Source organism: Oncorhynchus tshawytscha, linkage group LG03 (genome assembly GCF_018296145.1).
Source record: "Oncorhynchus tshawytscha isolate Ot180627B linkage group LG03, Otsh_v2.0, whole genome shotgun sequence".
In the NCBI taxonomy this organism is placed as follows: Eukaryota; Metazoa; Chordata; class Actinopteri; order Salmoniformes; family Salmonidae; genus Oncorhynchus; species Oncorhynchus tshawytscha.
The window spans coordinates 18808153-18879452 of record NC_056431.1 but is presented as its reverse complement, the minus strand read 5'-3'; the positions used below and the strand labels follow the sequence as shown (position 1 = coordinate 18879452).

Genomic DNA, 71300 nt, shown 5'->3' with positions numbered 1-71300 from the left:
TAAATCAAAGTATATTTTGTCATCAAATAAAAAATAACTTTTAAAGAACTGATTTGAATTGAATGAATACTTCCACCTCCAAACTGTAGTGACTGTAAATTGCAATGTGTGTTTATTTCCATTTCCTCAGTCACAGTGTATGTAGACCTACATCATGTGTGTTGCCATGCAGCGTGAATGAAGTCAGCAGACCAACAAACTAAATTGGGTTACAAATGAGTCCTTTTAATTTTTTGGTGCAACATCACAACAAACAATTTCACATGAGGTATTCAAAGGGATTCTCTTTAGTTGTTGTTACAAAATGTCCCACCATGATTGACATGTAAAGTGTTGTGTTTTAAGCCTTTGGTTGGTTAGCCGCATTCATTAGTTAGTCTAACACATGGACGAGAATGGCACGATAAGTATGGTGGGTGTCCTAGTTCAGGAACCCAGACACAAACCCATGTCAAATACAATATTTCCCCCAATTTGGCCTCGTTTAAGCTTTTGAATGGAGTCATGTATTCCTGCTTCCAACAGTGGGATCAAACAGTATTTCAAATACACTAACATATTGGAAAAGGAATAATGGTTTTACAAATGTGAAAAAATAGCTTTAGTCTCCTCTTGACCTTTTGTTTTTGGTTGAACTCTTGATTCTTGGGCTTTCATAACTGTTACAGTAAGTCACATGATTCTAGTTTGGTACAAGGAATAGGCAACGTTGATTACAGCAAGATCCTCCTTGCTTGGATTGTCACCTACTTTTTTGGTCTTGAAAATGATTATATACAGATTATTGGTAAATATGACTTCTGTAGTACACTGGAACGCTGTGGCTGGATGGGGCTTGGTTGCTCCTGTAACAGATTGATTCCAGCACATTTGGTTTTGAAAAAGCATGAGAGACAGATGGACAGACAGATAGACAGACACCCTGAAAGGATGGAATCTTTGGTTAAGAAACTTCTTTGCCACACAACATCTCACACAGTTGAGGTAGATGGGTAAGTATTCATGTACACAGGGGGACAAAGGGAACACTGGGGTTACGGAGTCAAAATACTTCCTCTACAGTCACAACTTCATGTCAATCTCTCAGTTCCAACTTCAAATGCTGAACCTAAAAATACTGTGTTACTTAACACATCACACTGGACTTCACTATCTTTGGATTTCTGGTGTATTAATTAAGATGGAATGATAACCCCACTTATAGTACAAAAAACAATATCAGAGGGTATCCATGCATATTCAGCTATACTTTAGTATATAATGTACCTGTGTTTTTAAGCCCCAGAAGAGCTTGAAAACATCCTCGCCTAAGGTGTCCTTTAATCTAGAGAGACATTTCTTTACACTCCACTAGGGGGTGCAATAGGCGTAAACTGATGACAGACCACCTGCAATACTCTATCAACTCTCCGTACAAAGGGGAGTTCTCTCCTCAGTTAAGACAGAGCAGACAATGACTGAAAAGTCTCTCCCCATTTGAAGGCGGACTCTATTCTAAAATATGGGCCGTGTAAAAAAAAATAAAGGTGTCATGGGGACCTATTGTCTTTGATAGAACACCATATGACAAGCTTGAAAAAAAGGAACATCAAAACTGGTAGGGGTTTTCATGTTCCCTGCACCAGACTGGCCCCCTCCCTTGGTCCCAGCATGCTTACAATTGTTGCTCATTAAACTTTAATTCTACTCTATTGTGCCCTTCCACCCCCTCTCCCAAAACATTGCACCCTGTTCAAGGGTGATTCAGCCACCCTTCTGATCTCCCCGCCCCCTTTGAATGCCCCTAAGCCCACGGGTCTGGCCAGGAGCGGACCCTTAAACCAGATACGCAGAGAGGAGACGGATAAAAAGGCTCCCTTTGAAGTCTGCAAAAGTCGATGGCCTCTTTCATGACCGCCCGTCTTTCAAGTGCACGCTGTGAAGGGGCCCCGACAACACGCCCCTCCCAAGGTTAAAGACAGGAGAAGCGCACGTTAGCTGGTGGACAAGCTATCCCTCCCCACTACCCGCCAAAGCAAAAATGAGAAAATGCTAGAGGAGCCTGTGGAACTGAGAAGACTGGCAGAAGGGATGAGTCTGGAGGATGGTGAAATCACATTGAGCAGGACATAGACAGGAGTGTGTACACTGCAGCAAGGGGAGTCACTGCTATGCAAACCCCAGGAAGATGCACAGCATGCATGTTTCCATGGGGTCTCAAAGGATTCACACTTAAGAGCCTGAAATGCTCTGTAAGTGCAACCCTGGACTCTCCAGACACTCTGCTGAATGATGTTTGAACACAATTTTACAAGCAACCTGTGAGCCTATGAGATGTCACATTACCACAACATTCAAACAAGCTTAGCCTCGGCATAAGACCTGACCACAGAGACATTTGCCAATAGTAAAGAAATCCCCATTATTCTATAAAAAAAAGGCCTTAAAGAGAGAGATACGTAACATCACTGGGAGTCGGGGGAGAGGAAAGGGGTTTAGGCCATACATTCAGGGAGGACAATCTTAATCTTTGGTATTACGATGGGATTCTACAACTAAAAGTGCCCATCAGGAAAAAAAAGTCAGTTTCACACGGACATACAAAGCATTATTAAATAAATACTTACAGTATATAGATAGCATAAATAAATAACCAAATAAATAGAGAGAAAACAAAAGAAAAACAATAAATACACAAATGCAGTAATAAATACATTGATCAGTTCAGCAATGGCATTTTAAATTCTTGCTCCAATGAAACTGGTTATAAAGAGGCATGTTAAAACCGTTCCTCGAGGAACTAAAATGACCTTGGTGTACGTAGCAGGACTGGAACAACAACAACTCATACTTCCATTGGATTTCTATAAATAGAGCAATGTGCTTGAAATCTGTACAAAAGGGCTAAAAGAATCACATTCCTCCATTTTCTAGGCGTCTGTAAAAAAAAAAGAAGATTTGCAATGGAGCCGAGGTTTGTTCAGTTAAGTGTTTTGAAACATGAGTGGAAAAAATACTACCTTACTACTATACATTGTGTTACAAGTACTTCTTCTTTTGCGTCCGTCGAGTTCAAAGTGTTTTGGTTGAGTCAAAATGGCTACAGAGCGTTTGTTTAGTAGGTCAGTCAATGTCTTAAAGCTGGAGGGTTGCATCAAAAAGTCTCTGACTTGGCATCCCTTGAAATTCTGCCCTTGTTTACAGATTCTGTCCCGATTTAAAATGAGACACACCAAGGTTGCTCCTTGAAAAGTGTGATTCATTCAAGCTGGAACCGTTGTCAAGAAGTGTAAAAGACAAGTCAAGGTTCTCGTGACAGGTAATGATCGAAAACGGAGAATCGTGGAGAGAGAAATAACCTCCTGATCATCCAGAGAGTTCTGCAGTCCTGCGAACCATGTTATATGGGAACACATGCCGCATTCTTTAGAAAACGTGATGGAGCTATGATTTTGTCACAATCCCCATGTTATTCTCTGTGACCTTCATCTTGACTCCTCAGAGAAACAAAGGACATAAGATGGAGATCTGTCGATGTAACGGGTGGTGAAAATTTGAATTAGGGGTGTTATGCAATGCAGCGATGCCTCTTGATTTCTGTTTCTAGTAAGGGAGATGAAATTAGCCCTAAGGGCAAACAAAAGTATGGCTCCTCCTGATTATTAATAACCTCATAACCACACTATTCCTTGTGCCATTTTTTAAATAAAAAAACAACAACTTTTAATCTTTAACTCTGGATTGTTGGAAAAGGACCCGTAAGTAAGCATTTCACTGTTAGTCTACACCTGTTGTTAACAAAGCATGTGGCAAATGAAATTGGATTTGATTTCACAACCTACCATATTCAAATTGAATGTGATAAAATTATAGAAATCAAGGATGCTCACTGTTACCCTCTTAAAATTCAAATAAACTATTCACCCACGACCATTCAAATTATAGGAACTTGTCTCATACAAGTGCTCATATTATTCTGGGTATCACCACTTCAATATCAAGGAGAGATCAACTTTGGTCTGAAATGCTCTGTGATAATTCTTCATAAAAAACTAAACTACGCCAACTCCATCACTCCCTCTGATAATGAGGAGTACATTATTACGCCTGATCTCTACCTAGACCAGCCTATGTGCCCTCTGCTGCCACGACGCCCACCCAGCCCACCTCTATCCCATCAGGCCGTGCTGCAGGACACGGCGGAGGAGGACACGCTGGAGCCCGAGGAGCCTGTGGAGGAGGGGCGGCCCTCTTCCGCCCACTTGTTGACATTGCGGCGCCTGGCGTTCATGAAGAAGTTGCTGACAGTGGAGAGCTCCAGGCCCAGCTGCTGGGAGATGGTGACCTGGAGGTCCTTGGCTGGCCGGTGGTTCTCCCGGAAGATGGCCAATAGGGTACGCCTCTGGAGGTCCGTGAACACCAGTCTGGTGCGCTTGGGACCCTGGTTGCGCTCCAGTTTACTCTGCTCCTCCTCCTTCCGCTTGCAAGCTGTAGGCAGAAGAAGTAGAAAAATGGGTTAGCTAATATAGACGGGCTAGCTAACTAGGACAAATGGATTAGCTGAGAGAAAGTGGATTTGTTGAAGGAAAACAGATTAGCTAAGCAAGTTTGATTCGCTAAAAGACATGAATCAGCAACTTGTTTCACTGCACAGTTGGTAAAATAAACCTAATCCACCAGAAATCAAGACATTAGGCTGTCACACTATTACATGCAAGTAGGTCACTCAACTTGGATAAATGCTGACTAGACAACTAGACCAGCAAAGAAAACATAAAGTAGGCTACAGATAAATAACAAATTAACAAGTTCCTTTTGGCATGCATTTAGTTTTTTAATGACATTTTAGTCATTTAGCAGACACTCTTATCCAGATTAGTTAGTGCATTCATCTTCAGATAGCTAGGTGGGACAAGGACATATCTCACTCATAGTAAGTGTATTTTTCCTCAATGAAGTAGCTATCAGCAAAGTCAGTGCTAGTAGCGGGGGGGAAGTAAAGTGTGAGTGTTAGTTAATGAAAGGCAAATGCAGTGTACACGTCACTGGGCTAGTCTGCCCTGTTTTCTGTTGGCATGTGCAGACCTGTGACAAGTCAGTGCGCCTGTGTGACACCTGACCTGTGTGTGGTGGGAAAATGAGACTAACACAGAGCATGTACATGAGCAAGTGGGGAGTTTTCAGAATTAGCCTACGCTAGACTAGAGCATGAAATAAAATGTAAATGTTACATCCTGCACAACAACATTGGCTACTTCAATCGGCCTACCTGCAGTTCTGGCTTATGTTGTTGTTATTATTGACTATCAAAGTTTTGTTTAATAATTAGTGTTACAGTTTTACCTAAACATTTTTACACATTTACTGGTAAGACTCGGCTACAATTTAACCTCGCTTTCATTTGGAATTTCAGTTCGACTAAATTCCAAGTGGTTGTTTTCTGTTTACAGTTATCCAGGACAGAGGACGGAGATGTAGCAATGGGGGCAGAGGCTACCATTCTAGAGGAATAACAGACGTTTTCCAAGGTAAAAAAGAGAAGCCAACTTGAGGTTGGTCAAATTTGCCGTGCCAACCAAATAGCATCCAAATGTAGACTATAAGTAGCCTGCAAGGAATTTTTGCAGTAAGGTCCCTAAAGGCTTTTTGCATTAGGATGGTAAATGACTTATGTGCAAGTCTGTGCATCATTCACAGGAGGGTGAAAAGTGTTTATGCTCCGTAGGCTATTCACACACAATTGCAGTCCAGGATCATAGTATAGAGCAGCCAGTGCAGTCCTCGTAAGGTAAAAGAACATCATGTCTCTGAGAGAAAATTCAGTCATTTGAAATGACCCACTTAAAATGGTATATTGTTCAATGTTTACATGTAGCCTAATTAGAGTGTTGAGAGAAAACGGTAGAGGCTATGGGCTGTGTCTGCAGTGCATCCATATGAGGATTAGACAATACAAGGTGTATGGGCTACTCTGCCCACAACTAAACATTTGACCACATATACAAGTAGGCCTACAATAGATACGGTATGTACTGGAAACACTACAACCACTGTTGTCTTCATAAATTAAGACAGCCCCCCCCTTCCTTCTTCTTCCTTTTCCCTCCTCTTCCCCGCTGACTTGTCTTAGTGGACACTCCAACATCATTCGTTTCTCATAAAAGTCATTTACATGAGGCGGAGAGAGTGAGTGATAATCACTTTAGGGAGAACTAATTTATTTTCTATTAAATAGGTTACGTCAGAGAGGATTGAAACAAGCAGAGTCTGCACTGCTCCGAGTGTTCAGAAGCCCTATGTAGACTAAAACATATTTGGGTGACTCTTGTAATTACCTAAATGCACACTTTTAAGACCTCAATCAGCAGCGTGTGGTTGTATTTCTTTTTTGCTGATGGTGAAGGTCTTTTTAAAGCGTAAGCAGTGACACACCACATACACACACAGCGAAGGCTGTGCCCCCAGTCTCCAAGAAAGGCGCTGAGATGTTCAATAGATAGATTGGCTTACTGTATATCTCCCCATTGAAAATCATCTCACACACTGAGGGTTGATGGGCCTGATATTTGCTGTAAACCCACGGTAGTGCAAATGATAAATGGCAACTCAAAGACAACTGAAAAATATTTTATCATGAGGACATTTATTAGCTGTGCCATCATAACGACAACATTTCAAATTCACTAGCCTATAGCTGAGGTCTAGTTTAGCAAATGTGAATGTTGTGCCTTCATACATTGTGCTGTAATTCCCACTGTATATTTACTCTGAATCATTATCCGAAGGAAATGTTAGACTCTGGGATGTCTAACCTCTTGTCAACTTGAGATTACAGGGCCTGTTACCTTTTAGGCATCTACAGCTCATTTACATTTCTGAGAGTTATCGAACCATCTCTCATTAAAATCTGAACGGCCTGAAATTCCTGAAGCATGTCAATATAACCACAACTAAAAGAAATAGGTTTTCCCAACAGCTACATGTTTTACTGGCATTATATATTCCTACCGTGTTAATACGAAGACTGCAGCTATAGAACCCATACTGTCCTGTGTTCAGAAACGCATGGTAATGAAAGCAATGACATGAAAGTAGTGGTTAGCTTGCTTGTACTGTGGAATTATGGGTTGTTGGAGGAGTCAGGGTGTCCTACACCTCCTTTTTTCCTCTGCCCCTCCATCCTATCCTTTTCTCCCTCCCTGGCTGGCGATCATAACGCCGACCATTAAGTAAATGCTTCCTTATGCTGTAATCATGTGTAAAAGGCTTGCAATTACCATGTTATAAATCCCTGGCACTGGGGCTACTCCTGGAGACATAAATATTCCCCTATAGGCTTCTTATGATCGTGGGAACAGCCCCTGATCATGATGTATGCCCTTGTCTCGTGTTGCTGAAACGTGATCGAAAGCCCTTTCCCTACCCCCCGGCGTCTGAACCTCCACCCCTCCCTAGCCGACCCCCTCCCTGTCCCCCTCCAGCCCCAGCCCACCCCCTGCTGATTTCTTGGGCCAGGGGCTGATAGAAATTATTGATTAAATCTGTGCAGCTCAGACTCCTCGACCCATAGAGGCTAGTTAACCCCTTCAGCGCCAGAATGGGGAGCTGCAACAACCCAATAAAAACAACATTGTTTGTTTGGGAGACTGGGCTGTTAAAACCGTACTGGAATGTTACTCATTTTTGATATGCAAATGTTTCCCTTGTGACCTTTGAGCTAGGATAACTGCACTGAATATAGTAGCGTACATACAGTGGATTGGCTTCATGGCTTTCATTACTGGGGGATGGCGCAGCCACTGGACCTGAGACATAAACCGCATTGACCTTTCTTATTCATTTAGACCTTCAGTCAAGGGCTTCAGCCATCATCTTTAAAGTTAGGTTCCCTGATCCCTCGCGACTTAAAGTGTTCAAGCACCACTGCGTGGTCTTTAGCTACACCCTGCCTTCTTCTCTGACTAAAGCCTGATTGCCTCCTCCACAGCCTGAGGTTGGCCTGAAGATGCATCTAATATGCAGTGCAGTAATCCAGAGAGCATATAACCACTAAACAGGAGAAAGTAAAATAACCTTCTCCATGGAAGCGCTTCAGAATGTCTCCACATAAAGAGGAATATTAAAAGACGATGACATTACATAATCAGGTCCACCATTTATCCTAAAGCTTTGCATAATAAAACATGATGTCGAGGGAAGATAACTGGCATGATAACAATAAACATGGAGAGCTGGCTGAGACACTGAGATGCTGAAGGAGCTGGTGGGTATTTAAAGGGAGTGCTGCATTAAGGTGGATCATCTTAAAACTTGAGGCGTGAAGCAAAGAACACTTGAGCTATCTTCAGACTAGGGAGCACAGGGCACTGTGCATTCTAATTCCTGTCTCGATCTGCTGATGCGGTCGAGGTATGTGTGGGCATGGCGTGCTGCTCTTTCCCATGGAAATCAATAGAGGCTTGTAATTAAACAAAAGGGGGTTGGCTGGGAAGGGAAAAACAACCCCCTCAGAAAGTAGGTTATGTAGAAAAGTGCAAAGCTGTCTAAATTGTGCCTTTGCCAATAACTAAATATGCAAGTTTAGATTGTGTGGGGGAGAAGCATTGTCAAATGTTAGCACGCTTGCAATACATCCCCCATGTAAGCTCCTTCATTTTTTATGACTAGGATTGATCTGCTCCTTGAATTTTGAGCAGTGAGTTGTGAGGAAAAAAAATCTATGAGCATTGAGGTAAAATGACAAGAATACTGCAAGACAATCCAAATGGTTGTGTCATCTATGATAAAAAGGTGGTGTTTTCTCAAAATGCAAAAAATGCTAAAGTTTACAGATGGCACAACACCTCAGCGGCAGGGGGGAAAACGTTTCCTTCCTTGCACAATACCACTGCTTCAAGTCAAGATTGGATGCATTGAATATATACTGTAGACAACAAAGCTGTAACATAACAGAAACTCTGGAAATCTAAAAGAGAATCCCCTGTAACTGTGTTGAGTATGATAATTGTAACATTTTGTCGAACTGAGGATGTACACATGTGTTCAGAGAGCCACACAATCAAAGATCAATAGTTGTGAGAGGATTGCAAGAGTGCACAATCATTACTTATGAGCCCTATTGTGCTTTTGGGCTTAATCAGTTGTGCTGCTGACAGATAGCGAAAAGCTGTGATCAACTGTGCTTGCTTGCACAGCTCACAGACCCCTGCCGACATATGCACACTCCTCTCAGCCCATATCATATTACTGTGTTCACTTGGATCTCTTTCTGTGCTTCGTGTTTCAGATGGGTTCTCAGTCCCTATGGAGTGACAACGCAGTAACACTGCACTGTATAGTGTGCTATCTTCTTCAGTGCATATCCCTAAAGAATATCCGATGTCAACCAACAAATCATGTACTGCCTTTTAAAAATCTATTTTCTTTCATAATGTTGTTTTATCTTGTACTCCCATTTCACCGATATTATTTATTAGATATGGGGATTGCATATGAAGTGTGGGTGAAAAAAACAAGTGTATCTTTCCACAAAAGAAACAACATTTCCTAACTATCTCCCCAACTCTTAATGTCAGGCATGCACAAACAAATCATATTTTATGGTGGTTTCACCAACAATAGTCCTTGTAATTATGATCTCCATGGTTCATTTATGAAGGAAAAATGTCCACTCTAATGGTTTAACTAGATCACAATACATTGTGTACCCTGCTCCTTGAATACTCTGTAACCGTACAAACTATGGTCCTATCATTCAAATATATCCTTTAGGAACATAGGAAAGGCACAACTCGTTTTTCATTCCTCTGATCAGCATACAGATCTTGTTGGATTTTTTGAGAAAAACATGGAGAGAAAGACAGATGTGGAGAGAAATGGAAAGAAATCTTACCCTCCAGCCGCAGTGAGGCCATCCTTTGAAACTCGGGCTCCTGCAGCCAGCGGGACATCCTCTTGAAGGTCTCGCGGCCAGACTTGAGCTTGCCCCAGGGCTTGGGGTTTCTCAGGAGGTCAGACAGAGTGCCCTGTGACCTACACAGCACCCTCTCTGCAAAGATGGCCTGGGGAATGCTGTACCTCTTCAGCTCAGTGATGATCCTCTGGGCCACGTCCCTGGTGTCGATCTCCTCTCCAGCCCCTCCACCTCCACCACCCTGGGAGCTGGGCAGCATGCCCTCACTGCTGGGCAAAGAGGACGAGGAGTGGGGGAGCTCCCCGGCCTTTGAGGACTGTTGGCTGGGGTGGTGGTGTTGGTAGTGCTGACTGTAGATGTGAGGATGGTGGCTGGGCGCGTGTTGGTGAGCCTCCATCTTGTTCAGCTGATGGCTGACCGACGAGTCGCCGCCCAGCCCTGGAGGGGACATCTCCCTGCCGAAGTCTGCCGTCCTGCAGAAGATGTTGCCCCCGTGGACCTCGTAACCACTTGGAAGCATCTGGCCACCATTGCCGTTGGGGCTGTTTCCCAGTGTCCCGTAACCATGCATGGGTGTCCCCAAGCCAGAGCCTGTAGAAGGTGGTGAAAGGCTCTGTGTCATCCCCAGATCTTTGCCGTAAGGGTTGTAGAAGTTGCCACCCAGGCCTCTGTCCTCGCGCATGAGAGTAAAGCTCCCGATGACATTGCTGACCGGCAGGCAGGGATGGTGGTGGTGATGGTGGTGGTGAAATTTGTCATCGAAAGGCTGCAGGGGGGTTAGTGTGGTGTACGTGCTGCCACAGCTAGATGGAGCATCTCCTCCATAGCCCAGTGCTGACATGGAGTGGTCGAAACCTGGAGGTCGGTGCTCAGGCTCCAGGGACATGGAGTGCCCCCCAAGGGAGGGCCTGGGGAAAGCAGCTGAAAGGTCCCGTGAATGCAGCATCGCTCTGCCATCCTGACTATGGAGCTCAGAGTGGATTTGGACAGACATCTCCCCTAGACTTCCATCCATTTTGAATTTAGTGAATTTCCCTTTTTTTCTATCTTTATGGTGTTGTTTCAGTAGCCTAGTTGTTGTTTAACAGTAGACTAACAGTCTGGATGGCCCTTCTCCTGTTGCACAATACTATGGATTTATTGATTTCTGAATGGATTGATTTATGTGCTTCTATACTGTCCAATTAATTATCTGATAACAACTTAAGTAATCTCTTTAAACTCCTTCAAACTCCAGGAAATCAAGTGTGAAGCAGCTTCAGTAAGATTAACTATCACATTATTTGGATTTGTGCTACAACACTCTTCTTATCCTTTCTTTGGGCTTCAACTGTGTTCCACCGCAGAATCGTCGCTCTTTTGCCTGCGGGAGATCAAATGTTTACTTGTCTGTATTTTAGTTATAGCCTGCTCATGCAATAGTGACGTCTAGGCTATTGTAGACTATAACCACAGTCACAAGCATTTCAAACATATTAAGTGTAATTTTTTCATTCCTACGAGAGCCGATCAATGCATGTGTAACACAAATAAATGACATCGCGATGTCTTCACAGGCAAATCCACTCTTACATTATTGCCTCTCAAGCAAAGTTCTAAATACTCGATGAGCGCGCACACGATTCTTTGGACATTAACGTGCGTCATTCTTGCATATGTCTCAACACAATTCGGACAACGAATGGTGGTCATATGTTCTGTTTAGGAAATGTCTGAGCATTTAAGTTGTTTTGAGATATAACGACACCCAAAATTAACAGATATGTGACCTCAATTGTATTATTCCTACCTTATTCTGTTATATGAGCGCATCCGCGTCTGTTGTCGGTCCTCTGCATCTCTCCGATTGTGTCGCTTGTCTCTTGTCTTCCAGCCTGTCCGCGCAGATTCACACAATTGGTCAGATGCACCGAGGGATGCTACATACAATAAAACAGAGGCCAAACAATTGGCGGTTAGGTATACGTCCTTTCCCTGTCCTTTTGGTCTTTTTTAAAGTCAAACGTCCATATGTAGCCTTGCTCTTCTCTACCTAGCAGCTCTCCTCTTTTTCTTTCATTATCTCGTGAGATTTTCCTCCTCCTCTTCCCTCAGCCTGCTACTTCATCGATTTCAGCCCCACCAACTCTTTCGCTTCTCTTCCTCCCCCGCTCACACTCGCTCCTTTCAGTAGGCTACGTCACAGTCTTAAAAATCTGACAGATGTGCAATGAAATTCCAACTCCAATTAACCCTTTCGCTTCGGCCAACGTCTCCAGGGAGGGGACAGGGTTTTACCAACTAGGTGAAGACGAACCCTTTCTCACAACCCCAAAGTTAAGCCTTTTTATCTAATAGCATGCAGAGTTTATGAGTTATGCGAACATCCTGACCATGGTTCAGCTATTTAATTCACCTGATCCTGGACTGCAACGGTTTGTCTACTGTAGCTCACTGAGATAACCTACTGTGTTGTGCTTTTGTGTCCATCCATGCTACACAACCATATTATTATCTTTAACCTTATCCTGGACTGCAGATTTAACTGTAAACAATTGTTTTTGTCCATATTTTCCTTTATTTTTATTATTATTATTACTAATAGTAGTAGCAGTAGTAGTAGTAGTGGTGGTTGTATTCTTATTATTGTGTGATTATTATAATATTACCCTGTTACTATTATTATTAGTCACAGTGGTCTATTAATAATAACAAATGTTATTAGTCATGCATATGCAATTATAAGAATCGGATTACTGTCTTATTGACTATTGAAAAACGATTTATATTGACTACATGGTGTAGACTCTCACCACCCATTTTGGAATACTTAAATCGGTATCTCTCCATAGAGCTCATCTGAATTATATTATAATATCCTCCTGCTTTAAAGCTTCTTTTTTTTCTTATTTTGGAGATTTGAGGGAAATGTAAATCCAACCTCTTACACCTAAACGTTGTCAAGTGACACGCTTGTAGCTGATTCATTTAGGGAACCTCTTAATCAGCACTCAAACCACGGTTGAGCAGGCCCATTGACACCAGACTGCACACTTCAATCTGTAGTTCTAAACAAAATCAATGAGGCCATTCGTTTAAATGCGACCTTTTTACATAAGATACTCGACCTATAGCAGATATTGCTCTGGCTTTTCATTTAACACAGCACATATTTGGTGAGTCCACTGTGTGTCAGTCTGTCCGTGTGTGTGCGCGCGCGTGTACGTGTGCGTGTGCATGTGTGTGTGTGTGTGTGTGTGTGTGTGTGTGTGTGTGTGTGTGTGTGTGTGTGTGTGTGTGTGTGTGTGATCGAGAGATTTGGGAGTTGAGAGAAGGAGATGTGGTTGATACTAGGCATACTAATCATATCTAACTGTCAGTTTAATTTTCAGAGATGAGCAATTCTGGCGTTGAAAAAATTCCGTGTGCGGTGGGACCGATGCCTTCCTGGAGCAGATGCTGCCCTATCGATCCGCGCCGAGAAAGCCTGGATGGTGAGATACATGTATGGATAGCAAGTAGCTGGAGGTAAAATGGTCAGCAGCTACATAACGAAAATTAAAAGGTATTTTAGGAGGTCGGGGTGAAAGATCACCTTCTGTGGCTGGAAAACTCGAGTAGGCATGCTGACACCCGAGCTTCAGCACTCAGACGCTGGCCTGGAGTATGTGGCCCTCAACTTCGCTTCATATCCGTATAACAATATATGTAATTGACAGAAAGACAAACAGTAGGCTACTGTTTTCATTGTTGTCAAATCCGCACGTTGATTAAGGTACTACAAAACAACACCAGGCTATTCTCAACTCGAAAAAGAGACTGTCCGGTTATTTCTCTCTTTGCCAAGATGCAAATCAATAGCCTATATATCGTCATGTGGACATTGTTTTGTTTTTGACCTACGCTGCTATAGGACTAAAACACCAGCCTAATGTCATCTTCTTTAATGATTTTAGTTTGTAAAGGCTACTGCTCACATAAAATGCTTAATATATAGATTTTTATCCAAATCTACCCACTGTCCTTACCTACATTTTATTATCATAATAATCACAAAGCCGATAGGTTTCACGGACTGAGCTCTAGCTTTGAAGGCCTACCAAACTGGATGCCACTTTCACCTCAAATAGCACACAATCATACAACATTTAGCCATTCATCTAAGACAATATATTATGTTATAGGCCTATTGTAGGCTACACGGGCCTATTCCCGGCTACATATGCCTATTTCCATTATAATACCAACAATGACAACCATAATGATGACAAGAATAAACGTGAGGAAAAGATGTCACTGTATTATATTTGTAGAACATTAATATATCAAATATCATACCTGACGCAAAGATCTGATGAGTTTAATCAGGCTATGTTGAGGCACAGATACATAATTAAAAAAACAAAAGTTTACTCTTATCATAAGCCTATACATTGCCATTGTATCAGAGATTTCAAGTTGACCTCAATGGACGCATCAATGGACGAATCTACGTGGAAGGAAAAGTAGGCCACAACTCCCTTGGTAATCTATATCTGTAAATTCATTTTCAATCTTAATACTAGCTTCAAATCGCTCTAGACCTTCATACAAATCAGTTTTTGCTTTACATGTTATTTTTGGTAAGGACTATATGATGCATAGCCATCAGGAAAAGACATAAGCCTACCCAGGGAGAGTTTCTGTTATATTCATTTCTATTTCCTAATGTAGGCAAGTCAACATATCCGGCAAATGTTTTCAAATCATTGTTTGAAGCAGAGGACTATATGCTTCTATGTTACACAATAGCCTACTGAGTTTGAGATGAGTTTTGGGGATTGTAGCATTATGATCTGATTTGATGGTGATTTCATCTTGAGAACCCTCATGCATTATTAAATCCGGCATGATTTCACTTGAAAACAGAGGCATTTCTCTGCGCAAATGATGGAACACGTGAAACCTGAAAGCGAAACCGTGTCCAGTGCCTTGGTTGTTTACCTTCTAGCCCATAAGCGACAGGGCTTTGAGACCATGTATGTTTCCTCTGCTTTAGCCATTAAAGCATATAGTCCAAGGCTCCTTACCAGACTAACTTTTCCTAGTAAGCTATAGGCAAGTGCATGAAAATGAAATCTCACACACACAAACACACACACGTGTACACACACACACGGCTTGCATTTTCACATCTACTTTTAAGCTAACCTCAAGTTTCCTACACAGACAGTGAAGATGTTATGTGGAAATGTTAGCGCTTAACATGTGATCTGTAGGCATATTGTCTCAGAGTTATCAGATTCCCTTTGTTTCTTAATTGAGAAAACACAGTTGACCATATTTATGTACTGAATAGATTAGTTAATTCCAATAACTTACAGGCAAATCATAAAACAAGAATAAAACACAAGACCTTGCCCTATACTTCTGCCGATCACTAAACACTCGGGTTAGGCCTATTCCTGTAAGAGAAACATAAAAACGAACACATTCGAGATTATTACATTTATTAACGTTTTACTCTGTATTATGAACTGTATTTATTTCCTCATTATTTATGCATGCCTACTTTATGTTTATTCGTAAATGTAACCAAACCATACAAACGTCACGTGCTCTCCTGTAACAGCGTGCTCTCCTGTAACAGCGTGCTCTCCTGTAACAGCTTGCTCTCCTGTAACAGCTTGCTCTCCTGTAACAAAACCTTGCAACCAGAAGTTACTTTCCAATTTCGTTGTGTCAGTATAGGTTTATGTCGGCCTATCTCACCATATGCATAGGACACACTAACTTTTATTTTAATGAGTTAACAAACCATATGCTAATAAACTGAAAGATCTTGACATTTTTGCATTGTAAAAGTTATTCCAAATGTTCATTGTTCAGTCCATTGGATATATATTTTGATAGGCACAAAACAATATTTTTCCTTTTGTCTATTCTCTTACTGAAATATCATTTTCATTACACCAAATCCCAGTTACGCGAACTTCAGCATTTCCACTTTATATAAGGTCATTAACATGTCAGTTACTTGAAATAGGCGTACAGAGCATGTCAAAAGTTGAAATAGGCGTACAGAGCATGTCAAAAGTTGAAATAGGCGTACAGAGCATGTCAAAAGTTGAAATAGGCGTACAGAGCATGTCAAAAGTAGAAATATGCGTACAGAGCATGTCAAAAGTTGAAATAGTTTCAATAGTTGGCTTTAAATCAAGAAAATGTCGCCAGTTTGTTGGTCTGTTTAGGCATTGTGCGGTGACGTAGAGGTGTATGGATGGTTAGGCATTGTGCGGTGACGTAGAGGTGTATGGATGGTTAGGCATTGTGCGGTGACATTGAGGTGTATGGATGGTTAGGTATTGTGCGGTGACATTGAGGTGTATGGATGGCATTTGGGGATGAGTTTGGGATTTGCGTAACATATTGTAAGCTATCTGTTCCTTTCACTATATCATAAATTATCTTATATTTGGTCACATATGGTGGTGCATTTGGCCTATAAATGGTAGACTATAGGCCTATTGGAAAAGTATAAACGCCTAATGCCATAAATAGACAAATGTTAGGCTATAGAGGTGACAGGCCAACTTGTAAATTGGAGATATTTATTTGTATCGGTGTGCAATTTGTTTGTCAGTTTCAAGAGAAAATGTAAATAAAGATAGCTGACTAAAAAGGTATTACGAAATAGCCTTCATTGTAACCATGGTGCTGAGTGTTTTTTAAACCGCAGAATAATTTGAAAGCAATTATCTATTCAAATTATTTATCAAATGATTAGGCCTACCTCAAGCAACATTTTTAAAAGTAATACTAAGAAATTACTAATTTGTTTCTAAAAAATATATATTTTCTTGGTCTTCTCCCCGAAACTGTATGATGTTTCATTTTATTGTTTTTATTTCATTAGGCCTATATATTAATTCTTAAAATGAAAACACACCCATCAGCCAATCAATAAATAAATTAATACCATGACGCTTGATGCAAGAGAATAATCAATCATTTAATTAATTTGACTGGATTAGATTTCTAACTTCAGAAAATAAAATTCTAGGCTATCGAGCTATTCATCAATGAAAAGTCTGGATCATATTCATGTAACTTACAACTTAAGACAGTACAGGTGTTTTTAGTGAGTCAATACATGAGCGAGCCAATAAATCCGATAGTCATATAACTTGATAATCAATTGTGGATGTACTTTTAGTTGTGGATAACGCATACTTTAGAATTCAATCAAACGCATTGTGTTTGAAACGTCATTAACCGCGCATTGGGCCTATGTTTGCTGAAGTCGTGTCAACAAAACCCATACTTCCCTAATAAATGTGTCATTTTGGAAAGCAAACTCATATTTGCGATCCAATTTTGATCCAATATTTTGATGAGGTCCAAAAGACATATCGACTGCGTTGAATGACAGGTTGACATCAACAGAGGCTCAACATGTAGCCCAGGGGTTCACTTAGGTGCCAAAAGAGCGCGTATATAAGATACTTACCCATTTAGAAATTAATCTTTTTGTGTCCTAATATTTTTTTATTTATTCTAAAAGTACAGCAGCATATCTTACATTAAATTTATTCAGTCATTAGCCTACGAATGCAAGTAATGACATCCTAAATGTCAGGGTCAGAACAACTTTGTGCACTTATGCTTTTATGGCTTACACAATTTTCTAGTAATTTGACTTTAGTTTTGAATTATTTGACAGTTTAATATTACACTTGGACGGCCTATAGGCAATAGAATATGTTGCACGTAGGCTATTTGTAACCAGTCAAACAATTAAAAAACATTTAGATTCAAACGCCCAATAAGATAAACAATTAGCCTAAATTACTGTACTTCTGTTCACACTGGTCTCAATTCAATTAAAGCAATATATTATAATACATCGCAGATAGATTTTGCCCTAGCCTAGGCTAACAATTGAAGAGTATCGACTTTTCGATGCATCGACTTTTCAGATTAAAACACACGTGTGCAGCCAGGTGCAGCTGTTGGCTAAAGTTATGGCATAAATGTTATCAACATAAGGGTCTTCGATAAAACAACATTTTGGAGTTGTTTTAGCTTAGTTCATTTAGCTTAGTTCAGTGTGTGTGTGTGTGTGTGTGTGTGTGTGTGTGTGTGTGCAAGTGCGTGCGTGTGTGTGTGTGTTCGTGCGTGTGTGCATATTTGTTGATGTTTAGCCTAATCAATATAGGAGTCTTGCATATTTATAAATGTAGACCTTAAAATCACAACGCTATTATAGTTAGAATAATTACAGGCATCCATTCTTTATGTTAATGACATTATCTTATTGCTAATGTTTGCTTCCCGAAAGAGGGAAAAACGTTTTAATATGCAACATTCTACTCGACGGGTTAGAAGGGTCGATATAGTTGCGCTTTGTTTTACTCCATAGGCTCTGGTACACATCTTAAACTAACTTTGTAGGAGTTCTGTAAAGTTTGAACAATAGCATTAGGCTACTCAACAACTGACTTTCCTTCTGCAGTTTCTGCAGCTGGCAACATAGGCCTACAGGAACAAATGAGTGCAGTAGCATTAAACACAGTCAAATTGGTCTTGTGTAACTAAAACCCCAAAGTTGTATGAAGAAAAATGTCTCTTGTCAAAGGTAATGTGATATAAATATTGTCTTTAGGTCATGGTTACAATCTCACAGTATTCCTCCTGGTCAATAAAATATTTAGAGGCATCTTTTTGTTGCATAACTTTAAAGCCACAGTCTGGGATTTGGGAAGCTGTTCACCAGTCATTTAAAGAGCTTAAAGGCCCAATGCAGACGTTTTCGTATCAATCTAAAAAAATCTGATTAAAAATTAAGTACCTTACTGTAATATAATAAAATGGGCAAAGCTTTTTTAGCAAAAAACTATTTCTCAAGCAAGAATTTAGCTAGGTCTGTCTGGGAGTGGTCTGAGTGGGGAGGGGAAAACTGAAAACTAGCTGTTATTGGCAGAGAGGTTTGGAACTCTCTTTCTTATTTGTCTATTATCTATTATTATTTGTCTGTAAACCAATGTATGACGTCACCATGGAAAGCCCATAATCCCCCTCTGTCACAGTTCTTGTGTCTTGAGCGCTGTTTGAATTTGAGAGGGGTTACATTTCCCTAGCCCCATCCCTCAGCTGTATACCAAAACAAGTGTCAGGGACCCCATTTTGTTTATTTTTCAAATCCCAGAATATAGTTTTAAAGAATCCATGCATGGTACCTACTGAAATTATTTAAAAAATACCTATTTATGATTCTTCTACAACAAATCTAATAGAATATCAGAAAATATTCTGATTGCGCAACACCACATGTTTTATTGCAACCTATTGCAGCTAATGCCTTTTGATTGTCTTGTGATACCTATGACTATGTTGATGCGATATCGTTTGGATCTTGCATATTCTATTTTATTTTCTATTCTACCTATAGTTAAACAGATTTGATTCCAAAGCAAACTCACATGAGCACCCCCTCTCCCCCTCTTTCTTCCTGACCCCCCTCTTTCTCTCGCTTATCTTCTCTCTCTATCCCTCTCTCTTCTCTCTCTATCCCTCTCTCTTCTCTCTCTGTCCCTCTCTCTCAATTAAATTCTCTCTCTGTCTCTCTCTCATGCTCTACCCCCCACACACACACACACACACATTCACACAAACAAACCCTGCCATTCTATCATCTCCCTCCTTGCATGCCCTCCACACCTTTCAGTCCCGCTTGGAATAAAAACCCATTTCTCAGAAACATTCATAACCATCTTATGAATTCCCTAATCATAACTGCTTAACAATGTATGACCATTTGCCACTGTGCATTAGAGATACCACTTATGAAACATTTACATGTAGATTAACATCATACATACTGTTCTATTTTCTATCATGATGATGCTTGCCTAGGCCTGTCAGCATGAGAGTGTGTGTCTCTTACAGCCAAGAGTGTATGAGTCTTTGCAGGTTAGCTCAGTGTCGTCCAGTCGGTGCTGTTTAGAGTTTCAAGCCATCAGCGTCTCTCTCGTCTGTTTGCCTGTCAGGTCAGCACCTGCATCCATTTTCCCCTCCTCTCCCATCCTCCGTTCCGCAGCCGCAGCCTGCTCCGGAGCTCTCCTCTCCTCAAATTATCCCCTGCTTTCCGTTCCTTGTCCTGTTTTTTTAATCCATTCTGCATCCTCTGCCTGAGCTCTGTCTCCCTGCTTGCGGCAGGGCTCTTCTGTGTCCCAGCTGCATATGTGCGTCTCTCTCCTGCCTACCGGTTCTCTCCCTTCTCTCTTTAATCAGCATGTTAATAAGAAAGGTAACTAATCAATACATTCAATGGCCTGGCGATTGATACTATCTCAAACACCCCCCTCACTCTCAAGCACTCTTGCAACAGGGGCTCTCTGTGGTAATTGTAATAAATGATCATTTTCCAAATGTTTGGGGCAAATTTGTCACATCAATCTAATTACACAGAGTGAAAGGCTGACTTTTCTTTCTCACTGTTTCTTTTTTCTCTTCCCTATCAGTGAACTTCACATTTGTATGTCCGTACTGGAGCTCTTAACTGCCCGTATTCTTCCTTTTTCTGTAGGCTGGTACTGTAGTGTTGTTTCAGTTATTCGGGCAGGGAGGCCTACAGAATCCTCAGGGCAGAAAAAGGTTGGTCTCAGAAGGGATACAAATGTTTAAGAGAAAATCTACTCATACAGCTCAGGGCTTTTAAAAAAGAGGAAAGAACATCCTGCCTTGTACCAAAGCAAATGCATAACCACATTCCCACCCCCCACTATTATTAATAGAAAGAAAAACTTCCAAAACCGTCCTCAGGATATGGACTCAAACACAGAAATAAAACATGTCTCTGCAACTACTGAGGCTCACATGAGAGACATGGCAGAAGATAAAGGGAAAGGATTCATGCAGGGAGGAGGCAATGCTACATTGGCAACTCTACAATACAAGGTGGCCTTTTATGGCTGACAGTATGGGCTTATCCCCCTGACCTTAACCCAATGTGGTTTTGCCTTCTGGTAACTTCACTGCCGAGGCCAGAATGGTGTAGATTCTTTTACATCTGTCTGTGAGTTGAAATGTTTCCCTTTCCCCCCCCCCCTCCGTATCATTTGACCCTCTCACGGTGTGCAATCAATAAGAACAAGGCTGCAATGGAACATATTGTATGAATTATAACTGACAATGTGTTCTGAATCTATTGTAAATATTTTTATTATCATTGAGTCAAGATAATAACTATATTTTTAGTTGGGGTAACATATATTTGTACCGTACAATGTATTTTAGAGCTGAGAGTTTTAAATGATTAAATAACCTGTCCTAAGGGTCTCGTCTTATTCGTTTTTTTTGACCTTTTTAGAACAGAATTGAGGTATTTTAAATTCCCACTTCAGATTGTAGTGTTATGTGGATGGAGGGTGATTGTTATTACATTGGTTTAGAAACACCACAAAGGAAAATGAAGCCTAATAATGTCCCCATAATGTTTATACATTTTACGTGCATTTCTAATAAACAGTGGCCACTGTTTAGTCTGGATAGAAATGCACTTACATTGTATTTGAAACATGCATGTTTGAAACCTTAAAAGGCTGAAGAGAACATGACTAAATGTCCAGTAAATAGCTACCTTCTGGTTGCGTGTACATTTGGGGAATTGTTCTTATATCAACAGTTTCCAGGTAAATGGCTGATCAACAGAATCCAGGCAATGGGTAGGTATCAAACCTGCCTCAGCCATGTTTATGCAATATCCTTGCTTACAAACAACCTGCACATTCATGTCTGATTCAGAAAACTGGAAGCATCTACTTGAGAGGGGGGAGTCCATGTTGTATTGATGTACCCTAACCCATTCTGCAAAGGTATTAGACCAGGGTGGAAAACCTATGCTGCATAAACACTGCAATGCGTATTCAATTGATTTGAGCCTAATGTACAGAAAGCTGTGAATATCACTGGGAGATTCCACATCTAAGGCATTAAACGCCTTATAACACATATTCATGCTTTGCAGGATACCTCTATAGCCCATATAGCCTAAATCCCGTTTCATAGTATTATCTGCATGTCCGAAGCCTCCCACAGGGGCTCAGAATGACCACTGGCCCCAGTGACCCTCAGCTCTGCTGTCACCCTTCATCATCTTGTGCTCCATCTTGGATGGTGTGGTCACCTAGCAACGGAGGCCAGGGTTCGCGGCTCATGGACCAGAGGCTATTGGGAAATTAATCGATACTCCTCAGCCAAACTCAGCTCATCCCCTTCCCCCCCTTATTATGGCCAAATGAGACGAGGCAGTTCTCACTTTTCTACACCTCTATTTGTGAGGATATCCTGTTACAGGACAAGAAATGGCTCTGCTTGCCAACGGCCTTCAACGAGGATGCTTATCTATGTATCTGTCCCTTCATCCAAGGGACAAAGAAAGCAAATTTTTTTCACATTTTTTTTCTGTTCGATTCATGAAATCGTATTAAACAACTCTCTGATATGAACACACCAATAAAGCAGAATTAATAAATACTAATGGGATGTTGGATTCGGAAATAAAGGTGAAGCTGAGGTTTAGGCATATACTGTAGCTAGTGCTATCTAGCAATCCAGATCTGTTTTGCAGGATCCGTATTTATTATGAAGGTCCCCAACCTTTATATTCAGGCAAGGGTCAGTCACCTTTGATCCCCTCCGACCATACTGGGAGGATGGGCAAAATTCGATCACCTTAAACAGTTTAAGACAGAAGGGCAGAGAAGGAGAGGATGATGAAAGGTTGGGGGGAGGGCAGAGGAGTAGGAGGAGGAGGGGGGAGGAGGGGTAACAAACCAGTGCTAATCTGTTCCCTGATCAGAGCCATCAAACTGAATGGGGAGAGTAAAGTAGATCTGGTAGTCCATCTGTGATGATTTACCTCCATTGTCTTCCACACTAAAAAGAGGAACACCATTTTTCCCATCCCTGTACAAATGATTTCACGATTCAGAGATTTCACCCTAAAATCACTGCAGCCGATGTTGAACATTTTAATATGGTTCTGATCATATCTATGTCTCACATGTGGAATACATGTGTGACAAACAGAAACTATCTTCATAGGACAGAGTATTCACAGTCATTAAGTGCAGATGGAGCACAGTAATAGTTATAATGCTGAAAGCAACAAAGCATTGTATTAGACTGCAGATGCACACACCGAGGCAGCTGCGGCAGTAGCCATCTTTTGGAGGTTCTCCACAGATTAGGCAAACAGATTTCGTAACTTTTGTTGGTCATCCCGATAAGAGGATGCCGCATACACACAGATGGCTGTCCAGCGCGTGGCCGGAGGTGGGCCGTGAAATGACCCCCCAGCTGGACACTGTGGACAGGTCACTGATCTCCAATCCCTTCCTTTTGAGCCAGCTGCCAGCGGGCCATGCTAATGGTGAACCCCTCCCCCTCAGAGGCCAGGCCACAGGGAGTGTCCAGCTGCACCCCACTCCCCGGCCTTTCACTGGACACCATAGAGCCTGAGGGGGTGGGGTCCCACAGGAGAGGCAGATGAGAGCAACAGCCACAAGGATGAAGCATGGGCATGACAAGAGAAGAGAAAATAACCTTTAAACCATAAAACTGAGGAGACGCCTCTGGAAACTGGTGAGACAGTATGTGTTTGTGTGAGAGTGCGGCTCCCATTGTCCCTGTTCAATGTCCAGTTGAGGATAGAATGGTGGATGATACAGAATGGATGGAGGAGCTCTGGAAAAGGCATTGGCTAAGCGACACATTCCATTTGGATGTGTCTACTGCTAATGTGATGCTCTGACGACCAGTGCTGTTTCTAGTTCGATGACTTGGCATGGGCCCATCCTGTACAGGGGGTGGTAGCTCTACTGAGCTGGAGCCTGGCTGCCTACTGAGAGAAAGCTTTTGGGTTTGGTTGCCTGGAGTAATGTCGATAAATCAATAGGACACACGTCACTGCAGGCCTGAGAAGCCACATGAAACTGTCATTGATCGGAATAAGGTGTAGCGGAGGAGAGAAGGCTTGAGGGGCTGAACCGAGGTGTTGGGATGGGAGGTACGAGGAGTCGAGAACCCGACCCCCACAATGAAGGCCTGGGTCAAAGGTCAAGGCAGTGGCCAGTAGCCCCTGAACAACTCTGCAGAGCCACATGCCCATCAACACCACTATGTCACAGCTTACAAAACAGGAACAGCCTCTCCTACCCTGCTCCCTCCCTCCATCTCAGCAATACAATGCAATGGTGCACTCTGACCCACTACTTGACTACCTGGCACTGTACAATACAAATGTAGCATATAATGTTACATTGTAGTTGTTTTCACTGAAATAGATCATGTAATAGTGTCAGGAAATACATAATCATTTAGGAATTTGCATGTGATTTAATTTGATACAATTTTCGTTAACAGAAAGCTGCATGAACTTAAACCAAACTAGATTGAAGGAAAAATCTTTTAAAAAAGGCCCTCAAAATACAGTACATGGTTTTCCACCACTGTTTCCTCCGACTCAATGTCCATGACCGCAGCATTGTACACCAGATCCACTGTAGCAAGTCCCCACAACCAATTCCCTTCTCCTCCTGCATTTTCAGCAGTAGCTTCGATTGCCAATCAATACAACAACACATGATCAACACAGGCCAGATCATGATATCCATCCCCCTCACTTAGGGCGGACCAGTGGAGCACCAGGAGCCAATGAGTCCCTTGTTTAAAGTGTGATAAGTTCAATGCACACTACAGACAGACAAGAGTATGTCTGGTGTCAAGTTCTCTTGACATTCTGTCTGGCTCTGGTGCAGCATTTTGATCTTCAGTGCTGACCAAGAGGAAAGCGTAGGCAATCCCTCAACCACTCCCTCTCTCTCTCATCCTATTTCTCTCTGCTCTCTGGCCTTGCCCCTATTTTTGCTCATGGTGAGCTAATGGCCAGCACATTGATCATGCTTGCTCGACCTCCAAATTGAGGTCAACAACGAAAGAAGCCCTCTCCAATGTCAGGAAACAACTGCTGATTTCAACAGTACTATGTGCATTATTAGCTTTTCTGAAATAATAAAATGTATTTTAGTTTTTTTCTATTGCCACATGAAACCCCTATCGTTAAATATCTGTCCCATTACTATTTTTTTTTATTTCGGCCTACTCAAAGTTATTACACATTGTATCATTTATTTAAAAGTGGAATATATATAAATTCCAACATCGTTACATTAATTTCCCGGACACTTTCATTATCTCCATAGGTATATGAAATAGGCAGGTGTAAATAAATACATGGCAGTCTCTGTCCTTGCTCTGCGAGTTTCCATGGAAACGGCTGATAGAGTATCTTATCGATTGGGTGTCCAGTCTGAATTGTGTAGCCCTCTGAACCGACTTTTTTTCTGCAGTGATGGGCGTGGATCAATATCCCAATATTGTATGCTTTTCTCGCCTTCCGTCCTCCATAATAGCAAAAGATAGAACAAATAACTGGACAATGTCAGAGATACTATTTCTAGAAAACTCTAATGATCAACTGAAATGCTTTAATGTACATTAAAACTGCATTGAAATGCATTTTATCCAAAATTGTGTATGTTTTCGGGGGCAGAATAATGTTCGCACAGCCCTCAACATTCTGTCACAGCCACTCCATAATCACCCATTTCCTTTAGTCTCAATATTTACGCATAGCCTACAGTCAGGGTGCATTCACCCAAATTTGTAGCCATTTACCCAAATCGTCTCTCTATAGTCGAATGAGTATATTTAACCAACTGCTAAATAAAAGTCTATTCATCTCTTGTAAACATAATGGTGTGAGAGGAGCCGCAGCGGACCTGGGGGAGCTCGTTTAAATCCTGCCTGAGGGATCCCCCCAGCCAGGGGTCATGGTTGAAGTCATGGAGCATCGGATTTAAAGGTGGGCGCTCCTCAAGGTGTCTCTGTCGCCCCGAGGCACGGTCATCACAATTCCTAGATAGGTGGAAATGGAAGTGCAGAGTGGACAAAGGCTTTTGGACACTTCTAGAAATGTTAGCCAATGAGCTTGGTGATGGTCAACCACCTTCAATAAAAGCACCTTGTCCTTACCAATACACTATAGGCTTGTACTGTTTCACAATTCATCTGGTCTCCAAACCAACATTTTTTCATGACCTATTGATATGGGGGGTGGGGGGGAATTATTATTGTAGTGTCAGTTTCATTCAGTGTGAGGCTGCTAATAAACAGACAGATATGGTATTAGGTTTTGAAAAATATAGTAAAATAATATGGCCTATTTTACTTCCAGCATGTCATGTAGTCAGTCAAAGTAGGTTATGGATGTCAATGTTTACAACAAAAAAAGGGAACATAGAATGCATAGAAGCGGGCTGTCGGTGGTTTGTAAGTTTGTAAGTGGACTGGTGCTGCTTATTTTTTCTTGTCCAGTACCAACCTGATATATATACAGTCTCTCCCCACACAGAGATGTCAATATGTTTGGTCTTCACTGGGTGGAATGCGCCCTCAGGCTCCCATATGAAATTATCTGACCAGTCCCATGTTGGTTCCTTTCATGCCCCCTCTTAATGCTGTATATACTATTGTATCAATAATTCAGCCACAATTTAGTTGTAGTTGTGCCACATGTTATGGGGTCAATTGTAATGGTTAGATTGGACTGTATGCCCCATATATTGTCTAGACAGAACCTTTGTGGCAAAGCCATATCTTAGAAAAAAGGAGCTAAGTAGAACCATTTAGGGTTCTTCGGTTTGTCCCCATAGGGGAACCCTTTTTGGTCCTAGGTAGAACCCTTTGCAGAGGGTTCTACTTATAACGCTCTATGTAGGGTTCTTCACAGAACCCTCTGTTTTTTATTTTTTTTTATTTCACCTTTATTTAACCAGGTAGGCCAGTTGAGAACAAGTTCTCATTTACAACTACAACCTGGCCAAGATAAAGCAAAGCAGTGCGACAAAAACAACACCACAGAGTTACACATGGGATGAACAAATGTACAGTCAATAACACAATAGCAACATCTGTATACAGTGTGTCCAAATGAAGTCAGGAGGTAAGGCAATAAATAGGCCATAATTACAATTGAGCAATTAACACTGGAGTGATAGATGTGCAGATGAGGATGTGCAAGTAGAAATACTGGTGTGCAAAAAAACAGAAAAACAAAAACAAATATGGGATGAGGTAGGTAGTTGGTTGGATGGGCTATTTACAGATGGTCTGTGTACAGCTGCAACGATCGGTAAGCTGCTCCGACACCTGATGCTTAAAGTTAGTGAGGGAGATATAAGTCTCCAACTTCAGTGATTCTTGCAATTCGTTCATTGGCAGCAGAGAACTGGAAGGAAAGGTGGCCAAAAGAGGTGTTGGCTTTGGGGATGACGAGTAAAATATACCTGCTGGAGCGCATGCTATGGGTGGGTGTTGCTATGGTGACCAGTGAGCTGAGATAAGGCGGAGGTTTACTGAGCAAAGACTTATAGATGACCTGGAGCCAGTGGGTTTGAGGATGAATATGTAGCGAGGACCAGCCAACGAGAGCATACAGGTCACAGTGGTGGGTAGTATATGGGGCTTTGGTGACAAAACGGATGGCACTGTGATAGACTGCATCCAATTTGCTGAGTAGAGTTCTGGAGGCTATTTTGTAAATGATAGTCAGTTTTACGAGGGAATGTTTGGCAGCATGAGTGAAGGAGGCTTTGTTGCAAAATAGGAAGCCGATTCTAGATTTAATTTTGGATTGGAGATGCTTAATATGAGTCTGGAAGGAGAGTTTACAGTCTAGCCAGACGCCTAGGTATTTATAGTTGTCCACATATTCTAAGTCAGAACCCTCCAGAGTAGTGATGCTAGTTGGGCGGACGGGTGCGTGCAGTGATCGGTTGAAGAGCGTGCATTTAATTTAATTAGGGTTTAAGAGCAGTTGGAGGCCACAGAAGGAGTGTTGTATGGCATTGAAGTTTGTTTGGAGGTTTGTGAACACAGTCTCCAAAGAAGGGCCAGATGTATACAGAATGGTGTCTTCTGCATAGAGGTGGATCAAAGAATTGCCCGTAACAAGTGCGACATCGTTGATAACAGCAGAGGTGTATTTAGAGGGCAAGTTGGTCAGGATGATATCTATGAGGGTGCCCATGGTTACGGATTTAGGGTTGTACCTGGTAGGTTCCTTGATAATTTGTGTGAGATTTAGGGAATCTAGCTTAGATTGCAGGACGGACGGGGTGGTAAACATATCCCAGTTTAGGTCACCTAACAGTACGAACTCTGACAATAGATGGGGGCAATCAATTCACATATGGTGTCTAGCGCACAGCTGGGAGCTGAGGGGGGTCTATAACAAGCGGCAACAGTGATGGACTTATTTCTGGAGAGATGGATTTTTAAAAGTAGAAGCTCAAACTGTTTGGGCATAGACCTGGATAGTATGACAGAACTCTGCAGGCTACCTCTACAGTAGATTGTAACTCCGCCTCCTTTAGCAGTTTTATCTTGATGGAAAATGTTGTAATTGGGGATGGAAATTTCAGAATTTTTGGTGGCCTTCCCAAGCCAGGATTCAAACGCGGCTAGGACATCAGGGTTTGCGGAGTGTTAAAGCAGTGAATAAAGCAGACTTAGGAAGGAGGCTTCTGATGTTGACATGCATGAACCCAAGGCTTTTACGAGTACAGAAGTCAACAAATGAGAGCATCTGGGGACACACAGGGCCTGGGTTAACCTCTACATCACCAGAGGAACAGAGGAGGAGTAGGATGAGGGTACGGCTAAAGGCTATAAGAACTGGTCCTCTAGTGCAAGAATAAAGGGAGCAGATTTCTGGGAGTGGTAGGATAGATTCAGGGCATAATGTACAGACAAGAGTATGGTAGGGTGCGAGTACAGTGGAGGTAAACCTAGGCATTGAGTGACGATGAGAGAGATTGCATCTCTGGAGGCGCCAGTTAAGCTAGGTGCGGTCTCTGCATGTGTGGGTGGTGGGACAAAGGAGCTATCTGAGGCATGTTGAGCGGGACTAGGGGCTCCGCAGTAAAATAAAACAATGAGAGCTACCCTAAACAACAGTATACAAGGCATATTGACATTAGAGAGACCACCCAGACCACCCAGACCAGTCGTGATGGATCGGCAGGGCTACGTGTCAACAAAGGGTCCAGGCCAATTGGCAAGGGAGGTATTGTAGTTGGTGTACTTCGTTTGCTAGCCGGGAGATGGGCCTAGCTCGAGGCTAACTGGTGCTTGCTTCTGGACAAGGACATTAGCCACAATAGCCACTCGGTAGCAGCTAGCTAGCTGTGATGATCCGGTGTAATGGTCCAGAGCTTGCGGCAAGAATCCGGTAATGTAGTCTGGTATGTAATGGAATAAAGCAGTCCGATATGCTCAGGGCTGATATCGCGCTGTGCAGACCGGCAGGTATTATCCGGGCTAAAGTGGCTGGTGTCTGAGCTAGAGGTAAAGACCGCTAACAGTGGCTAACAATGACTAAATAGCTAGTAGCTAAATAGCTGGCTAGCTTCTGATGGCTAGCTTCTGATGGAGGTTCCAGTTATAAGGTCTAAAAAATAGCAGTTCTGTACCACATTGGGTGAGGCGGGTTGCAGGAAGGTATATTTAATCCGAAAATTGAAAAAAGAGATTGAAATATATTGAAATGTAATACTTTTTTTTTTAAATGAATATTTACACGGGACTAAAACAAACACGTCTTACTGCTACGCCATCTTGGTTAGTTCTAGGTAGAACCCTCTATGAACGGTTCCACCTTTCTTATTAGCCTTTCAAATGTAACTTTTTATGACAATACCTTACATATATCATATATCAAGGCTTTTCATTGAGGGACTCATTATACCCTAACACGGTGGTGTTATGAAACTAATGGTTTACATGCCACATCATTACATTTTTTACATTTGAGTAATTTTGCAGACGCTATTATCCAGAGAGACTTACAGTAGCGAGTGCATACATTTTCATACTTTAAAAAAACATTTCACGCTGGTCCCCCATAGGTATTGAACCCACAAGTCTATTTTTCAAGTACCATGCTCTACCAACTGAGCCACACAGGACCATTGTGCTGGCTTGCAAAGTGATGTCTAATTCCTATTAGAATCCAGCCAGAGTGAGAATATCCAACAATTTGAACTTTTAATCACCAGCAACCTGCATTCAGAATGACTGCCAAGGTAGGGGAGATTGATAAAAGAGACTAATGAAATCATCTCAACTGGAACAGCCATCTCAGTAATGGGTGCATTAAATCCTAATCTGATTTGATTAGTTTAGAAAAATGTATCTTATTTATCTTTGTGTAGCATAAGATCAATCAATCAATCAATGTACATGCAAAAACACAGATACTGAAACAAACAATTCTAAAAATCAACCTGCAATAGCGCATGCTAGAAAATATGATAATGATGGGAATGGTTGTAACGGCTCTCGTTGGTAGAAGGAAGAGTGGACCAAAGCGCAGCGTGGAAAGTGTTCATGATTTTCATTTTCAAAAAACACTCAAACAAAATAACAAACGTGAAAAAGAAAGCGCACAGTTCTGTCAGGTACAGACACTAAACAGAAAACAAGATCCCACAAAACCCAAAAGGAAAATGACAACTTATATGTGGTCCCCAATCAGAGACAACGATAGACAGCTGCCTCTGATTGGGAACCACACGCGGCCAAACACAAAGAAATAGAAAACATAGACTTTCCCACCCGAGTCACACCCTGACCTAACCAAACATAGAGAATAATAAGGATCTCTAAGGTCAGGGCGTGACAATGGTTTTGAGTATTTTACTCTACACAGAGTAAAAATGACACAATCACACACTTACACACTTATTAACACCAACACTCAGGATATTTAAAACTGAAATATCTTATTCACATAAGTATTCAGACCCTTTGCCATGAGACTCGAAATTGAGCTCAAGTGCATCCTGTTTCCATTGATCATCCTTGAGATGTTTCTACAACTTGATTGGATTCCACCTGTGGTAAATTCAATTGATTGGACATGATTTGGATTTGGAAAGGCACACAACTGTCTATATACGGTCCACAGTTAACAGTGCATGCCAGAGCAAAAACCAAGCCATGAGGCCGAAGGAATTGTCCGTAGAGCTCTGAAACAGGACTGTGTCGAGGCACAGATCTGGGCAGGGGTACCAAAGAACACAGTGGCCTCTATCATTCTTAAATGAAAGAAGTTTGGAACCACTAAGACTCTTCCTAGAGCTGGCCGCCCGGCCAAACTGAGCAATCGGGGGAGAAGGGCCTTGGTCAGGGAGGTGACCGAGAAGACGATCATCACTCTGACAGAGATCTAGAGTTCCTCTGTGGAGATGGGAGAACCTTCCAGAAGGACAACCATCTCTGCAGCACTCCACCTATCAGGCCTTTATGGTAGAGTGGCCAGACGGAAGCCACTCAGTAAAAGGCACATGACAGCCACTTGGAGTTTGCCAAAAGGCCCCTAAAGTCTCTCAGACCATGAGAAATAAGATTCTCTGTTCTGATGAAACCAAGATTGAACACTTTGACCTGAATACCAACTGTCATGTCTGGAGGAAACCTGGCACCATCCCTGCATGGTGGTGGAAGCTGTGGGGATGTTTTTCAGTGGCAGGGATTGGGAGACTAGTCGGGATTGAGGCAAAGATGAACGGAGCAAAGTACAGAGAGATCTTTGATGAAAACTTGCTCCGGAGTGCTCAGGACCTCAAACTGGGACAAAGGTTCTCCATCAGTAGTACAACCTTAAGCACACAGCCAAGACAATGCAGGAAAGGCTTCGGGACAAGTCTCTGAATGTTCTTGAGTGCCCAGCCAGACTCCCCATCTATCCTGACAGAGCTTGAGAGAATCTGCATAGAAGAATGGGAGAAAATCCCCAAATACAGGTATGCGTCATACCCAAGAAGACTTGAGGCTGTAATCGCTGCCAAAGGTGCTTCAACAAAGTACTGAGTAAAGGGTCTGAAAACGTATATAAATGTGATATTTCATTTTTGATAAAAAATTTGACTTAGCAAACATTTCTAAAAACTTGTTTTTGCTTTGTCATTATGGGGTATTGTGTGTAGATTGATGAGAAGAAAAAAACAATTTAATACATTTTAGAATAAGGCTGTAATGTAACAAAATGTGGAAAAAGTCAAGGGGTCTGAATACTTTCCGAAGGCAGTGTAGCTACAGTTTAAAACATTATCATACCTATCCTTTTAATAAACTCTAAAGCGTTAAAGTTTAAACATTGAGATAAACACTAATGCTTAGGCACCATTTAAAATATATATATTTTTAAATACAATGAAAACATATTCAGATTCAGAAGTGTTCTTGCCTTCCAAAGAATCCTTTTTCCAAAAACTTTTTTTAGGATGAGAAAGGTTCTAGGTTGAACTCTTTTCCTTACAAAGAACCCTCATCTTCCAAAAAGGGTTCTTCAGATGAAGATGGTTCTTGGTTGAACCCTATCCCTCTGCAAATAACCCTTTTCAACACCTTTTTTCTAAGAGTGTATGAGCTTCACGCTAAAGTGGCTTGTCAAATTCATTGTAGGCCATACTGTGCTTTGTGACACGGTTCTGACACCAAGTAGCTGAGCCTGAGGTCCATGCTCCATAAAGGAGCAAAAGGCTGAGAGTGTGTCATATGAACATACTTAACTTGGGATGTATCCACTATCCACAGGACTTGTGGGTCCAGACAGGTCTCAGGGGTTCTTCCTATGCCATCTCCATTCCTGTGTTGGAGACTTGCCGTTATCTGGGCGGCTACCTCAGCCCCGGGTGGTTACTGTTAGCTCCACACACTACAACAGAAATGGAAATCACTGTAGTGTTTGTGCGTGCTGGATGGGAGGAGGGAGAAAGAGGAGGAAAGTGTCTGCCCTCGCATCCCGCTGAGATGAAAACCCTTCAGCCTGGAGAGGAGGAAACGCTACCAGGGCAGAAGTCAGCTTCCCCGGGCCTCGACATGTGGGAGAGAAGGAGAATCAAGGAGTCAAACTTTTCTTTCCCTCCAGCAGATTGTGTGTGATAGCTGTCAAAGTGAGAACCTGGTGCTAAACTTCAGCTGCTCAGCTTCATTTGTACATGCAAACGGAACTTCCTGAACATACTACAGTTTACTATAGAATACTACAGTACTTACTAAAGAATTCTGTATTAAACTGTAGTATACTGTACAATACTATACTACATACTGGTATCCCTCGATCATGTATAGTACTTAGTATAGAATTTGTAGTATACTGTAGAATACTATAGTAAATACTACAGTATTATCCACAAATAAACACTGTAATAAATACTAAAGAAATGTCAGCAAAAACACTATAGTCCGCAAAAAAAAAAACTATAGTAAATACTACAGTATTTCATTTGCGTACACCGTGCCCATTCCCCTCGCCCATAACACAATTTGCGCCACCCATATATTGTGTTCCCTAGAGCAGAATCTCTGAACTATCCTTTCAGAAACCAGTCCTACCTACTTACAGATTATGGACAATTTCTCCAGTAGGTTTCCTCAAGGAGATAGCCTCCACTTCTATATCACAGATAATAAGAACATATGTTTTTTTACTGTAATGACCCCCAAAACACTACAGTAAATACTACAGTATACTGTACGACATCCCGCCAAAACACTATAGTAAATACTACTGTATGCTACAGTCCGCAAAAGCACTACAGTCATTATTTAAGCAATAAGACCTGAGGGCGTGTGGTATATGGCCAATATACCATGGCTAAGGGCAGTTCCTAAGCATGACGCAACACGGAGTGCCTGGACACAGCCCTTAGCCGTAGTATATTGGACATATATCACAAACCCCCGAGGTGCCTTATTGCTATTATAAACTGTTTACCAATATAATTAAGGCAGTTTTGTCATACCTGTGGTATAAGGTCTGATATACCACTGCTGTCAGCCAATCAGCATTCAGGGCTCGAACCACCCAGTTTATAACATAGTATATACTACTATTTTTTTCACTAGAGTATTTATACTATAGTAAACTGTAAATACTATAGTATAATACAATAAATACAAAAAAAGTCTGCAAAAACATTCCTACAATAGTATACACGATTGTCTTTTTTCATGTGGGATGTACTGTAGGTTCAGTTTTCTACAGTAATGCATTAAAGAAGGCGTAGCCTACACCTTCAAGGGCTTTACTGCGTGTTAGATCTGTGCTGGCCCTGTTGTCATGGCTCTATAAAACTGGTATAAGGGATGTCACCCAAGTCATCTGACCATCAGCATGCGTTCTCCTGCCTAGCCTTGGGTACTGTAGGTACAGCAGTCAGTAGTTATTCATCATCCGTAATGTTAACGATTACAGCATGTCGATAGCAAACCCAGGAGTTAAATGAGTTTGTGCATTCAGCTACGCCTGTGCTTGCAGTTCAAGGTCATTCCCTTGATCCTGACAGAGGGATGATTCTCGGCTATGTTAGAAGCACACACATCTCGCCCAAGGTCAAGTGTGTCACTATTTAGAACAAATAGATATATGAAACACTCAATCTTGTGAGTGGGTAAAGAATGGCTTCAGACCTTGGCCAGGGTGAAGTCACCAGCCACTCATAGATTTTGTTCGTTGCTTGTATTTCAAGTTGAAGTTGGTCTCATCAGTTGGCCTTTTACGTTTCCAAGTTGGGTTGAATGTAATTCAATGGAAAAGTTTGCATAGATTTTGTCACGTTTAAGGACATGCTAGAGTGCAATGTGCAGAACGATCTCAAAGGCTCCAGGTGACATATAGAGCATTTTTCATGCACCTGCTGACCAAATGTATATCCGAATTCCTTAAAGCTTTTCAACAAAACGTACCATGACCAGGACTGCTTTTTCATAAGGATAAAAGCATTGTGTTTAACCAAGTTGGACAGGCAGTTCACGTGGCGAGAGGATACACTTGATTTGGAGTCAGTTAGCAGCTCATGCCTATCGTAATGGACAATGGTGAGGGCAAGTGTCTCTCCCTCCCTCCCCTTTCTCTCCTGGCGTGTTCCCCCCAGAGACACGAGCCTGGCCAGGCGCTCTGATGACCAAGCGTGACATTTAAACCCCTGCCCTCCGGTAGCTTTGGGGGAGGGTGAGGTCCATCTGAGCACAGAGAAAAGGGGTACAAGGCAGAAGCTCTCCCTTCAATCTGCCCTTCTCCTCCCTCCCACTCCCGCAGAAATCCTCAGTGTCAGAACTCAGCCATTGTAAGTGTCCTGAACTGAAGAAAGGGCCTTTGGTAAACAATTCAGCTGTCTACTCGGATCACAATGGAAGCACATCTTTGAGCATCTGTTTCAAGTAGGTAACACTACTGCTCAACACTGACCATGTACACAGATTCAATCTCATAATCTGTTCTCCCTGGAAACACCTGCTCACATGGAATCTTATTTAACTTATTTTATGCAAATCAAATAGGAATAGGCTATCACTCTGCAGACAGTGCTTTCTATGGCATCACAAAACAACTCATTTTAGAGAGTTTCATTTGTGATTAAAATGTAATGCAGTTGGAAGTGAATACAGTGGAGAAATAAATAAACCTGTTCATTGGTGCAAGTACATGGAAGTATTTGTCAATAGTCACATAGGCCTACAGATACTGCATCCTTTATCATTTTGGCCTGAGTCTCATAATATTCTGTAGCAGCCTATCACCCCCTTGTGGTCATTTTTAAAACTACCAAACTGCAAATTACAGTATAGTATGTTTTTTAAATACTTTTGTAATACATATTATTTATACTAGTTTAGAGCTATTCAGTGCGTTTTTCTCTAATTTAGTTCACGGCTCCCCTATTGTTTATTTTTGCAGACTTTAATCAATATATATCAGGCTTACCCTCAAATTGTTGTTATTGTTCATAGTCATGCTCAGATACAATGCCATCTATATTCAGAGACTCCCCCAGTTTCCTTTTACCTTATAGCAAAGAGATCACATCAGCCACGATGCTCTGTTGAAGAACTGCTAATCAGCTAGGAAACATTTGCTGCCCTTCTGGCAAGGTCGAAGGGGTCACGGTCCCTGGCTGAATGTCCAGTCTTCTCCCCCGCTCGCCTCTAAACCCCAACCGCCTCTGGGGCCCACAGGCCCTGCAGGCATAATCCCAGCACCCCTTACATGCAGCCTGAGAGTCTTTCTAATCTAAGGCCCAGGGATGGGCCAGTCCATCCGTCTATCAGTCCCTCTGTCTGTTTGTCTGACAGGGCTTCCCTCCTCATCACACAAACCGCATCGGCCGGTTCATATTGACTCAGAGACCCGGGCCTTGGCTCCACATAGGGGGAGAGACAGCCTCTGAAACCAGCCTCATGTTTGACCAGCTGATTGATCTGTTAACACTTGCCATTCGATGTGTGTCCCTGAATTTAATTTCAGAATTCATTTCTTGTTTGAGGGAGTGGAGGTAAGTAGTATTGCAATTCAGATGTTGTCTGCTGATGTTGGCGTGTCGTTTTTGATTAATTTGTGCACTTTACCTCATTGGAGTAGGCTGAAGAGCTTCACTCATACGGTATTTTCTCTGATGTATCACACACCTGTTATACACTGCAATTCAGCTTTTAGACACTAATGTGTACAACAGCAAATAAACCTTACTATAAACTACACGTTAAAACTGTAGCTACATTTTAAGTCCCATCAATGCCATCAAGTAGCCAGTTGCCAATAATTACTAAGCAGTGGAGGCTGGTGAAGGGAGGACGGCTCATTGTAATGGCTGGAATGGAGTGGCTGGAATGAAACACGTTTCCATGTGTTCACTCCATTCCAGCCATTACTATGAGCCGTTCTCCCTTCACCAGCCTCCACTGTTACCAAGCGATTGGAGTTCATCTTAAATTATAAAAGCCACCTGTTCAATGTGCACTATTAGATTATTTATTGGTTAGAATAATCAACCTGGATACACAGGTACTGTAACTACAATATAGTATAACATGACTAGAGAGAGACTTTCTTACTGTCATTTTATGACAGTGGGCTGTCGATATAATAAAAACAGTTGAAAAATGCTTTTCACAGCTCATTCAGATTGTCAATTCGCTGCTGTGTGTGTATTGTCAAAGGCGCAGAGGGCATTGCACTAGATTTTGCAGTCCATTCCACTTTCCACTTGAATGTTATCTCCAGTGCCCATAAAAAACAAGAGACAATGAAATGAGGTTATTCTCCAGTGTCGAAGACAAGCCCTGTTTGGATGTAGGAGCTGATTTGATGGACTCTCCCTCTCCCACCAGCCGATGTGGTGGAGAGAAGAGAGGGCCTGTTTGGATATGCATCACAAAGGCTTCCTGCAGTATTGATCTGCAGTGGGTTAAGGCAGTCTATCAGCAAATGTCCCTCTCTGGGAAAAATAACAGCTGATTAAAAACACACAGCAGCCTGGCAGAAGGCTGCTGATGGCCGGTTATCTCAGCCCAAAGGTCAGTGTGTACAGATATAATCCACTTTCACTTAACAGCTTAATTTAAGTCACAGCTCATGCAAATGCTGCCATTTGGCAGTCCCTTTATTTAAGGTTGGCTATTATTTAATAAGGTTATACGGTATTGTATAGATTTTTTTTAACAGCATCAGGTCTTGCAGACAGGAAGCTGAAGCACTTTGATCTTGAATTGTAGCAAGAACTTGTTTCCTTTTTCCAACCACGACACTAAAACAGGTGCACCCAGGTTTGCTGCTGATGGAAGCAGTTATATCTGAGGTTCAGCACTAGTGTGTAGAACTATCTGCTCTTAACGATACAGACCAAAATTACAAACCTTTTTCAAAACTGAGAAAAGGCACTTTAATTTATTAGAAACATACATTTAATCAAATAACTTACAACTGGAGGGTACTGTATATTGATACATTATATAACAATACAAAATATAAACACAATTTTGCACAGTGTAAAGTTCATGGTAATCATAAAACAAACTAAACAGTATTGTCACAATACAAATGCCAACCTTTGAAATAAATAAAACTGTGAGTTTCGCACTTCACAGACCCCAATATACAATTGTAGGAAATACATTTTCCCCAGTCTCCATATCACACACTAGCATGAAACCCAACAATGAAGAAAAAAAAGTATAAACATAAACAAGGTGGACTAGAAAGAACCATTTCCTTTATCCTTTCCATTGTAACAGAATGCAGCAGTACTATGGTGGTGTTGGCGGTGGGCACTACACCTTTCCTTTAAAACAACTAAAAAAGACTAGAGCTTTTGCCCATGCAAATTAGAAAATCGGTTCTTGTCTTGAAAGGTATCTTATAGGTAAAGTGGAAAGGTCAGAGGTCAGTAGTGTTCCTTGGGTTCACTGAACTTGCGTTTCTTCGACACAGAGGCCTGGACATCCTGACTGCAGGGGAACTCGAACTGCGATAACTGCTAATCAGAGAGTGACAGACAGTTTACTAACTAATGCAAGACTCTAAAATGAATAATGATTGCCAAACAATATTCTGTAAACATCTAGATGGGATGGATTGAATGAGTGATATTGACTTGTTAAAAAACATGTAGGTCAGGGAACTTTTATCTTTAAAAGAAATTTGCACATTATTATCACTCCTGTGAGCGTTTGATTTGATTTGTGAGTAAGACTGGGTGATGAAATCTATGATGCTCGAGGGGGGGTGTCTCCCACCATTTTGTCTTCGATGGGAGAGGGCTTCTTCTTGCTGACGCTGTGCAGCTCAGTCTCAGCCTTTCTCTCCTGCACACACACAGACCAAAGACAGTAAATCACAGAATGCAGGGAAGTGCTTGTGAAGCTAGTCCCATAGATATACAGTTGAAGTCGGAAGTTTACGTACACCTTAGCCAAATACATTTAAACTCAGTTTTTCACAATTCCTGACATTTAATTCTAGTAAAAATTCCCTGTCTTAGGTCAGTTAGGATTACCACTTTATTTTAAGAATGTGAAATGTCAGAATAATAGTAGAGAAATTATTCATTTCACAATTTATTTATTTCATCACATACCCAGTAGGTCAGAAGTTTACACACACTCAATTAGTATTTGGTAGCATTGCCTTTAAATTGTTAAACTTGGGTCAAACGTTTCAGGTTGGCTTCCACCAGCTTCCCACAATAAGTTGGGTGAATTTTGGCCCATTCCTCCTGACAGACCTGGTGTAACTGAGTCAGGTTTGTAGGCCTCCTTGCTCGCACACACTTTTTCAGTTCTGACCTCAAATGTTCTATAGAATTGAGGTCAGGGCTTTGTGATGGCCACTCCAATACCTTGACTTTGTTGTCCTTAAGCCATTTTGCCACAACATTGGAAGTTCTATTTTTGTTTCATCAGACCAGAGGACATTTCTCCAAAAAGTATGATCTTTGTCCCCACGGGGAAACCGTAGTCTGGCTGTTTTATGGCGGTTTTGGAGCAGTGGCTTCTTCCTTGTTGAGCGGCCTTTCAGGTTATGTCGATATAGGACTCGTTTTACTGTGGATATCAATAGTTTTATACCTGTTTCCTCCAGCATCTTTACAAGGTCCTTTGCTGTTGTCCTGGGATTGATTTGCACTTTTCGCACCAAAGTACATTCATCTCTAGGAGACAGAACGCATCTCCTTCCTGAGCGTAATGACGGCTGGTGTGGTGTCCCATGGTGTTTATACTTGCGTACTATTGTTTGTACAGATGAATGTGGTACCTTCAGGCGTTTGGAAATTGCTCCCAAGGATGAACCAGACTTGTGGAGGTCAGCAATTATTTTTCTGAGGTCTTGGCTGATTTATTTTGATTTTCCCATGATGTCAAGCAAAGAGGCACTGAGTTGGAAGGTAGGCCTTGAAATACATCCACAGGTACACCTTCAATTGAATCAAATGATGTCAATTAGCCTATCAGAAGCTTCTAAAGACGTGACATAATTTTCTGGAATTTTACAAGCTGTTTAAAGGCAGTCAACTTAGTGTATGTAAACTTCTGACCCACTGGAATTGTGATACAGTGAATTATAAGTGAAATAATCTGTCTGTAAACAATTGTTGGAAAAATTACTTGTGTCATGCACAAAGTAGATGTCTTAACCGACTTGTCAAAACTATAGTTTGTTAACAAGAAATTTGCGGAGTGGTTGAAAAACGAGTACTAATGACTCCAACCTAAGTGTATTTAAACTTCCAACTTCAACTGTACATCCTTTGTGGTCATTTTTACATTACGCTATACAAAAATGTCTTCCATTTGAACAGGGCCAGTAGGAGCTAGATAGGGTTGTATGTTTTGGGGGGCACTGACCAGGGTGGACCTGGTGACGCGTCCGCTCCTGGTCCTCTTAATGGCAACTTCCAGGTCAGATGTCCTCTTTCCCAAAGTGTCCATCTGAGACAGACAGGTCAATCAAACGACAGACCGTTACCTTCACAACTGGAGCAGCACCTATATTACTTTATATTCATACAGTACTATCCCACCTATATATTTGTATTGTTCTGTATTTGCATTTGCTTGATACAAAGGCCTATATTAGTTGTGACTATGCAGAATGTACATTTTGCTGTTATTTTACCTGAGAGTTCTCTGTGCTCTCCTCACACACCTCCATCTTCTCCTGGCAGTTCACCTGGACCTCTTTAAGCATCAAACATGATGAAAACACAATAAAACCAAACATGGATTTCCGACTGCATTTGACTTATTAAAAGAGAAAATAGCACTACTGTTATCATGTTCAGCGAAACTGCTTTATACTAAGATTTGAGAGAGGAGGTCCTACCGGAATTGTCCAAGTAAAGGTTGTTGTCCGGATTTTCCATTACTTTTATCATGCGAGTCTAAAAGTAGAAACCCCATTAAAAATGTTATAGACTATAGGTACATCCCATGGGATAGACAGCAACACCCCCTACTGGGTTAAAACAATAGCGCCATGCCATCGGCACCCAGTCAAATTAGCCTAGAGGCCTCAAGTCTCACCTGCTGACTGCTGATCTTGGTCACTGTCCCTTCCTCCATCTTCAGCTCCCACTCGTCCCTCATGCAGATCGGCTGCTCGTCATCGACCTACAGAGAAAAGGGGACAGCTGTTAATCAACGTGTCACCTGCCAGTCTGGTTGACATTACTCTGACTAGTTATTTCCCCCCTTTCCTTCATACCTGCTCCAGCCTTTCTCTCTCTGTGGTCACGTCCACCTTCAGGGTGTGGAAGGGAGTGACCACCTCACCCATGGTCAGGTTGACAGGCTCCTTCTCAAACTGCATGCTATCGCTGTCCCCCTCCATGAAGCCAGGGGGTTGGTAGTCCTGGGGAGTGACTGAGATATATACACACATGCAAACACACACACAAACTCTTTATGTGTAAAAAAAAAAACATATACTTGTTATACCCTATGAAAGTTGCACTTCAATTTTACTTCGGTACGCCGTCCGGGTTTTGTAGGCTAAGAATGGGCTAAAAATGTTTATTGTCAAATTCATAAAAATGCAGTCATTTAAGATATATATTAAAGTGTTTTTGTATATATTTATATACCATATGCCGGTTTTCAACGTATTTGACGCTCAAGAAGCACGAAGCGGAAAAGTTACAACCGTTTCATTTGAACTACACACACAAACTACAAATCAAAAGGCAGTAGTTGGCAACTTTCAGTGAAAAACACTCCCAGCTAATCTAATATAAAACACATCAAAAAGCCTGTAACTAACAGGTTGTTACCTTCCTGTAAGTCCTCAGCTAAAACAGTCATGCTCCAGCATGCTAACAACACTGCAGGAGATAAGTTAAAATGAGACTTTTCTAACTCTCGTGATGTGTCTTACTTATTCAGCTTCAAATATTTTGATAAAAGGCATCGGGTGTGAGCAACTCAATACACAATGAAAAACTGGGTGGTTCGAGCCCTGAATTTTGATTGGCTGAAAGCCATGGTATACCATGGGTATGACAAAACATGTATATTTACTGCTCTAATTAGGTTGGTAACCAGTTTATAATAGCATTAAGGTACAACGGGGGTTGTGCTAGGACACAGCCCTTAGCTGTGGTATATTGGCCATATACCACACCCCCTCGGGCCTTATTGCTTAAATATACACTCAGTATACAAAACACCTGCTCTTTCCATGACATATACTGACCAGGTGAAATCTATAATGCCTTACTGTCACTTGTTAAATTCCCTTCAATCAATGTAGATGAAGGGAGGGTGACAGGTTAAACAAAGGATTTTGAAGCCTTGAGACAATTGAGACATGGATTGTGTATGTGTGCCATTCAGAGGGTGAATAGAAAAGACAAAAGATTGAAGTGCCTTTGAATGGAGTATGGTAGTAGGTGCCAGGCACACCGGTTTGTGTCAAGAACCGCAATGCTGTTTCCGTGTGTATTAAGAATGGTCCAACAGGGCCTCCCGGGTGGCGCAGTGGTTGAGGGCACTGTACTGCAGCGCCAGCTGTGCCACCAGAGACTCTGGGTTCACGCCCAGGCTCTGTCGTAACCGGCCGTGACCGGGAGGTCCGTGGGGCGACGCACAATTGGCCTAGCGTCGTCCGGGTTAGGGAGGGCTTGGCCGGTAGGGAAATCCTTGTCTCATTGCGTACCAGTGACCCTTGTGGCGGGACAGGCGCATTGCGTGCTAACCAAGGTTGCCAGGTGCACGGTGTTTCCTCCAACACATTGGTGTGGCTGGCTTCCGGGTTGGATGGTGCTGTGTTAAGAAGCAGTGCGGCATGGGTGGGTATCGGAGGATGCATGACTTTCAACCTTCGTCTCTTCTGAGACCGTATGGGAGTTGTAGCGATGAGACAAGATAGTAGCTCTAAAAAAACAATTGGATACCATGAAATTGGGGAGAAAAAGGGGTAAAAAATAACAATTTAAAAATGGTCCACCACCCAAAGAACATCCAGCCAACTTGACACAATTGTGGGAAGCATTGGAGTCAACATGGGCCAGCATCCCTGTGGAATGCTTTCCACACCTTGTGTCGAAAGAGTCCATACCCCAATGATTTGAGGCTGTTCTGAGGTCAATGGGGTGTTCCTAATGTTTGGTATACTCAGTGTAATTAAATGAATTTGATCATATAATCACATGATTACACATGATTGTCCCCTGTCACATCATCCCTTTTCTTTTAGCCTACTCGACATCATTGTGTCATCTTTACCGTCGTCATAGTAAGAAAGTTTCATGTTGAGACAGACATTGTCTGGCAGAGGACCCAGGTTCTGCATCAGTGTGTAGAGTTTACGCACCAGGAGGATGCTGGACTTTTTTGTGTTGCTGCAAGCCATCTTTCCCAGATTCTTGCTGTTTTTGCTAAAACAAGAATAAATGTAAACATTTTTAGACAATTAAAAGTTTCTTTCTTCAATGTTTCTCAATTAAATTCTGCCATGTTATCATTATGTTATACACATTAGGGTTGAATATTTTCCCGGTATTTTACAAATGTTCCATCCCGAGAATAAATCACTTTTGTGAAGCCGGTAATTCCTGCCAATACCGGATGTGTCATTCAAAAGCATATAAATAGACCTATGTTTGGATTTTATTATAGCTTTGATTGAAAATTCATGCCTGATTAAATCAATTTTATGAGCCCTACATTAAAGACATTTAATGAGCCCAAGCCCAAAAACGGCCAAATGATTGTACCGTTATCCATTACAGCTACTGAACATTACATAAGACAGAAAAACATTAAAGCACATAGATGTAGCTAGCTATATGCTCTCTTTGGTAAATAAATTAAACAAGCTCCAGTAATCTTTTTGAGTGTGAACTGTATTACTCTACTGCATTGTTTACACTGTATTATATGGGCTGGAATTACGCACCTTGTTCAAACCATGATAAAGCAGGGAGAGAACATGTGATTCTGGTGCAGCACATGCAGCCTACAAAGTTACAAGTATAGGCTAGTGAATTTGATTGACATTTTTCATAATATTTCCCCTAATGTTATTAGCCTACCTCCTCTTTCTCTCTCTAGTGTTGCTTCATTCCTTCTTTGCTTTCAACAGTTAAATGAAATAAGTGTTGTTGTCCTTATCTTTATCATTCTAATGACATGCTTGAATAATATAGGACTAGAATGAGATGCAAAAGCCTTTCACTTCTCTTCACGAGGATTGGATGGTTATGGGTCTGCATAATTAACTGCTATAGCCTACACCCATCCCGCGTTCACTCTTCTTTCAAACTACCCAAGAGTTCTATTAGCTGCTGTATTTAACATTCGGCAAACAAGAGCTTGTGTCCCTCTTCGAATAGTCTATTGGTATAAGAAATACAAAAAAAAAACATTTCCAGCAAGCTATTCTAGTCTAGCTTTTCCTGCATGGGACTCCAAGAGCTGAGGAACATTTTTTACAGAGTCCAACAGAGCACAGGTGCTTGTGTATTGCGCAAGAGACCGTGGATATAAGTTAGAAACTTATTATGCATTACCTGTCATTCATTACATAAATATAAGAATAATACTGCATTTGGATTTATTTCCTGAAAGAGGTAGGCTAGCACATCTAGAGTGCATTCGAGAACTTTTCAGACCCCTTGAGTTCACTTCTTTTTTTCCTCATCAATCTACGCACAATACCCCATAATGACAAAGCGAAAAGTTTTATTTAAATTTTGGCAAACTTATTAGAAAACCCCCCAGAAATACCTTATTTACATAAGTATTCAGACCCTTTGCCATGAAACTTGAAATTGAGCTCAGGTGCATCCTGTTTCCATTGATCATCCTTAAGATGTTTCTACAACTTGATTGGAGTCCACCTGTGGTAAATTTAAGTGATTGGACATGATTTGGAAATGCAAACACCTGCCAATATAAGGTCCCACAGTTGACAGTGCATGTCAGAGCAAAAACCAAGCCATGAGGTCGAAGGAATTGTCCGTAGAGCTCTGAAACAGGATTGTGTCTGTTCCGAGACAGGATTGTGGCACAGATCTGGGGAAGGGTACCAAAAAATTTCAACAGCATTAAAGGTCCCCAAGAAGACAATATCATTCTTAAATGGAAGAAGTTTGGAACCACCAAGACTCTTCCTAGAGCTGGCCACGCGGCCAAACTAAGCAATCGAGGGAGAAGGGCCTTGGTCAGGGAGGTGACCAATAACCCGATAGTCACTCTGACAGAACTCCAGAGTTACTCTTTGGAGATGGGAGAGCCTTCCAGAAGGACAACCATTTCTGCAGCATCCACCTATCAGGCCTTTGTGGTAGAGTGGCCAGATGGAATTCCTCAGTAAAAGTCACATGACAGCCCGCTTGAAGTTTGCCAAAAGGTCCCTATAGACTCTCAGACCATGACAAACAAGATTCTCTGGTCTGATGAAACCAAGATTGAACTCTTTGGCCTGAATGCCAACCGTAACGTCTGCAGGAAACATAGCACCATCCCTACGGTGAAGCATGGTGGTGGCAGCATCATGCTGTGGGGATGTTTTTCTGCAGCAGGGACTGGGAGACTAGTCAGGATCGAGGGAAAGATGAACGGAACAAAGTACGGAGAGATCCTAGAAGAATCCTGCTCCAGAATGCTCAGGACCTCAGACTGGGGCGAAAGTTCAAATCAAATCAAATCCTATTAGTCACATGTGCCTAATAAAACAGGTGTAGACCTTACAGTGAAATGCTTACTTACGATATACGGATAAGAAATAAAAGTAACAAGTAATTTAAGAGCAGCAGTAAAATAACAATAGCGAGACAATATACAGTGGGCTACCGGTACAGAGTCAATGTGCAAGGGCACCGGTTAGTTTTTCCCTCCCACCCCAATTGGAGGTAGTTACAGTCTTGTCTCATCGCTGCAACTCCCGTACGGACTCGGGAGAGGCGAAGGTCGAGAGCCATGCGTCCTCCGAAACACAACCCAACCAAGCCGCACAGCTTCTTGACACAATACCCCGGAAGCCAGCTGCACCAATGTGTCGGAGGAAACACCGTACACCTGGCAACCATGTCAGCGTGCACTGCGCCTGGCCCGCCACAGGAGTCGCTAGTGCGTGATGAGACAAGGATATCCCTTCTGGCCAAACCCTCCCCTAAGCCGGACGACGATGGGCCAATTGTGCGCCGCCCCATGGGTCTCCCGGTCGTGGCCGGCTACGACAGAGCCTGGACTCGAACCCAGAATCTCTAGTGGCACAGCTAGACCACTACTACAGCGCCTTAGACCACTACGCCACTCGGGAGGCATGGGCACCGGTTAGTTGAGGTAATATGTACATGCAGGTGGAGTTATTAAAGTGACTATGGATAGATGATAACAACAGAGAGTAGCAGCGGAGTAAGAGAGGAGGAGGGGGCAATGCAAATAGTCTGGGTAGCCATTTGATTAGATGTTCAGGAGTCTTATGGCTTGGGGGTAGAAGCTGTTTAGAAGCTGTCTAGACTTGACGCTCCGGTACCACTTGCTGTGCAGTAGCAGAGAGAACAGTCTATAACTAGGGTGACTGGAGTCTTTGACAATTTTTAGGGTCTTCCTCTGACACTGCCTGGTATAGAGGTCCTGGATGGCAGGGAGCTTGGCCCCAGTGATGTACTGGGCCGTTCGCACTACCCTCTGTAGTGCCTTGCGGTTGAAGGCCGAGCAGTTGCCATACCAGGCAGTGATGCAACCAGTCAGGATGCTCTCGATGGTGCAGCTGTAGAACCTTTTGAGGATCTGAGGACCCATGCCAGATCTTTTCAGTCTCCTGAGGGGGAGTAGGTTTTGTCGTGCCCTCTTCATGACTATCTTGGTGTGCTTGGAACATGTTAGTTTGTTGGTGAAGCTCTCAACCTGCTCCGCTGCAGCCCTGTCGTCCCTAAGCACACAGCTAAGACAACGCGGGATTGGCTTCAGGACAAGTCTCTGAATGTCCTTGAGTGGCCCAGCCAAAGCCTGGACTTGAGCCAGATCGAACATCTCTGGAGAGACCTCAAAATAGCTGTGCAGCGACGCTCTCCGTCCAACTTAACAGAACTTGACAAGATCTGCAGAGAAGAATGGGAGAAACTCCCCAAATACAGGTGTGCCAAGCTTGTAGTGTCATACCCAAGAAGACTCGAGACTGTAATCGCTGTCAAAGGTGCTTCAACAAAGTATTGAGCAAAGGGTCTGAATACTTACAGTTGAAGTCGTAGGTTGACATACAGTTGGAATCATGTGGAATCATTAAAAAACTTGTTTTGCAACCACTCCACAAATGTCTTGTTCACAAACTATAGTTTTGTCAAGTCGTATAGGAATCCTACTTTGTGCATGACACAAGTAATTTTTCCAACAATTGTTTACAGACAGATTATTTCACTTATAATTCACTGTATCACAATTTCAGTGGGTCAGAAATTTGAATACACTAAGTTGACTGTGCCTTTAAACAGCTTGGAAAATTCCACAAAATGATGTCATGGCTTTAGAAGCTTCTGATAGGCTAATTGACATCAATTGAGTCAATTGGAGGTGTACCTGTGGATGTATTTCAAGGCCTACCTTCAAACTTAGTGCCTCTTTGCTTGACATCATGGGAAAATCAAAAGAAATCAGCCAAGACCTCAGAAAAAGAATAGTTGACCTCCACAAGTCTGGTTCATTCTTGGGAGCAATTTCCAAACGCCTGCAGGTACCACGTTCATCTGTACAAACAATAGTACGCAAGCATAAACACCATGGGACCACGCAGCCGTCATACCGCTCAGGAAGGAGACGCGTTCAATCTCCTAGAGATTAACGTACTTTCAGCAAGGAAGAAGCCACTGCTCCAAAACCACCATAAAAAAGCCAGACTACGGTATGCAACTGTACATGGGGACAAAGATCGTACTTTTTGGAGAAATGTCCTCTGGTCTGATGAAATAAAAATAGAACTGTTTGGCCATAATGACCATCGTAATGTTTGGAAGAATAAGGGGAAGGCTTGCAAGCCGAAGAACACCGTCACAACCGTGAAGCACGGGGGTGGCAGCATCATGTTGTGGGGGTGCTTTGCTGCAGGAGTGACAGGTGCACTTCACAAAATAGAAGGCATCTTGAGGATGGAAAATTATGGGTATTTATTGAAGCAACATCTCAAGTCATCAGTCAGGAAGTTAAAGCTTGGTCGCAAATGTGTCTTACAAATGGACAATGACCCCAAGCATACTTCCAAAGTTGTGTCAAAATGGCTTAAGGACAACAAAGTCAAGGTATTGGAATGGCCATCACAAAGCCCTGACCTCAATCCTAGAGAACGTTTGTGGGCATAACTGAAAAAGCGTGTGGGAGCAAGGAGGCCTACAAACCTGACTCAGTTACACCAGCTCTCTCAGGAAGAATGGGCCAAATTAAACAATTTAAAGGCAATGCTACCAAATAATAATTGAGCGTATGTAAACTTCTGCCCCACTGGGAATGTGATGAAGGAAATAAAAGCTAAAATAAATAATTTCTCTACAATTATTCTGACATTTCACATTCTTAAAATAAAGTGGTGATCCTAACTGACCTAAAACTGAATTTTTACTGGAATTGTGAAAAACTTGAGTTTAAATGTATTTGGCAAAGGTGTATGTAAACTTCCGACTTCAACTGTATGTAAATGTGATATTTCCTGCCTGTACTTTAGCCTATCGGATTTCCTGTTATTAACCTATTGCCTGATCCCCCGGACGACGTTACTAGCCTTTTCACTGCCTGTACTGTTGCCTTTTTTGGACCCCCTGTGTATGACCTTCTGCCTGCCCCTGGACCGAGCTACCTGCCTCCTCCTGTGGTCCTTTACAAATAAACACCTGCTGCGCCCTGCGCTTGAAACCAGCTCTCTCTCCCGTCGTGTTCATTACAGTTCTAAATACTTTCCAAATGCACTGTATATATAGGCCTATATACAGTGCCTTGCGAAAGTATTCGGCCCCCTTGAACTTTCAGCAGGTGTTTACACCCAATTTTTCAGTTTTTGATTTGTTAAAAAGTTTGAAATATCCAATAAATGTCGTTCCACTTCATGATTGTGTCCCACTTGTTGTTGATTCTTCACAAAAAAATACAGTTTTATATCTTTATGTTTGAAGCCTGAAATGTGGCAAAAGGTCGCAAAGTTCAAGGGGGCCGAATACTTTCGCAAGGCACTGTATATCAATCTTGAACACGATTATCTATTTTGGATGCAATTTGAATGGAATTGATGGAGAGAGAGAAAGACAGTGAGAAAGTGTTCACTCATGCACTGATTTAAAGAAACGATATAGGAGTGTTTTAAACTCTGCAATCAAAAAAATATATAACCTTTACAATAAAAAAATAAGGTGATCGCCGAACGCCAGATGGTGATGTGCAAATTAGATGCGCATTTGGTCTTTATATTACTGTAGTGTAGGCTATGCTGCAGCAAATGTAGGTCTACCGATCACAATAAAAAAAAGTTACCAAGGGAAGGTCTACATACTGAGATGGGCTGTCGGTTCCCACCCTGAGAGTTGATGATTCATTATGCAGTGACCAGAGGGAAGGCCTTACAGAATCCAGATTTAGACATAGTATATAATTTAACAGTTCCATTTCACGTCATGCTGTTCATATAAATGATTTATTATAATTTACCGGTTTCTCAGTTATTTATCCCGGGAAAAGGGAGTGGTTTTGGGCAGTAAATCTCAGTAACCGGGTTCCTGCCATTCAACCCTAATACACATTCACAAAGCTATACCTTTCAAAGTCAATTTTGGGTCCCTTTTCAGTGTATTGGACTTTGAACTGGTAGCATTCAGTAACCTTCTGCAAATCGCAAAGAAAGACCAGTGTCACAATGAGAAAATAAATATACTGTAGTTTGTTCTAGTGCAGAGAATCAAAGCATTACTATGATCGATACCTATGGGGTTAAAAAGTTGTCTATTACCTTGGGATTATCTGGGTCTGTGTATATCTATAGAAAGTGGAAGGATACAAACTTTAGCAACTTAAAATGCTTTATATGCTGAAGAAAATATTTGATGAGATATACTCACAGACATAACGACCGTCCGCAACTGTTGGAATACAAGACATTCATTATATGTAATTAATTAACATTAATAACATGTAGATAATAAATAAACTAAATGCTAGTATCTCACTTACGTATTTTCTCTGAAGGGCATCAAAGCATCCCTGCATCCTGGGAGGTGTATAAAATAGTCTTAATTAATCAACCCTGAATAAATAATCTAACCAGGATAAAGGGAAAGGATTTGGCCACAGAGAAAACACTGTACTGGAATTTCCCCACTGAGGCTTGGTGGTGTATACTAACCACTGTACAATCTGACTGGCACCAAGGCAGGTGCGTTCCTCCCTGAGGATCATAACTTTCTGCTCTGTGGCATAGAGACAAGAAAGTGTAAGTCTACTTCTTGAAGATGTTGGCTAGCTACAGTATCATCATTTCAATAACAATTGAGTACATTTAAAAAGAACATAAAATGTGTTTGACCTTCAACAAATTTTCTCCCATAAGCTTTTTCTGGGAAAAGACCCCTGAGATAAGTGATGCTGGAGACTGCAATTGCCAGCAGTTTCTTCACAACAATCAAGGACTGCTGCTCTGTTGAAACTACATTTGGCAGCAACTGGGTGCCCTATAAAATATAACAAAGGCAGGCGCTTACACCAAGGCAATTTGAAGATGTCTGAATAAATAGAGGCATGTAAATATCCATAGAACATGCCATTTGCTAGCTATAAAACAGCAATTCAATAGGACCACGGTCTGGCTATGGATAGCCAGAGGTTTTACCTGAGCAGCCCGCAAACGTTGTTCACATGCCATGGTAGTAATACTAGTTGATAACAAGTTGACAAATCTACAAAATAAAGATAAATTATAAGCCAGATAGCTAGCTATCAAGGTAAAGCTATGTTGAAATATGTAGCTAGTTAGCTAAGTACTAGTTTACACAGATAGATACAGAAATATTTTATACTAATCTGGCTAGCTAATTTAGCTAACTAGCTATCTACATTAAATTTGCTAGCTAACGTAGCTAGCAGCAATACACACAGCCACTGATGTCACTGACTTTACTCTACAACCTATTTGTGATTAGTATGAAATTGCATAGCTCACATAGCTAGCTATTACTACCTAGATAGAGCGCAGTCACACAACCTGTTTTTTTGTTTAAAAAAATAACTACCAAAAACAAGTTAGCTAGCTAGCCAGACCGAATTTACTAAGAAACTGTTAGATGTTGGGTCAAACTCGCACAGTTACCCGCCAAAAAGGACAGCTAAAGTAGCCAATCAGAGGGCAGCCTTAGATAACGTAGATTTTCTTGCCACCACAACATACATTGCGTGAATAGAGACATCAAAGGTAGTGATATGTCCTGGCCGAGGTAAACATCAGTTTTAAATGAAGGTGTTTATGTTGCGGCACTGTATGGAATTTGCTCTGTTGTTGGTGTAGTTTGATGCAACGCTGCGCACAAATTGAATATCCGCACTCTATTGGACACAGCCCTGTCAATCAGCATTTCTCTACGAGTAGTAGCATTTCATTGGCTCTCTTGGTATCTAATACAGCGTTTTTCCTTATACAATTGGTTACTGTATATGTCTGTCACAAATGGCAAACCCACACGACGACGTCAGAAATTATTTAGCCTTTTTTTTTGTCGACGAGTCTTGTTCACAAGAGGCAGGTTAGATTTGTGGAAGCTAGAGGAGCACCCCTGCATACATTCTAACCTGCGTTTTCAAGCAAATCGGACTTCCAGTCCATTATAGCTGCGTAATGTCGTCCGAAAATCTATCAGATACTCAAATGGAATATGAGGATGAAAAACAGGTGGGTTTAATATCATGACTCTATCTTGAGTTTGTCAGTTAGCTATAACGCTAGCTCTGTTTGTTGTAACGCGTTACAAGTAACGTGTTTGAATTGATTGCTAGCTAGTTAGCTTTCGTTATGGCATCAAACCTGTAAACGTCTCTTTTACCAACAATGACAGTGTGTGTAAATGTTTTGGAAAGGTTTTGAGTAAGATGTACGTGGCTCCCGATAATCAATAATAACATAGGTACTGTATTATTGAGTTATTTATTGAGTTTTCCCTTGTGCCATTGGCTCGCTGGTCCATAGGTTATGAGATATGCCTGGGCCTCATTGGTCTATCCTGACACAGCAGTAGTTGAGGTTGAGTCTACCGGCGTTCGATACTGTCATGCAAACAATAATATTGTAGCCTATCCTTTGAAATCTGTGTTTTAATGGAAACCAGGTTTAATCATCACAGTCACGTATGTGCTAGCTGATCAGTCACACAAAGCTTATAAGGATGTATAAGCTAGATCTATTGATTCATACTCGTTTTCAGTCCCATATAATTTGTGAATGTTATTTAAAGTGTGGCACTGATATTAGGCTTAGCTGTATATAATATAGGCCTATCTATATCAATATGTGACATCTATCAAATGGAGTACATTTGAAAAGGCACTTGTACAGGCAGCATCCTGAGTGGATGCTGGTGAAGGTCAGAGGTCTATTGACAAACCCACTGGTCATATCAATATGCATTGACTAGCATGTCTACATAGGGAAGTTACTGATGCTATACTTTGTCTTATCAGTGATAATGGGTGCTAATAATACAATGGTATTTTGATACAATGACAAGAAGAGAAACCTGTCATGTGAGAAAATATCATTTCAAGGTAGCTAGCTACTATGGGTCTAGTCTAGCAGTTTGGAACTGTTTGAGGGAGTGGAAAGTATCCGGTCCACTCTTGCATTTTCCCTCATTGGGCCTGAATATAGTAACCTTTACATTTTTGTTATGGATCCAATTGAATCAGTAACAGAATCTGTTAATTGGATTCTCTACCCTGAGCCACTTATTGTCCCTGCCCCTGCTAGCTTTGCGTTCACTGTCCTCTACATTGAATGGCAGATATTCTCATGTACTTAAATTGCAGTGTTTTGTGGGTTTCTCAATGTTTTCTTAGCTTTATTTAGCCAGATAAGTCACAATGTGTTGTAAGTTAACAATGGGCAATTCCATGTTAACAGTGATGCTGAGACTCATGTTTCCAATTAAAATGTATGCCAAACAAAAAAAACAATGATTGCACAGTTTAAAAAGCATGCATCCACAAGGACTACTTTTTACGTTTCCACAAAAAAAATTATAAAAACACATTTATTTGAAGAATAATGCAGATACAAACAGTATGACAGGTTGTGTTTGTGCTGTAATTCTGTTACCAAACTTTGCATCTGCACTGTTCTGTAAGTACATGTTTTTTTGTAAAAGAAATGTGGAAATTGTTGAAAGTAGTCCTTCTGCATAGAGTTGTATGGTTTATTTAACTTTGCAATCATTGGTTTTTGTTTGACATTTTAAAGTGAAAACTCAGTCTCAGCTTCACTCTGTTACTGTGGAATTGCCCCAATAGAGAATGTTTATCTGGACTGTGGGCAATAACAAGGTGTGTCTTGTTAACCCACTTTTCACTGGCATCTGTCCATGGACTCCACACTGGCAGTAAAGGGTAAACCAGTTTGTCTAGTGCAGGAGATGCCTCCAGTAAATCATAGGCTTACACCTTACAAAAAGCTTTAGCATGAAGGTGTCATGTGAAAACTAGAACCACTCTGCAAGCTCTGTGTACCTAGACTTTGGTCAGCAATTACCCAAGGCCCGTTTCTGTATAATATTTTTTTCAATAACCATAAAGTAAGGCCACACTTGGCTTGTACATATTTGCAGACAAATGGCTTTATGAGGGGAAAACAATTTGTTTTTATGGCACCAATAACATGTCAGTGATGGGGAAACTGGTAACAAGGCTGTTTTGTCCACATCAGCTGAAGAAAAGTGTGAGAGGGGGAAATAATGGATTTGAACTGCTTTCTAGTCACAATTCTTACTCAATCATAACACTCGTCTTCTGTGTGAGTTGTTCATCACAGGCAACCATGAGGGCGTGAGAGATAGTGTTGCAGGAGAGCATGCAGAGAGTGACTCATACTATGAAGACGCTTCAACTCTATCAACTCATTTTCATGGCGTTAGCCCACTTCACAGCTGAATATGAGTAGGGTTAGGCTATATGATTCAGATGCAATCCTTTCTGAAGAGCACAGTGCCAGCCCAGTAACCTAGTTGTTTTGTCATCATCAGACCATCTTATAACCTTCTTATTCGTTTTAATTTCACAAGTTCAGTGAAATGTCCTTGTAACCTCAAACCCCAACAATGCTGTAATCAATAACAATGTAATATGAAAAATAATATAGGGTAGAACATAAACACACAAGAAATGGAAATAAGAACACGAGGAAGTAAGCATAATATATACAGGATCAGTCAGTTCCAGTACCATATTTACATTGTGCAGGGATACTGGAGTGATAGAGGTAGATAATTGTAGAGGTAAGGTGACAAGGCATCATGACATGTTACTGCAGATCACAAGGCATTGGACAGTTAAATGGAGAATGTCTATTTTAAAAGCCTATGCTTGTTCTTCTCTGCGCATCATGGCTGACATTATGATGAAGCATATATAGGTGTAGGCTACATAGGCCTATTGTTTAGATGTTTCTCCTCTTTAGCTAAATTCCTTGCACGTAGCAAGTAGTACCCATATGACGGCACATTGAAATGTTTTCTTTGTCTGGACAGGACTCTCAGGAAAAGAATGCCAACCTTGTGAAGGGCGAAGAGGTCAAGCTGAAGGCCAAGTACCCCGGCCTGGGCCAGAAGCCTGGAGGCTCCGACTTCCTCATGAAGAGGCTACAGAAAGGGGTAGGTGGAACGCTTCTCCCGGCGAGCCACAGCTAATGCATGCTTTTGATTCAACATGTTAGTGACGTGCTAGGCTGGAACAAATGCCTACAGACCCTTGTTGACCACTTGACTAGGAAATCGCATAGGCTTAGAATATTCTTCTTTAAGACATATCGATACGTTCTGCATTCATGAAGATCTCAGATTGCCTAGGTGTGCCTGTGGCAGTAGCTATGTTCCAATTAACTTGTCCAGTGATACTATTATTATTTTTTGTCCACATTTGAGAAAGTTCACAAAGAAAATAGATGTGACAATTACCTTCTACGGTGCATTTCCATATAACTATCTTATGTCATTAAAAACAGCTATACTTAATGACCTCGCACCTATAAAAAAATATATACTTTTCCGCAAAAACCTAGAGTGTCACCTAACAATATAGTGGTTGAGGTGTTTTCATTACCCATTTAGGCAAATTGTCGTCAATCTATTAAAGAGCATTCTCTATGCACTCCTATATACAGTGGGGCAAAAAAGTATTTAGTCAGCCACCAATTGTGCAAGTTCTCCCACTTAAAAAGATGAGAGGCCTGTAATTTTCATCAGGTTCACTTCAACTATGACAGACAAAAAAAATCACATTGTAGGATTTTTAATGAATTTATTTGCAAATTATGGTGGAAAATAAGTATTTGGCAATAACAAAAGTTTATCTCAATACTTTGTTATACCCTTTGTTGGCAATGACAGAGGTCAAACGTTTTCTGTAAGTCTTCACAAGGTTTTCACACACTGTTGCTGGTATTTTGGCCCATTCATCCATGCAGATCTCCTCTAGAGCAGTGATGTTTTGGGGCTGTTGCTGGGCAACACAGACTTTCAACTCCCTCCAAAGATTTTCTATGGGGTTGAGATCTGGAGACTGGCTAGGCCACTCCAGGACCTTGAAATGCTTCTTGCGAAGCCACTCCTTCGTTGCCCGGGCGGTGTGTTTGGGATCATTGTCATGCTGAAAGACCCAGCCACGTTTCATCTTCAATGCCCTTGCTGATGGAAGGAGGTTTTCACTCAAAATCTCATGGTACATGGCCCCATTCATTCTTTCCTTTACACGGATCAGTCGTCCTGGTCCCTTTGCAGAAAAACAGCCCCAAAGCATGATGTTTCCACCCCCATGCTTCACAGTAGGTATGGTGTTCTTTGGATGCAACTCCACATTCTTTATCCTCCAAACATGACGAGTTGTGTTTTTACCAAAAAGTTATATTTTGGTTTCATCTGACCATATGACATTCTCCCAATCTTCTTCTGGATCATCCAAATGCTCTCTAGCAAACTTCAGACGGGCCTGAACATGTACTGGCTTAAGCAGGGGGACACGTCTGGCACTGCAGGATTTGAGTCCCTGGCGGCGTAGTGTGTTACTGATGGTAGGCTTTGTTACTTTGGTCCCAGCTCTCTGCAGGTCATTCACTAGGTCCCCCCGTGTGGTTCTGGGATTTTTGCTCACTGTTCTTGTGATCATTTTGACCCCACGGGGTGAGATCTTGCATGGAGCCCCAGATCGAGGGAGATTTATCAGTGGTCTTGTATGTCTTCCATTTCCTAATAATCGCTCCCACAGTTGATTTCTTCAAACCAAGCTGCTTACCTATTGCAGATTCAGTCTTCCCAGCCTGGTGCAGGTCTACAATTTTGTTTCTGGTGTCCTTTGACAGATGGCCATAGTGGAGTTTGGAGTGTGACTGTTTGAGGTTGTGGACAGGTGTCTTTTATACTGATAAGTTCAAACAGGTGCCATTAATACAGGTAACGAGTGGAGGACAGAGGAGCCTCTTCAAGAAGTTACAGGTCTTTGAGAGCCAGAAATCTTGCTTGTTTGTAGGTGACCAAATACTTACTTTCCACCAAAATTTGCAAATAAATTCATTAAAAAATCCTACAATGTGATTTTCTGTATTTTTTTCTTCTTCTCATTTTGTCTGTCATAGTTGAAGTGTACATATGATGAAAATTACAGGCCTCATCTTTTTAAGTGGGAGAACTTGCACAATTGATGGCTGACTAAATACTTTTTTACCCCACTGTATCTGTTTCATGTCTCGGGTATAGCCAGGGAAAGCCAGCATCCATAGAATGCAATAATTGACTAATATTTCCATATTCTAATACTTATCATGTATCGTCACTGTATCGCCATGGTGAAACTTGCACTCCTGTAAATCTGAAATAATTGGATGTTGAAACTTTCATCCAGCCAACCAGAAAAGCAAGGTGAAGCAATTTAGGCATTCTTGAAAGTCAGGACAATCCTTGTCCTGCAAAGAAACATTATTTTTTTATAGTTGAATAAATGGATTTTGCAAGCAGTAGGCATTTCGAGTTAAATGTGGAGTGGAGTTTTATAGTTACCTGTCACATGCCCCACGTACATTCAAAATGATTCGACAATCACAATTTATTCCAAAAACATTGTTTCCATTTATCATTTGTCGCAATAAAGGTAGACAAAAGAAAATCCACCCCTGTTGAATGGATAAAAATGTTGTCGATCTTTAGAACGTTTCTCCTATATGACACGTCGGAAAGATGTTTTTGGGCGAGATTGCTTTTGGTGAATAAACCGGCGTCAATGGAAACCTGCCAATTAACTTTAACTAGCAGATCTACTCCAGACAACCTGAATTGAATTCCTTCTTTCTTGCCCCCACCTAGCAAAAATACTTTGACTCAGGTGACTACAACATGGCCAAGGCCAAGATGAAGAACAAACAGCTGCCCGTGGCGGGCCCTGACAAGAACCTCGTCACAGGGGACCACATTCCCACACCACAGGACCTGCCCCAGAGGAGGTCCTCTTTGGTGACCAGCAAACTAGCAGGCTAGCCTAGCCTCCACCCATCCACCAGGCCCCCAGCTAATGTTCCTCACCTGTCCCCAAACAATGCCCACCCTTAGTCATCTCCAGGCTCCACTTGGCTTTAACATATCGGGGAGAGCTGTGAAAGTCAGTACATATTGCTTGTATGTGGGTAGGGTGGGGAGGTGAGCTGGGACCTTTTCTACCATCTCTCCACACAGCTCTGCCCTCTGCGCACTCTGCTCTACCGCCTCCCTTATGTCTTGGTTTGGTGTTCAGAGGTACATAAAGTAGATGTGCCATCGGGGAGGCTGAGTTTAATGCACTTTGTATTATGTACAGTTCGTTTTTGCATCCCGAACGACGCCAAAATATATTGTTGACGAGGGAGTTAGGAACCATGATCGCTCCACATTTTTCGATGTTGTGTTCTCGTCAAAGCTGGGGGTAGATGTTTGCATATTTTGCTTGCACACCAAATCTGGGAGGGAAGGGAACCATGGTGAAGTATCCAAAGGAATGGAGTGGTAATCAGAGGGAAATGTGGAAACTGATTTGAGGTTTCCTTTATCTCATGTTTTGTCAAACAAAAATCCAAGGTCATCCACGCTGACCTGAACGAACGGATATGAAACTGCACATTTTCTGCTCATGTCGCTTTAAGTCTTGACTCCCTGTTGCTCTTCTTTTTCTAAATATGCTGCATGATTGTAATATGTAACAAAATGTGCAAATCTGGAGGGGTTAGACGACTCGTAGGAAGTAGCAAGCAACCAAATGGAGCCCTGGAATGTCCATGGTCACTCTCCACACCTTCCTTCCTTCCCTCTCAATGTCCTGACAATCCACACACTGTCTGTAGGCTGCCCATGGCGAAAGCAATGGCAAAGCAAACTAAATACCCATTTATAATTTTAAGGCTGGGAAAATAAGCAACTGTATAATACTCAAGTTAAATCTCAGTTCTGTGGCTATTACATCACATCAAAAAGCCTAAAGGATTTGTAGGGGATCAATTCAGTGTATATTTCTGTATTGTGTTGAGAAATTTGACATTTGGTATGATTTGTGTCTTTATAATGGGTTGTTTGTTCATTGTCACGCATTAGCCATTTACTACAATCTGGCTCTTCACTGTTAATGGCAGCTCCTATTGAGAAACTCTTCCAGTAACAGAAGATTACTGCCTAGTTCCCAATTACATTAGTTGCTAAACCTCTCCTCGGTCTCTCCTTCAAATTCAATGTAGCAGGAGCCTCACAGCATACTGCTAAAGCATATAGCCTCACGTATTTACATTCTAAATAAAAAAATCTGCGATGTCAGTAATAGGGTAAACTGTCGGCCACCTGATAAACAGGCAGCCTGACTGGCCCCTGGCTCACACACACTTAACTGGAACACACAGCGCGCTTTAGAGATGTGCTCACTTGACACATGGCAAAGGGAAGGGATTTTATGACATGAGGAGAGGGGGAAAATTGTGTGTGTGTATTTAGTTGACCCTGCTCACACCTGTTGGGATGGCTCAACTTGCAAAATAATTATGGTCAGGGGTGTGTTAGATAAATCATACAAAAGTAAAGGCTAGTCGTCCTATCACCCACTCCACACAAATGATAAAATACACACTTGATCACTCCCATCTTGGCAGCTTTTGAATATTAGACACGGACCTGTGTCAAATTGCAGGGAAGAAGATGGTGTGTTTGTCTGGGTTAGTATGAATGTGCTGCTGTTCTGTCCCAGCGGGTGTAAATAGACTTGGGGGTTGAGGATATTTTTTCTTTCTGTTGATTTCACTACTTGTAGTTCTCTGATTCAATGTTTCCTTTCTCCTGTCGGTGAATACACTACTTCTGCTTTTTCTTTTACAACAGAGACCTTCATCTGTATAATATGAATGTGTAAATGCTGCTGATTCAGTCGATGACAAATCTTAAACTGAGATATTACCCTATAAAGAAAGCCTGTCCCAGGATTCAAACAATTGGACCCACTCCTACCATGAATAATGTCTGCCAATTGGAGACTGACTAACCCCTCCAGGGTTGGGGGTATAATTCCATTTCAATTAGGATATGAATTGAAATTCTACCCATGCCCAATGCAATCCATTTTGGGAACTGGCCAGCAGGAGTTGAAATTTAATTGACCCCAACTTGTTACTTGAATTTGAACAGAAAGACCTTTCAGAATCCTAAATAATTGTAGCTTGCCATTGCAGGCTTTAAAAGTGTCCTAATATAATTGGATATGCTGCTGAAATTAAGGTTGTTGAAACAACAGAGGAATTCTTGATTGCTATGTTTTTGTGCACTGTCTGGCTTTTTTGTATGGAGCAATGCAATGAGGGATATAGCAGGGTATATTAAAATACCATGTCTCCTGTTCAACCATAAGTATGTGCCAGAATGTAAACAAATGAAAATGACTGCGCTGCTTACTGAAACTGTTTTTGGTTTTGCATACAGTAAATATGTTTTAGTGTTCTCTTACATCACTACATAATTACAACAAAAGTTTATCCTGGCCCAAGATAACTGCAGGGATATCTGGAGCACCCTTGCTCCCAATAACTGGGGGTTTACTTAAGGATATGTGTATTGTGGCGCTGGAGACAAAACAAAAGATTGATTTTAAGAAATTAGAAAGTACATGAGTACTAATAATGTTTGTTGTGTGGAAGTAGTGGAGCAAATTTGTCAGTATTTGAAATAAACTTTTACATGAATATGAATTACTTTTGGCTATTTTCAATTATATTCTCACATTATTGATTTGATCACCAGTGCTGGTGAAGTTTACATTATAAACCAATAACCAACCAACTGTCTCTAGCTACAGTAATCTTTACAACCACACAGGGCAGGATACCGCCACTTTATGTTGATAAATGACCAAGTCTAGGATCACCGTTTTATATGTTGATAAATGAGTCTATATTACAACCCGTCATTGGCCACTAGGGGACAGCAGAACTCCGCATTCACTATCAATGGTCTCTGAAGGGCTACAGCAAAGTGTACATGAATGTGTTATTTATCTGTACCGCTCAATGCAGAGAAATGCATTTTTATATCCTCTCTTCGTGGAGGTATTTATCTGAATGTTAATGGAAAACCATCCCAGATAGAATTGTGAAACTACTTCAAGGAAGAGGGGAGACCCAATGGAGGAGGCAGAGTCGAAAGTCATCGAAAAGTCCCTCCCACTTTCCCCTCCCTCTTAACTACACGACAAAAGGTTGGTCATTTCCTCTTCGGGCTCACTGTTGTACTTAGCAGTCAATAATGTGGGATATTTGAGCAACAAAAAAGCTAAGCGCTAGCTTTTCGTAAAATAACTGTTAGAATAGTACTTTTACTTTTCAAACTCTTGTTTCTTACCCTTTAGATAAAGTCAAGATGAGTCTGTCGAAGTCGATTACACGAGCCACAACTACGATGTTGAATTTTCAAAATGGAGTCGTTGGAGGCTCTTCGTACCCTGCTGGTACCTCTTTGTACTATTTCGGCGAGACTGGGGCTGTACGTGCTGGGGCGTCACCGAAGTCAAAAGTGGATACTGACTTGGGTAATGGGACTGGCGACACTCCACCACGACCCACGAAGTTAGGAGTGAATGTCGTGAAAAGCAACGTCCTGGGTAATCATTTGTCAGACCGAAGCAACAATGACGACTCTGACGGTTCTTTGCCCTGCACTCCTCAGATGGCGTCAGAATGTGGGCCTGAACTATCGAATTGTCAATCGGGCGATGAAGTATTGGAACATGATACAAGACAACTAATTGAAAACGTATTGGTGGACTATACAGGACTGACTCCGTCTCGTTGTAAGCAAAGCAAGGCTCTTACGACGATGAAGCGAGTGGTGAAGGATATAATAGCAAAGCACCGATACGCATACAATGGTACGTAGATTTACAGTAATCATCTCTATAGATCCAAATCACTGGCACTACCTAGCTAAGTAACTGTATAGTCTGTTTTAAAGATGGTATTGAGCTCATAATGCGTTAACTTGGTTAATAACAGAGCAATATTATCAGGAATGTGGTTAGTTCGTTTTACTCAGACTTATTTTGATTTTTTTAGGTATGATCGCCAAACTTGATTTAGATGACCGATGCGATGACATGAGTTTCATCAATTCTGTGGCCAAGACCCTGTTCAGTGATGGGACCACGAACTGGGGTCGCATCGCCAGCCTGGTGGCATTTGGAGCAGTGGTGAGCCAGCACTTGAAGGAGATTGGCAGGGGACACTGCATTGAGTCTGTGGGCCAAAAGATCACCACATACCTCCTCTCTGACCAAAGGGACTGGCTGGTCAAAAACAATGCTTGGGTGAGTCTTCTATGTGGCCCATGCGTCATTGGCTCACATCTTCAAATCTAAATGAGGATGGTTAATCTTATTTAGCCTACTTGTTCAGTAGCTATTCATAAACCTAACTCTGTATTTTTGTCTCTTACTCAGAATGGATTTGTAGAGTTCTTTCATGTGCAAGATCCAGAGTCCTCAGTAAGGAACACCCTCATAGCCTTTGCTGGATTTGCTGGGCTTGGGGCAACTCTCGCCATGTTGATCAGGTGAATTGAACTATAAAAGACATCTTACTTTTTTCAACAAAGAAAATGGACTATTCCCGCAAGTTCTCTGAAATCCTTAATATCACCATGATTGGAATGACTACCCAATGATGTCCTGTTTAGTCAAAGAAGAGGGTCAGTCTGTTGGATTATAGTGGCGGACTGAATTGGGACAGTGCTTTGGTGTCAAGCTCAAGTTAGCTTTTTTCCGCATCGTGTTTTGGTGCTGTTTTTTTTGTTTGAGTGGCTATTTGAGGATATTTGGTAGTTGTTGAAACAGTCTCCAAATATATTCATCTGACTACTTAAATCTAATGGACTTGTTAAATGGAGCTTTTATTTAATGTAAAAAGTACAGACATTTTATTTTTGTAATAAATGTATATAAACAGTTAATTAATCTGCAAATTTTCAACTCTTTTTAAGTAATCAAGATGGAAAAGCCTTAGCTAATAGCTATACTTCACCATGGCAAAGTTCCGCCTCTGACCATAAAGTTGGCTCTAATGACTTGTGATATTAGTCATACATGTACAAATGGGGATTGGTGTAAGAAAGGCAGAATCTGCATTGAACTGACCAGTAAGGGCCTTAGAATTCAACTAAGGTATATGGTTACCCAGTTTATGGGCATTGAAAATGTAAAGTTCTTACAGCAGGGAAGACTGTATTCTACATGCAATTAATTGCCTTACATGCACGTCATCTCACCTACACCCAATTCGTAAGATCATATTGCTGTTCCTTGGGGTAGATTTGCCAGTGAAGCCTGGCATTGCATTTGCGTGGATGTAATGTGACTTCCTGGTTAAGGAAATCTTGTGGCTGTTGCACTGGGAGGGGGAAGGGGGAACCTGTTTTAAAGTCAGTTCAAAATTCCACTCAAGACTATGCTGATTTTGTATTTGAAGCGTTTCATTTCCAAGTTATATCCATGTAAATGCAATGTGCTCACAGGTTTAAGTTTTGAATATGAGCTTAAAGATTGCAAATGGTATCTGGCATTGGTTCAATAGAGGCAAGATTGTCTGGACTGTAAACGTGTACAGCAGTTCCACCTAACAAACTAGCACTAACCCTGATGCATCTTGCTGGCAAATTCCTTAAATCTCCTGAAGTTATATGATTAAAGGATAAAATCATGCAACTTTTGTGACTGCAATGAATAAAGACTGACTTTATTCACTTTGGCAGCAATTGTCTGAAAGCAGAAGTTTGGCTGTCAACTTTGAGACTACTTCTCAGAAGGGGGGTTGTGAAAAGACAGCAGTGACATCTGCACTGTGCTAGTTTCTGGTGATGAAAAGTAACCACATACACAAATGAATTCCTGTGTTGTACATAGTCATCTACACACACGCAGTCAAACATGTTTATTTGCACCATACCCCCTGGACATACACTGTGAGGTTATTTCCTAGAAATGAAGCTTCTGTGGTAACCATGCCTTGTGTGTGTCATAGGCAGGCCACCACTGTATCACTGCAGCCTTAGTTGTCAGAAACATAATTATTAAATGAAGACTGCCAGAACCTGTTGGGTGCCAATAAAATAAGTTTACAGTAGTCCAAAGATCTTTTACACTTTAGAGATGTTTCCACAAATTGCATCTGACAGTTCATTCTGCACCACAATCATAGCATTGCAACAGTTGAAGCAAATATTAACCACATCCTTTGTTGCTCACACTAATTTACCAGCTAGAGAATTGCTTCTGCATACCAAAGCAGTATTCTATCTCCGAGTGCCACAGGTGAGATGCATCCAGTCTCAATTTATTTAATGTGCAAATTTAAAATGACATGACATTGTAACCCTCTTGCGCATAGGCCATAAAATGGCTGATTTGAGCGACAGCCCGGAAATACCACACTTCTCCTTTTGCATATGTGTCCGTCACTGATGTATAGAAAGGTCAGAACCAGACTGGTTATTGTAGATAACGCTTTCCCCTGAAGCTTAAGGAGAACTGGAGCAGATCGGGGGCTAATGGCGGAAGGAAGCATAGGTCAGCAATGTACAATCTAATCAGGCATGCTTTTAGACAGCTATGGAAATCAGCCACAGAGCAGGTATTGTTTGACTTTTGCTGGGCCGAGCAAAGCTGGAGATATCACAGGGTAGTGGCGGAAGTTGAGAGGAAATTTGAGTTCACTTTTGTTTGTGCTCTGCCTCATAAGAACCGTTCTACAAATGTATGTGTAACTCATGAGGTTGTCAATGAGAAAATGACATCTGTAGAAGACTCACTAGTCTCACCTAGGCTAATCTTGCAACAAATTCACATTACCTGTGTCAGAGCATGCCGTACTTCAGATAAAGAGGATTTTCTTTGGTAATAAGAAGTGGTATGGAAACAACCAATATGCTAGAGTAAACATACAATGTACTTTAATTTCATGTGAACAAGGTTGTGCAGGAGGCCTGCAGCTATATCAAGCCTCAATTAAGGGAACCCTTTCAAAGGGTTATGTTGCGCTTAGTCATTAATGATCACTCTGTGTGTGGTAGTTCTGTTTGTTCAGATCTCCTTTGTCGTCTCTGGTTACAGCACAAACACACACCCATAGAGGTCTTATGAGGAATCATGGTAGGCCCTCTCCATGGTGACTAATGCTCACTTCAGACCTCCCCTAATCCTCCTGCTAATGAAGTTGGCAACCACCGTGGTTACCATCATCAAAGGGCTAGTTCAAGTGGTCTTTGCCAGGCACTAGCTACATCAGGCCTGGGCAACTCCAGTCCTCATGGGCCTTATTGGTGTCACACTTTTGAACCAGTCCCAGCTAACACACCTGACTCTAATCATGATCTTCAGTTAAATGCAATTAGTTTAAATCAGGTGTGTTTGCTCGGGATGGGGGGAAATTGTGACACCAATCAGGTCCCCGAGGACTGGAGTTGCTGAGGCAGCCACATATTACACCATAAAAATAGATTGATAGTAAGCACAAATCGCATATGACACTGTAACTAAACTGTTATTTCACAGTGGATTTTTTTTTTTTAAGGTAAAGAGTAGTTCCCACATGCAATGGCGCCAGGATAAAGTGTCTAAAGGCACCCGCATGCTTCACATCCGGAGCAGTTTGTGCTAATGGCATTTTTATTTTATTTTATCTTCGACAAGGGTTTTTTCATCTGTTTGTGCAAATTTTTCTCGCAGCAACCCGAATTTTGGTCGCCGAAGTCTACACCTTTTTGTTTGTCATTGGTCAACAGTAGGGATTCTTCAATTACGTGTTTGTCATTCAACTATAAACTACTTGTTTTCATCCCCCAAAAATGACTTCAGAAATACTGCACCAACATGACTAAAAGAGTAACTTTGCAGAAACACCTAAGTTAATAAAATGTATTGAGTCATCTTAGATCAATTCTGACTATTTTGAGAAAGTGTGTGTATCAGCTTTAAAAGTCTTATAGGCTTTGATCAGCTTTAATATTGCGAATAGATTGATGGAAGCAACAATGTAATTGCATAATTTCCAATCCCCCATATTTTTGGGATATATATATATATATATATATATATATATATATATGCTATGGTGTCTAAAGATGGGCAAACCGTGTTGCCACGTTTCTCGTTTTTCTAGCAAAGGTTTAAGGGTGTATGCGAGCACATTCGTTCAGTTCAACTAGCCAAGTTCTGCTGACGTGTGTGGAAGTCTTAGGGCAGTTGAAATTGCTGAGGGGCATAATTGTGGGGGTTTCTTGCATTTGGAATTATATTATACTTATATCACACTATGCCACAATAAATATAAAGTTCAAATGCCGAGACTCAGAGACCATCGAGTGCTTTTGAAATGACAGGCTACAGATTTCCCGCCAACCTATCTCCGCTGCGTTGTATCAGCACAATGGACAGCGTCCTATAGACTAAAGCAAGGCCATTTTGGTAATGAATATAGGCTACAAGATTATGGTAATTCACCTATTACAACAGCCTATGTGAATGCAGCAGTACACATGCTGAAAGTAGTAGCCTAGTTATTCATGCATGCAAACAAAAATACTGAATAGAAGTTTGGCTTAGAATACCGACACAACTGGGAATGCAAACGAATGAATGCGATCAGAACAAAACAACCGTACCAAGTAGGCCTAGTAAACAAAAAATCAGATCGATAATCGCATGGCACGGCAGGTAGCCTAGTGGTTAAGCGTTGGACTGAAAATCATGCCGCTCATTAGTACAACAACCTGAAATGTAGCTATACCCAGCGGTGTTATTTGGATTCTTACATTGGAATTATATTAAATTCTGCATTAACCAAGTATTCCAACCACTCTCTTTCTATGAACCAGTTGCTATTCAATTAATGTTTTTGGACAGAATACCTGTGGCTAGGGTAGGATTTTACACTCTTAGAAAAAATGATTCCAATACAGTTCTTTGGCTGTCCCCTTAGGAGAAACCTTTTTATGTTTAAGGTTGAACCCTTTTGGTGTTCATGTAGAACCCTCTGTGGAAAGGGTTTTACATGGAACCCAAAAGGGTTTTTCAAAGAGTTCTCCTATGGGGAAAGCAGAAGAACCATTTTATGTTCTAGATAGTCTACACCACTAGAGGGATATCTTCAACCCACCAACTTACCATCTTGAGACCAGGCCGAGTATAGCCCACAAAGATCTCCGCCACGGCACAACTCAAGGGGGGCGCCAACCCAGACAGGAAGACCACGTCAGTGACTCAACCCACTCAAGTGATGCACCCCTCCTAGGGACGGCATGGAAAAGCACCAGTAAGCCAGTGACTCAGCCCCTGTAATGGAGTTAGAGGCAGAGAATTCCAGTGGAGAGAGGGGAACCAGCCAGGTGGAGACAGCAAGGGCGGTTTGTTGCTCCAGAGCCTTCCCGTTCAACTTCACACTCCTGGGCCAGACAGTCTATAGGACCTGCTGAAGAGATGAGTCTTCAGTAAAGACTTAAAGGTTGAGACTGAGTCTGCGTCTCTCACATGTGTAGGCAGACCATTCCATAAGCTCTATAGAAGGCCCTGCCTCCTGTTGTTTGCTTAGAAATTCTAGGGACAATTAGCAGGCCTGCGTCTTGTGACCGTAGTGTAGGTACGTAAGGCAGGACCAAATCGGAAAGATCGTTAGGAGCAAGTCCATGTAATGCTTTGTAGGTTAGCAGTAAAACCTTGAAATCAGCCCTTGCCTTAACAGAAAGCCAGTGTAGTGAGGCTAGCACTGGAGTAAAATGATCACATTTTTTGGTTCTAGTCAGCATTCTAGCAGCCGTATTTAGCACTAACTGAAGTTTATTTAGTGCTTTATCCGGGTAGCCGGAAAGTAGAACATTGCTGTAGTCTAACCTAGAAGTAACAAAAGCATGGATTAATTTTTCTGCATCATTTTTGGACAGAAAGTTAGATTTTTGCAATGTTACGTAGATGGAAATAAACTGTCCTTGAAACAGTTTTTATATGTTTGTCAAAAGAGACATCAGGGTCCAGAGTAACACCGATGTCCTTCAGTTTATTTGAGATGACTGTACAACCAAGATTAATTGTCAGATTCAACAGAAGATCTCTGTTTCTTGGGACCTAGAACAAGCATCTTTGTCCGAGTTTAAAAGTAGAAAGTGTGCAGCCATCCACTTCCTTAAGTCTGAAACACAGGCTTCTAGCAAGGGCAATTTTGGGGCTTCACCATGTTTCATTGAAATGTACAGCTGTGTGTCATCCGCATAGCAGTGAAAGTTAACATTGTTTCCGAATGACATCCCCAAGAGGTAAAATATATAGTGGTCCTAAAACTGAACCTTGAGGAACACTGAAATTTACAGTTGATTTGTCAGAGGACAAACCATTCACAGAGACAAACCGATATCTTTCCGACAGATAAGATCTAAACCAGGCCAGAACTTGTCCGTGTAGACCAATTTGGGTTTCCATTCTCTCCAAAAGAATGTGATCGATGGTATCAAAAGCAGCACTTAAGGTCTAGGAGCACGAGTACAGATGCAGAGCCTCGGTCTGACGCCATTAAAAGGTCATTTACCACCCCTCGCAAGTGCAGTCTCAGTGCTATGATGGGGTATAAAACCAGACTGAAGCATTTCGTATACATTGTTTGTCTTCAGGAAGGCAGTGAGTTGCTGTGCAACAGCTTTTTCAAAAAAGGTTGAGAGGAATGGAAGATTCGATATAGGCCGATAGTTTTTTATAATTTCTGGTTCAAGTTTTTGCTTTTTCAAGAGAGGCTTTATTACTGCCACTTTTAGTGAGTTTGGTACACATCCGGTGGATAGAGAGCCATTTATGTTCAACATAGGAGGGCCAAGCACAGGAAGCAGCTCTTTCAGTAGTTGAGTTGGAATAGGGTCCAGTATGCAGCTTGAAGGTTTAGAGGCCATGATTATTTTTATCATTGTGTCAAGAGATATTCTACTAAAACACTTGAGTGTTTCTTGATCCTAGGTCCTGGCAGAGTTGTGCAGATTCAGGACAACTGAGCTTTGGAGGAATAGGCAGATTTAAAGAGGAGTCCGTAATTTGATCTAATGATCATGATCTTTTCCTCAAAGAAGTTCATGAATTTATTACTGCTGAAGTGAAAGCCATCCTCTCTTGCTTTTTAGTTAGCTTTGCGACAGTATCAAAAATACATTTCAGATTGTTCTTATTTTCCTCAATTAAGTTGGAAAAATAAGATGATCGAGCAGCAATGAGGGCTCTTCGATACTGCACGGTACTGTCATTCCAAGCTAGTCAGAAGACTTCCAGTTTGGTGTGGCGCTATTTCCGTTCCAATTTTCTGGAAGCTTGCTTCAGAGCTCAGGTATTTTCTGTATACCAGGGAGCTAGTTTCTTATGACAAATGTTTTTAGGGATGTAACTGCATCTAGGCTATTGTGCAAGGTTAAATTGAGTTCCTCAGTTAGGTGGTTAACTGATTTTTGTCCTCTGACGTCCTTGGGTAGGCAGAGGGAGTCTGGAAGGGCATCAAGGAATCTTTGAGTTATCTGAGAATTTATAGGACGACTTTTGATGCTCCTTGGTTGGTCTGAGCAGATTATTTATTGCGATTGCAAACGTAATCCAATGGTGGTCCGATAGTCCAGGATTATGAGGAAAAACATTAAGATCCACAACATTTATTCCATGGAACAAAACTAGCTCCAGAGTATGACTGTGGCAGTGATTATGTACAGAGACATGTTGGACAAAACCCACTGAGTCGAGGATGGCTCCGAATGCCTTTTGGAGTGGGTCTGTGGACTTTTCCATGTGAATATTAAAGTCACCAAAAATTTGAATATTATCTGCTATGACTACGAGGTCCGATAGGAATTCAAGGAACTCAGTGAGGAACGCTGTATATGGCCCAGGAGGCCTGGAAACAGTAGCTATAAAAAGTGATTGAGTAGGCTGCATAGATTTAATGACTAGAAGCTCAAAAGATGAAAACGTCTTTTTTTTTTTTTGTAAATTGAAATTTGCTATCGTAAATGATAGCAACACCTCCGCCTTTGCGGGATATGGTCACTAGTGTAACCAGGAGGTGAGGCCTCATTTAACACAGTAAATTCATCAGGCTTAAGCCATGTTTCAGTCAGGCCAATCCCATCAAGATTATGATCAGTTCATTGACTATAACTGCCTTTGAAGTGAGGGATCTAACATTAAGTAGCCCTATTTTGAGATGTGAGGTATCAATCTCTTTCAATAATAGCAGGAATGGAGGAGGTCTTTATTCTAGTGAGATTGCTAAGGCGAACACCACCATGTTTAGTTTTAACCAACCTAGGTCGAGGCACAGACACGGTCTCAATGGGGATAGCTGAGCTGACTACACTGACTGTGCTAGTGGCAGACTCCACTAAGCTGGCAGGCTGGCTAACAGCCTGCTGCCTGGCCTGCACCCTATTTTATTGTGATGCTAGGGGAGTTAGAGCCCTGTCTATGTTCGTAGATAAGATGAGAGCACCCCTCCAGCTAGGATGGAGTCAGTCACTCCTCAACAGGCCAGGCTTGGTCCTGTTAGTGAGTGAGTCCCAGAAAGAGGGCCAATTATCTACAAATTTTATCTTTTGGGAGGGGCAGAAAACCATTTTCAACCAGCGATTGAGTTGACTCTGCTGTAGAGCTCATCACTCCCCCTAACTGGGAGGGGGCCAGAGACAATTACTCGATGCCAACACATCTTTTTAGCTGATTTACACACTGAAGCTATGTTGCGCTTGGTGACCTCTGACTGTTTCATCCTAACATCGTTGGTGCCGACGTGGATAACAATCTCTCTATACTCGTCAGTTTTAGCTTTAGCCAGTACCATCTTCAGATTGGCCTTAACGTCGGTAGCCCTGCCCCCTGGTAAACAGTGTATGGTCGCTGGATGATTCGTTTTAAGTCTAATACTGCGGATAATGGAGTCGCCAATGACTAGGGTTTTCAATTTGTCAGAGCTAATTGTGGGAAGCTTCGGCGTCTCAGACCCCATAACGGGAGGAGTAGAGACCAGTGAAGTCTCGGCCTCTGACTCCGACTCGCTGCTTAATGGGGAGAACCAGTTGAAAGTTTGTCGGCTGAATGAGCGACACTGGTTGAGCATTCCTACAGAATTTCTCTCCAGAAGCCATGAGAAAGTTGTCCGTCTGCGGGGACCGTGCGAGGGGATTTATACTACTATCTGTACTTACTGGTGGCACAGACGCTGTTTCATCCTTTCATATACTGAAATTACCCTTGCCTAACGATTGCGTCTGAAGCTGGGCTTGCAGCACAGCTATCCTCGCTGCAAGTCGATCGTTCTCCTGTATATTATGAGTACAGCGACTGCAATTAGAAGGCATCATGTTAATGTTACTACTTAGCTTCGGCTGTTGGAAGTCCTGATGGACCATGTCCAGAGTGAAAGTTGAATGAAAAAAAAAAGTTGAGTGAGGGAAAAACTACAAATATTAACGGTAATTAATAAGTAAAAACCGTAAAGTTGTCAGGTAGCAAAGTAAGGTTGGCAACAAAACGCACAGCAGCACGTAAACAAGTCCAAGTTGTGACTGGAAACTATAACTGCCTTTGAAGTGAGGGATCTAACATTAAGTAGCCCTATTTTGAGATGTGAGGTATCACAATCTCTTTCAATAATAGCAGGAATGGAGGAGGTCTTTATTCTAGTGAGATTGCTAAGGCGAACACCACCATGTTTAGTTTTAACCAACCTAGGTCGAGGCACAGACACGGTCTCAATGGGGATAGCTGAGCT

At 41.7% G+C, this 71300-nt stretch overlaps 5 protein-coding genes across 12 annotated transcripts in view; 3 read left to right on the top strand and 2 right to left on the bottom strand.

The window, feature by feature from the left end:
* LOC112229276 (cathepsin S) overlaps positions 1-48 on the top strand; it is an 8631-nt gene extending 8583 nt beyond the window's left edge. The window contains exon 8 of the mRNA XM_024395110.2: positions 1-48. This exon is cut by the window's left edge and continues 432 nt beyond it. The gene's annotated coding sequence lies outside the window, so the exon portion shown is untranslated.
* A 3724-nt stretch (positions 49-3772) lies between these two features.
* Positions 3773-11980, bottom strand: LOC112244982 (hepatocyte nuclear factor 6-like). The gene is made up of 3 exons (XM_024412906.2): positions 11682-11980; positions 9872-11255; positions 3773-4467 (listed from the first exon to the last, which is right to left on the bottom strand). Exons 2-3 carry the CDS (start codon positions 10905-10907, stop codon positions 4157-4159), a joined length of 1347 nt encoding a protein of 448 aa, XP_024268674.1. The 5' UTR covers positions 10908-11255; positions 11682-11980; the 3' UTR covers positions 3773-4156.
* A 25696-nt stretch (positions 11981-37676) lies between these two features.
* On the bottom strand, positions 37677-51284 carry LOC112223612 (HORMA domain-containing protein 1). 8 transcript variants are annotated; one of them, XM_042311397.1, is made up of 16 exons: positions 50970-51284; positions 50622-50688; positions 50319-50463; positions 50139-50202; positions 49967-50003; positions 49855-49875; positions 49746-49772; positions 49554-49621; positions 43040-43191; positions 41022-41179; positions 40841-40927; positions 40641-40698; positions 40434-40495; positions 40163-40246; positions 38555-38623; positions 37677-38295 (listed from the first exon to the last, which is right to left on the bottom strand). In XM_042311397.1, exons 2-16 carry the CDS (start codon positions 50652-50654, stop codon positions 38203-38205), a joined length of 1158 nt encoding a protein of 385 aa, XP_042167331.1. In that variant the 5' UTR covers positions 50655-50688; positions 50970-51284; the 3' UTR covers positions 37677-38202. The 8 variants fall into 8 exon arrangements, with proteins under 8 accessions (XP_042167331.1, XP_024242471.1, XP_042167336.1 ...); XM_024386703.2 differs by having other exon boundaries at positions 50622-51284; XM_042311402.1 differs by having other exon boundaries at positions 37677-38292; positions 50622-51284.
* A 213-nt stretch (positions 51285-51497) lies between these two features.
* LOC112229264 (alpha-endosulfine) lies at positions 51498-60227 on the top strand. Its single transcript, XM_024395101.2, has 3 exons — positions 51498-51674; positions 54517-54639; positions 57340-60227. The coding sequence occupies exons 1-3, from the start codon at positions 51621-51623 to the stop codon at positions 57508-57510; spliced, it is 348 nt and encodes a 115-aa protein (XP_024250869.1). The 5' UTR covers positions 51498-51620; the 3' UTR covers positions 57511-60227.
* Positions 60228-60736: 509 nt separating this feature from the next.
* Positions 60737-63264, top strand: LOC112229253 (induced myeloid leukemia cell differentiation protein Mcl-1). Its single transcript, XM_024395093.2, has 3 exons — positions 60737-61399; positions 61584-61834; positions 61967-63264. The coding sequence occupies exons 1-3, from the start codon at positions 60892-60894 to the stop codon at positions 62081-62083; spliced, it is 876 nt and encodes a 291-aa protein (XP_024250861.1). The 5' UTR covers positions 60737-60891; the 3' UTR covers positions 62084-63264.
* Positions 63265-71300: the final 8036 nt, after the last annotated feature.

What these genes read in the sequence shown, in the direction of transcription:
- LOC112244982 (XM_024412906.2), bottom strand. Translation starts at nt 10,907, where the DNA reads ATGGATGGAAGTCTAGGGGAGATGTCTGTCCAAATCCACTCTGAGCTC. An exon ending in GGCCTCACTGCGGCTGGAGG is followed by an intron (nt 4,468 to 9,871) that starts GTAAGATTTCTT and finishes TTCTGCCTACAG; the next exon opens with CTTGCAAGCGGAAGGAGGAG.
- LOC112223612 (XM_024386703.2), bottom strand. Translation starts at nt 50,654, where the DNA reads ATGGCATGTGAACAACGTTTGCGGGCTGCTCAG. An exon ending in ATGCCCTTCAGAGAAAATAC is followed by an intron (nt 49,876 to 49,966) that starts GTAAGTGAGATA and finishes GTATTCCAACAG; the next exon opens with TTGCGGACGGTCGTTATGTC. An exon ending in CAGACCCAGATAATCCCAAG is followed by an intron (nt 49,622 to 49,745) that starts GTAATAGACAAC and finishes TGCGATTTGCAG; the next exon opens with AAGGTTACTGAATGCTACCA.
- LOC112229264 (XM_024395101.2), top strand. Translation starts at nt 51,621, where the DNA reads ATGTCGTCCGAAAATCTATCAGATACTCAAATGGAATATGAGGATGAA. An exon ending in AATATGAGGATGAAAAACAG is followed by an intron (nt 51,675 to 54,516) that starts GTGGGTTTAATA and finishes TTGTCTGGACAG; the next exon opens with GACTCTCAGGAAAAGAATGC. An exon ending in TGAAGAGGCTACAGAAAGGG is followed by an intron (nt 54,640 to 57,339) that starts GTAGGTGGAACG and finishes GCCCCCACCTAG; the next exon opens with CAAAAATACTTTGACTCAGG.
- LOC112229253 (XM_024395093.2), top strand. Translation starts at nt 60,892, where the DNA reads ATGAGTCTGTCGAAGTCGATTACACGAGCCACAACTACGATGTTGAAT. An exon ending in GCACCGATACGCATACAATG is followed by an intron (nt 61,400 to 61,583) that starts GTACGTAGATTT and finishes TGATTTTTTTAG; the next exon opens with GTATGATCGCCAAACTTGAT. An exon ending in TGGTCAAAAACAATGCTTGG is followed by an intron (nt 61,835 to 61,966) that starts GTGAGTCTTCTA and finishes TCTCTTACTCAG; the next exon opens with AATGGATTTGTAGAGTTCTT.